Genomic DNA, 72,089 nt, shown 5'->3' with positions numbered 1-72,089 from the left:
CAGTAACTAGCATTACTTTCCCAAATGTAATTCATTTGGAATGATATAATCAACAAAGATAGTCATGAGCGCCTACTCTGTGCAAAGTATTTTCACAGACAGTCTTGCAAATAGAAAACTTATTAAACACAGTCTTGAATTTCCTCCATAGTATGTTTCTTGTATAAAAATATCTCTATTATACATGTCAAATCTGGGACTTGATAAGGCTATGTGCAAGTGTATGTCTGTATATTTGCATATGTAGAAAAACATTTGAGTTTGTGTATGTAGATAATACATACACAATTATATACACACAATAACTATAATATATAGCATTACACATTTACATATCCAGACATTTACATGCTTACATATGAGTGAGCCCTACTGTACTCTATATAGAAAATTAATCAGAAACATGTATGCAGAGTGGGTGATATTTATGTGATATGAATGTCAAATATACACATCAGTATGCATTAATGCACATGTCCAGATGCATGTGTATATTCAGAGATGTGTAAATATGCATGTGCATATATACATATGTGCAAATATACATATACAAGGGCTTCCCAGGTGGCTCAATGGTAAAAGAATCCGCCTGCCAATGCAGGAGACATAAGAGACATGGGTTCAATTGCTGGTTTGGCATCATCCCCTGGGGGAGGGCATGACAAATGACTCCAGTGTTCTTGCCTGGGAAATCCCATGGACAGAGGAACCTGGCAGGCTGCAGTCCATAGCATCGCAAAGAGTTGGACTGAGCGGCTAAATACACACACACACACACACACACAAAGCAGAGAGACAAATGCACAATTTAAATATACACTTACATGTTCAATACATAAAATATGTACATGCATACATTTATGCTACACTGAGACAATAATATGTGTGCATAAATCTACATACAAATTGACATGAAATATTTGAAAATTCAGTATTTGTTCATTTGGTTGTCTTCCTTATATCCTTAACACCCTTCACTCCGCCCAACTTCATCAGCAAACCCTGCAAGATGAGGAGGCTATTTATTAAAATTCCTGCACACACCCTCATTCTTCAAACCGCAGGCCCTGTTTGGGTGCTGGCTTTGTTCCAGAGCGGAAGGCCAATAACCAAGTGCTCAGATAGTCCCAAGAACTGGGACAAACAGGATAAAGTCTGGGCTGGAAAGAATTCTAGAAACAGCTCATAAAAATGTCCCACTGAGCTCTGGCAGAGCTTGTGCACTTGGAGCTCACACGGCCTGAGACTCTGTTTCTTCAAATGAAGTATCTCCATTCAGCCTGCAGGGCTTTTCAGCCAACCCAACATGTGTGACTTTAAAAAAAAAAGGCACCTCTGACCCATGGCATGAAGGAAAAGTTAAGGAAAATTTGAATTGCAAACATGGCATGAGGAGTTATGAAATTAAAAACTATTTCTTTATCGAAGTCATTTCCTCCAAGGATAAATAACATTCAAAGCACATGGATGATTTATGTATGAATCTATTTACTTGACAAATCCTGTCCACCTGCTGTGACTGTACTAGACACTGCAAGTAGAGAGATGAAAGCCATTTCCAAGCAACTCACGGTGTCTGTGCTAACTTGAGTGCCATACGCAGGAAGGGGGCCCCTTGAGAGGTGGAGGATGAGTAGGAGTGAGCCAAGAAAGAAAACAGGAAGGACACCTCAGACCTATGGAACAGCATGCACGGAAACGCAGAGACCAGAAGAGTCAGGCAATACTGTGGGAAGACAAATCCCTCAGGACAGAAGGAAGGAAGTTGGAGAGGAGCGTGGACTTGTTAGGAGATGGGGTCAGAAAGACGACAGGGCAAGATGGGGAGCATCCCAGAAGACCAAACAGAGGACGTTGCATGGATCTGAAACTCCACTAGATGCCATTGCAATGCTTCTGTGATCTTCTAGGCCTCAGTCTATAATCCTAAGACATAGTGACCATTAAAAAAGTCTGCACTCAGTTTGACAATCTCTAGGTCCATCCATGTTGATGCAAATGACATTTTTTCATTCTTTCTTATAACTTGAGTAATATTCTCTTGTAAATATGTACCACATCTTTTTTATCTATTCCTCTGTTGATGGACATTTTAGGTTGCTTCCATGTCCTGGATATTGTGAGTTGTGCTGCAAGGGGTGCATGCATCTTTCCAATTATGATTTTTCTCCATATAAATGCCCAGAAGAGGGATTGCGGGATCATTTTGTATCTCTATTTTTAGCTTTTTAAGGAACCTCCACACTGTTCTCGATAGGGTTGTACCAACTTACATTCCCACCAACAGTGTAGGAGGGTTCCCTTTCCTCCACACCCTTTCCAGCATTTATTGTAGATTTGCTTTATGATGGTCGCCCTGCCTGGTGTGAAGTGATGCCTTATATCATACGATATCGCCTATATGAGGAATCTAAAAAAAGGGGGAGTACAAAGGAACTTTTACAACAAGAATCAAGTTGCAGATGTAGAAAACAAACTTATGGCTTCCATGGGGAGGGATAATTTATGAAACTGCAATCGACATATACACAATACTATATATAGGTAGCTAATAAGGGCCTCCTATATAGTGCAGGGAACTCTACTCAATACTCTGTAATGGCCTATATGGGAAAAGAGTCTAAAAAGGAGGAGATGTATATATACATGCTGCTGCTGCTGCTGCTGCGTCCCTTCAGTCGTGTCTGACTCTGCGCGACCCCATAGACAGCAGCCCACCAGGCTCCGCCGTCCCTGGGATTTTCCAGGCAAGAACACTGGAGTGGGTTGCCATTTCCTTCTCCAATGCATGAAAGTGAAAAGTGAAAGTGAAGTCGCTCAGTCATGTCTGAACTCGTAGCGACCCCATGGACTGCAGCGCACCAGGCTCCTCCATTCATGGGATTTTCCAGACCAGAGTACTGGAGTGGGGTGCCATTGCCTTCTCCCATATATATACATACATACATATATTTATATATATATATATCTGATTCACTTTTCTGTACACCTTACACAACTCTGTCAGTCAACTACACTCCAAAAACTTTCTTCAAAAAGTGCACACATGATTATCTTCCACTCCTATTAGAGTAGGAGCAGATTAGATGCAAATGTTACTACGTGTCTTTCAACTGACATGTATGTCTCACTTAAACCAAGGCAAAGACAGTATTAGAGCTCCAGTTTATTTACTAAAAATATAAGATATGTACACAAATCCCTCAAATTCTACATGAGTGGCATGCAAGTGTAGTGATATGATTGCATCTGTTGGTAAAATGATTGCATGAAAGGCCCAAAGAAAGGTCTCTTGATATTCAAACAATACATTCCTGAGTATGATTGTAGAGCTCCTCCTGTTTACAGAGAGAATCTATTTTTCTATGCCTGAATATTCTACCAAACAGATTCAATATTCAATATAAATACCAACATAATAATCTACTTTGTGTAGGCCAATAGGATGAGGTAGGTATGTCTATAGGGCAATGGAGTACCCAGGCCAATAGGCTCAGATTCCTGGATGACCCCTGCCACACCCTGAAAACAAGCCCAGGCTGCCTCCTTGAAAGCTCACAGGCCACACGGTAATGGGGGTGGTCTTCCCAGTTTCGACCATCCAAAATAGTCCTGCCCCTGCCAACCCAGTCGCTGACTGATGACCCGAAAATGAACTCAGCCCCAACCAACAGAGCCTGGTCCAAATCAGTAGAACCTCCCAGCTTGCCCATTGACTAGAAAGCAAAAATGAATAGTGCTGGGTATTTGTCACTGAGGTTTTGTGGCTGATTATCATGCATTGCCTTTGAGGCACTAGAAAATGAATGTGGCTTGGGAGCCCAAAAACCTGATCTAAGGCCTGGTACCTCCACTTGTGAGATATATGTTCTTGTAAAAAAAAAAAGCATTGCATCTGTCTAAGCCCCCATGGTACTCTCTGTAAAATGGGAAGAACTACACCCAAGAGCAGAATTGTGTGATGATCTGAGCAACGTGTAAAGCACTGATATTTAATAAGCACTTAATACCTGGAACTTTGATTAGTATCCCCCTATTTCCACAACAGTCTTCATCCAATGATTCTGACAGCACAGACTTTTAAAAAGCACATTCTCTGTTGAGGCTGGCAAACCAGCATGATGAGGTGAAAGCGGTTCGGGGGCTCTGAGCACCTCTTCTTTAAGGCCAACTTGTGAAACCACCAGCTAATTTAAAACAGGCTCCGGCGGACAACAGACATCCCCACAACCATAGTGACCCGGGGGCTGGGAGCGCACGGCTCCCTCTACTTAGTGAGATCCTGCCACCCTGGGCCAGGCCTGCCCAGAGCTCAGAGCTCTCCCAGAGCTCAGCAATGGTGGATAACTGGGGAGGCCCACTCAGACCACCCAGGAGCCTTAGCTGATGCACTTGGCTGCCTAATTACAACATGCACTGATGAGAAGGCGATGTTCCCGCAGCCCGAGCTTGCCGCTGCCCTGACTCTTGCTCTCAGGGTCACTCCATGGGGGAGGCAACGCCTTTGATCTACAAAGCCCATGTCCACTTTGATCCTGGCCACCTTCGGGGTCAATCTGTCAGCAGCTGGCCCTTCCCACCATGTCCGTCACCTGTGCCCTGAGACAGGCATTTAATATTTCCAGATGGAGAGAGACTGAAAGAGATGCTGGAAGCTTCTGTGGTGAAGCCAAGAATGCAATTTGAAAGAGACTCAAGATGCACTCCACACTCCATCTTTTTCTTTGGATTCCTCTCAGCCATAGGAAAGGAAGGGAGCAAAGCCTTTCATGTCCTATCAGTCACTGGGCATTGTTACCCCATTATCACAATCAACCTAGAGTCCAAACTGAACCCCAACAGTTGCTATCTAAGAAACTGTGGGGAAGTCCCTACACTTTGCAGACCCCAGTTTTCCCATCTAAGGAATAACAATGATTTATTTAATAATAATATATGTAACATGCCTGGCATTGAAATACTCCAAAACATCATTCACATGTGTATGCTTGCCTACTCAGTTGTGTCCGACTCTTTGTGATCCCATAGACTGCAGTCCACCAGGCTCCTCTGTCCATGGAATTCTCCAGGCAAGAATACTAGAGTGGGTTGCCATTTCCTTCTCCAGAAGATCTTCAAGACCCAGGGATCGAAACCAGGTCACCTGCATTTGCAGGCACCTGCATCTGAGCCACTAGGGAATTTTTCAGACCCTAGTTTTCCCATCTGAAGAATAACAACAATTTCTTAATAATAATATATGTAAAATGCCTGGCATTTAAATACTATGAAACATCATTCTCATACTAACTGCATGATCGAGATATTCACCTGCCATCTTAGAGGGGAAGAGACAGACACTCAAAGAGCCAAGGTGAGTAGGGGGTAGACATGAGATCAGAGCCCAATTCTTCCAGGTTCCAAATACCCTATTGCCATCCTGTTACACTGCCTACTGTGACTAAAACACACTTATCTACACTTACGGGATTCCCAGGTGGTGCTAGTGGTAAAGAACCCCCCTGCCAACACAGGAGACATAAGAGATGGGGATTCGACCCCTGAGGGCATGGCAACCCACTCCAGTATTCTTGCCTGGAGAATCCTCACGGACAGAGGAGCCTGGTGGGCTACAGTCCATTGGGTTGCAAAGAGTCAGACACGACTGAAATGACTTAGCACACACACATGCATCCACACTTAAAAAGTTCATTCATAAGCTCTTCTATATGAGTTAATTTTCCAAATCATTCGTTTACTTATTTTTTAGTTTTTTAAAATGTAGCTTTTCCATTTTAGATGGAAATATTTCTAAAATGATTGATAGACTATTATTCCTTCCTGAGAACAATTACTGAGTACATGTTTAAACTTTTTGTGATGATACAGTGTCATTATTATAACAACCTATCAGACTATTATGACTATCACTTAGAAAGCTCTATTATAAAATGGCTCCGACCGCCCACTCTCTCCCCATTCACCCATCAGGCTCCCAGTTCTCGCCACTGTTTACCTCTTGCAGCCTTCCCCTGCTTCTGTCTGCTTTATCGATGATTCTCAGCATCAGTGAGACAGTAATTATCTGGGAAGCTTGCTAGCCACGCAGATATCAGGACCCCACCTGAGAGATGCTGTAGGTCTGGGGTGAGGCTTAGAACCTCCCAATTTTAATAGGCTCCCCAAGGATATGCTGATGCAGGTGGTCTGAGAATCACACTGAAAATATATTGGGCTGAGGGCTGAAAACCAAGTTACTCAATCATTAATCTATTTAGCACATGTTTCCCAGACGAGGCATGAGTTTTGAGACATGGAGGTGAGACACACTGACCTCTCTATCCTGGAGGGTTTACAGTCTAGTGAGCTGACAATCCTCACGAGCAATCAACAAGGCTGGGTTACGAGACTTAAGAAGTTTGCAAATGAAAGGGCTCTTAACCCATCAAGGGTGGCTTTGCTATGGCACAAACCACACAGTCACATTTGAAAAAGTGGGTTCCTGTTCCTGAAGCCGGAAGGTGACTCTAGGTAGAGGGAACAGAACTTGCAAAGCCAAAAGAACAAAGGGAGCCCGAAAACCGGAAGGATGTGCAAGTGACAGGATGCTGAGGTCCTGTGAGATGAGACCAGGCTGGAACTGAATGAGTACTAGTCCTACCAGTGTGGGCTCTGAGAGGAAGGTGGGGGTGTATCCTGAAGGTGACCAGGAGCAAGGGAAAGGCTTTCCTCAATATTATGGCACCATTAAATCTCAGTTTTAGAAAAACCAAGTGTATCCAGCTCCTTCATCTGGCTCTGTGCCCCTGAGATCTGAGTCCCTTACTAGCTCAGAACCTCTTACTTAGAGCATTTTTGACCCAAAGATGATCAGGCTTCCCAGGTGATGCTAGAGATAAAGAACCCACCTGCCAATGCAGGGGATGCCAGAGACACAGTTTCGATCCCTGTGTTGGTAAGATCCCCTGGAAGAGGAAATGGCAACGCACTCCAGTATTCTTGCCTGGAGAATCCCATGGACAGAGGAGCCTGGCAGGTTACGATTCATGGGGTCACAAAGAGTCAGACACAACTGAAGCGACTTAGCATGCATGCACGAAGTACGGTCAGGCCCCAAAACTTGGGTATCTGGTCATCAATCATAATGATGTCAATGCTCACAATATAGAGGCCTTTTCTATAGCGATTTTCCAGTCATCATCTTAAACATGTGCTAGTGTGTGTGTACAAGTGCATGTGTGTGTGTACATGAGTGTGTGTGTGTATAAATAAACTAGGTGTGCCCCCAAAGTCCTGCCTGTGCTCTCATTTTCCCCAGAAAATGTAGGACCTGGATCCACCTTAGTCCTTGGAATGTCTTCCCAAGACCCAGCGACCATCATCACGTGCTGTCAAGGTCACCATGACCCACACTTCCATTTGGGTAAAATGACCCACAGAACACTTCCCAGAAGAGTCCGGCACCAAACGCCAACAAGCAGCAGACAGGGTCCCGTGACCAGCACTCACCCAGCCACCCGATGGAAGCTGCTCAGCCACGGCTTCAGTCACCCCATGACCTTTCAGCGTGTTTGCTTCCAGGCCGGGGGCCCCCCAAAGTCAAGCAGCTCCCAGTGTCCCCACTGCTGCTTTCTTCTCCCCCTCCCCACCCCCCCGAGCCTGAGTTCCCTGATGCTAAGTCCGAGCCTTCCTGGAAAACTGAGAAAGCTTCCCAGGCTGGACCCTCACAGCCTGCGTGCCTCTACATCTGTCAGTCATCAGCCAATTTCCCTTCCGACAACTTGCTCCCCCTCCTTCTCTTCCTGCAGCCATGAAGCTGAGTGTCCTGCATTACTGATCATCGTTATTTATTGGGGCAACGTCTATGATGCAAGAACAAAGGTCCTTGGGGTGTTTCTCAGTTCCTCACAAACACAGTACTACAGACACCGGATGAGTGGGTTTTTTTCTCTACAGCAAGCACTCCTCTGAAAGGGGCTCCTACAGTCAGCTCAACTCTGACTCTAGTGGGAGCTAGTGTGGATGCCAGAGGGGACGGGGTCAGGCCCACAAGACTACCTCCCACTTCAGACACCATCCCCAAGTAATAGGTCCTCAGGTTGCTCCCAAGTTCCTCTGATGTGGCTACAAATTGGAGGTTCTTATTCCCACCTCCTTAGATTTGATCCTTCGTTAGAACAGCTCACAAGACTCAGGGGAAAATTGACTTACATTTGCTAGTTTATTATGTAATAAAGGAACAATAAAGAATCAAGATGAACAGCTAGGTAAAGAGGTCTGAAAGAATTCTGAGCACAGGGGCATCTGTTCTCACAGATCTGGGATCCATCACCCTCCCAGCTTGTGGGTATAGTCACCAACATGCACACGTTGAAAACTCCAAACTCCACACCATGGATTTTGTAAAAGCTTCATCACCAAGGTATGATCCATTATTCACTCCAATTCCAGCCCTTCACCTGGGTTCGATCCCTTGGTTGGGAAGGTCCCCTGGAGAAGGGAATGGCTACCCACTCCCAGACCAGAATTCTGGTCTGGAGAATTCCATGGACTGCATAGTCCTTGGGGTCGCAAAGAGTCAGACATAACTGAGCGACTTTAACCTCACTCCCCTCTCCAGAAAATGGGGAGTGAGGTTAAAACTTCCAAGCTTCCAAGCATGGCTGTGTCCTCCTAGCGATCAGCCCCAGGAGCCCACCTCTTGAGAGGGAAAAACATTCCTACTAACCCAGGAAAGCCCAGAGCACTTGGGAGCTCTGGGTTAGACTCTCCTCTCACTCAGGAAATCACATAGGTTTTAGGAGCTCTGTGTCAGGAACTGCGGCCAAGACTAAAATGTAAGAACAAAAGACTCTTCTAGTACCCTTATTTATAAGGGTTTTAGAAGCTGTGTCAGAAATGGGGGGAGGGGGGCAGAGAACAATGTAAATATTTCTTATTACTTCCCTATGCTGAGGTCATTTGACAACATCATTTCATTTAAATCTCAAGGCAGTCTGCAAGAAAGCATTATTATCCTCATTTTACAGAAGTTAAAACTGACGCAGAATGATTCAATTATTTGCTCATAATCACTCGGGAAGCCTGGAGTATAGCTGGGATTCAAATGCAAGGTTGAAAGCTGGCCCCCGCTGTAGCTCTGGCCTTCCACTCAGCCTTTTTGCCAAAAGAATATCTGTACTTTGCTTTCTGTGCCCTGAGTACTGATGTCAAAGTTTTCAATATTTGGACTCATCTCTCTACATGTTATTCTATCCCCAGGCTAACAGTGACCACCCCAGTGCTTCCCAGGGATCTGTAGACACTTCAACAAATACACACATTTCTGAACCCAGAGACTTGTGAACCCCTTTCAATCCTGCGCTTACCATAGACATCACTTGTGTAATGGCAAAGACGAAAACATACCAACAATGGAAAGGATGTAGAAATGTCAAGTTCAGTTTTTGAAGTTGAAATGTTTATTAATACCATTCGGGAACTGGCTGTTAAATATGACCACGGAGGAAGGAAAAATCCCTCTTGTCTTCCGCCCTTCAAAGTCCCTCTGTGTCACAGCTGTGAAGTTTCAAGGAGGCGAGCGGGGGCGGGAGCGCCGCGCAGAAGACATTTCAAAGATGGGATCCGGCGCGGGAATGAGGCAGTGTGGTCCCAGCGGGTGATGCGCCGTCTTGCTTCCTAATTGAATCCTCCTGTTTGTCATGTTCCGCCTCCCAGCGTTGCTTTTGGACCCTCCACCAGCACCTCAAGAATGCAAAAAAAAAAAAAAGAATATCTATAGCCCTTGATAAGATACATATTGAGGGATCTTCTTCCAGTGTTAAAGACACTCACATTTTATAATGAAGGACCCTCTAGAAACAGATTTTTAAATGCGCAGGAGCAGGTTCAGAAAGGGTGGAGCAGAGGAGTTGCCCCTGGGGGTGACTTTAAGCTCCTCATCTATCTTTTCTCTGGTTGTAAAACACTTCACTATTCCAGGATGCTTCATGGCACCTTTCACAGTATCTGAATAAACCATAACTTACTAGAATGTCAGTTGGGTTTACTTATGCTCCTTTTTAAAAATTATAATTAGGAAACAAACAAGAGGTTTTCATTCACCAGCACACAGCCACGTGCTCAGTCATGTTCAACTCATTGTGACTTTATGGACTGTAGCTCGCCAGGCTCCTCTGTCCATGGGATTCTCCAGGCAAGAATACTGGAGTGGGTTGCCATTTCCTTCTCCAGGGATCTTCCTGACCCAGGGATCGAACCCACGTATCCTGCAGCTCCTGCATTGCAGGCAGTTGCTTTACCATCTGAGCCACCAGGGAAGCCATCATTCACCAACACTGAAGGGCAAATTTATTTAATCAATGTGCTTCCATCTCACACATGGCTCTGAGCAGTCAGTTGAAGCCATAGAGTTTAATGAAGAAGGGATTTGAGGAGGGAGGAAGGAAGGGAAGAGGAAAAGGCACCAAGCTCAGAAAGAGAAGGAAGATTCCTGAGATGGACACTGAGCAATCTCAGAAGGTAGACGTCTCTCTGTGTCAGAGGTAATACCCTCTTGTGTAGGAAGAGTGAGATGAGAGTCCAGGAGGGGAGTCGTGGATGCAATCCATTCTCCAGACTTTTCTAAGCGGGTGGCTTTGAACACATGAAAGAATGGGCAGTATGGCCTAAAGGACTCAAACCAGCGTAGACATGGAATTCAAAACACAGAGGTATAAACAGTCCTTCTTTCAAATACAAGCTCTGAGCTCTTGGTTTGGGGACCAAGAAGGCTAAATGTGAATACTTGCTAGGCTTTATAGTCGAAATGTGATATCCAGCAAAAACTAAAAACTGTGTGCCTCAGTGATTTCATCTGTAACATGGGAATAATATGATCCGCTTTGTAGGATTAGGTGATGATTCTAAGGTTGTGCTGTAAGCCGGTGGCAGAGGTGGAATTAGAAGAGTGATCTCATCATCCCTAGTCTGTTGTATATCCTCTGTGTGTATGTGTATGTGTGTCTACATCTGTGTGTGCAGTTGTGTGATGTCACCTTCAGACAACTCTCCTGTGTGAAATGACAGCTTCACACAACAGGACGACGTGATGCTACATTCCCTGAATCTCCATTCCTGCCTGTGTACCTAAAGCACGACAAGTGAACTTGCTTAGTACAAAACACTCTTTTCTAATTCTTGAGACTATGGCCAGATGGTATGAACAGCTGAACCTCCTTAGAAAAATTGTTAAGAAAAGGCAGAGAAATAGAAGAATACAAAAATAAGTGTCTAACTTTCAGGAGAGGAAACAAAAATTGTGCAAAAGAGAATAAAAACTACACACTAAAAAAAACAAATTGTTGGAGTTCAACTTCATGGGGACAAGTATTCAGGACAGGCTGTATGCTTGAGGTACCAGAATGAGTGATACGCAAAACTGCAAAAATGCACAGAAATCTGGCACTATGGCTAATACCCAACACAGAGACACGGTCAACCTCTTCACAGGTGAGTGGACATGACGGGGATTCCTTGGTTCCTGATTATCACTGTTTCTCCTGAGTATATTTGCCACAACAAATCTTGTTTTCTTTTTCAAAATCAATTTTTCTAGCAATGCCTATGCTTTGGTGTCCCTAATATACGGGAAATATTGAATATGAAGAAAAAAGTGAAATCAGATTAAAGGGTGTAAGAGTCAACACTTGCCCAGCACCTGCCAGATGCCAAGCAGCATGCCAGGGGGCAACCAGAACATCTCAAACCCTCTAATTCTCACAAGTTCTACAGCATCACCTGCATTGTTCAGGTGGGAAGACTGAGGCTCTGAAAGGTTAAGTTGGTTGCTCAAGATGAAGGGATGAAATAGAATTTATATCCTCCAGGGATGTATGATGCCAAAGCTCAGTATTCATTTATTTAAAAAGATGATTTAGTCATTTTCACAAAATTGATAAAGATGATTCTGAAGGAACCTTGCTAGGGGCTCTGCTATCTTTCTTCTCGAAATTATCTCAACCTCACCATTTCCTTATTTTGCTAGTCTCTCTGAGCTCCTGACAGCGGTGGGAAGTCTGCCTGGAGGGCTCTGTTCCAGCATCCTCCTCCCACGTTACCTCCACGCTCAAGTGCACAGACGAGCCTCGGGCAGTACAAGAGGTCAGCAATCCATCAGCCAACCCGTGTGTTCCAACAGCCCGTTTCTCCAGGTACAGCACTGGCACGGGCACAAGTGCTAATTACTCCACCTCCAGCATCCTTCAGAAACAGCAGGGACTGGGCTGAAAACCAGCCAGGGCAGCCTGATCAGCTCCACAGCTACAGAAGTTCCTGCTCAGAGGAAGTCGTGGGGGGCACGGTGCCGGGGGTGTGTGTGTGTGGGGTGAGCGGATGCCTGTGCGTGGGGAGGCGGCAGGACTCCAGCCTGGAAATGCATCTGTCTGCAAGAAGCTCGTCCGTCTCTCTGGTCTCCTTTCCTCTCTCTTCTTTCTTCTTTTTTTTTCTGTTCATTTTCTCTTCTCCCTTTCTCTTCTTTGCATCTTTCATTTACAGCTTCCTTATATCCTTCTCTATAAGTTCTCTTTCTCCCTACTTCCTTCCTTCCTTCTTTTCTTCTACCATTTTGTTTGCCTTCTTGCCTTCCGATGCCCCACAACTAGAATATTCTGCACAATATGTTATATAGTTATACAAAAATAAATAAAATAAAACCTAATCATATATATATATATATATATATATATATATATATATATGATATCCTGAAGATCTTGGTTTCCTAGAAGCTGTGTCCTACTCTCTCTTCTGATTCTGGAAAAGATTGAGGTCTTTCAATCTCAGAGTTAGGAGAAATCTCAGAGAACATCTAGTTCAGTACCCAGTGGATGCAGGAGTCACGTGGGTGACACCCTCAACAGGTGTTCTCCAAATAGTTGTCGGACCTTCTCTCCGGTGGAGGAGAGTGGAGAAGATGAAGGGCCCGGGCAACTCAGCACAGCACCCATGTCGTCCTGGAAAAGTGGAGACTCAACTGAAATCAGTGAGCTCTAAGGGAAGCCTTTGTTGAAAATGACTTGAATCCTCAGGGAAACTGAGATGTGAACATCACTGTGGCCAAGAGGGATGTGCATATTGAGTGATGCCGGTTTTCTGTAGGTTGTCGTGATACTTGAGCAAGATATTCCTGTGGAAGAGTCCCTGAGGAGGCCTTTGCACAGCCCTCATCTTCTAGAAAAACAGAACAATAAACATATGCATCAGTTAGTCCAGAACTAGGACTCGAACCCAAATCTTTTGATGATAATTGCTATCGTAGCCCATTGCACTCAGCTCTCTCTCTCTCTCTCTCTCTCTCCAAAAAGCAAGCCAGTCTTGCTGGGAAATTTGGGTGCAGATCAACCACAAGGATACATCTCGGCAATTCTCCTCCTCTGCTACTTTATACATCCTGTCTCCTCCTCCATCCCCACCTCATCTCTCCCTGACCTCCATCACCTACTTAGTCCCCACGCTTATCCTAGCTAACGACTCAGAAATACCAGTGACATATGGTGACCTTCCTGGTCTTGTGGCCAGATCCTTGTCCTGGAGAAGAAGAAAGAATGCAATGCTAGAACAAAAAGACAAGAGGCATTCCCTGTCAGCACCAGCATGGAATTCCAGAACAAACACTAGCACCAGGACTCCAGCTGCCTTTCTGGGAAGTGATGAGACCTAGGATGCTATTCTTGGTAACTTACAGTGATCATAGGAGGCAGCATCGGTCTATAAAGACTCTACGTCCCCAGATGGATAGGCCTGGATGCAAGTTAGAGATCCTTCACCCTTACCCTTCTCCAAATGGAGAACTAAAGCCCAGAGAGGGAAAAAACTTGCCAAAAGTCACACATCATTTACCGATAAATCTGAACTAAAATTAAAACCCACGTCTCATTCTTGACTCAGAGCACCCACCATTGTGTGAGACACAGAAGAGTACTCAGTAAATGCTGGTTTTCTTTCATCATTTCCCCCCTTTTCCATCCCTTGTTCCTTCATTTCCTTCCTTCTCATCAGATTAAAATAATTTATAAGCACTTAGTGCTTATTTTCCTGGGATTTTTTCCAAATTTGGTTAGATTTATAGATCTATAATTTTCTGTTTTCATTTATGCCTATAAATGCACTCAAAGGGGTTCTGGAATCCTTTCTTTGTCCCTCTTTTCCTCCCTCCCCAGACAGGGTGGGGAAGAACCTAAACAAACGACTTCCTAGAGTTTCTTCAAACCCTGGTGAGTTCGCCAGGGCTCCCTGCAAGCTGGAAGGAGCACGGTGGAGGCAGGCGCCCTCCTGGTCCTGCTGCAACTCCCATGCTGCTGGCATCGCCTGGATGTGGTCCTGGGAAAGCACAGGAAAGCAGATAAGAGCCGGGGAAGTTGGAGGTGGCAGGAAGAGCTGTCCCCCATCCTCATGGCTCAGTCGAGCTTCCTGAATATGAAATGTGCAATTGGATTTGCCAAAGACAAAAAAGTAACATTTGTTACAAAATCCAGTGCCTTGAAGCTGTATGAAACCCCAGTGCTGGAGCAGAGAGGAATCGTCTTCTCCTCTCCCTCCAGAGATGACTTTCAGGGGCTCTTTTCCTCCGGGGACTTGAGGAGGGGAGGAGAAAGGAGATGTCTAATGGCAGGTGCAGGGTGAGAAACACGGAACCTTGAGGTCTGAGATCCTCGAGTCCCATTCAATTCTGTCACCCTCCAGCTGAATGACTCTAGTCTAGGCAGTCAACTGGCTTTAGTGCCCCAGGTCCACTACTCACAACTAAGTGACCTTAGGCAAGCTATTTAGCTCGGCAAATCTCCTCACATGTGTAATGAGTATGATGACACCTACTTGGCAGAATTGTGATCAAGATTAGAAATGATTAGCACGGAGTCATTGTAGAGATCTTGATTATTATTCTGATCACTATCAAGGAGAAAGGGGGGCCCACTTCAAATATTCCTCCACTGAAGTGGGATTCCTCTGTGTCAAACACTCTTACAGGCAACTCAGCAATGGCAGAGCGAGCCCTTAGCTTCAGCCTCAGAACTTACTGGATCTGAGTTGTGTGTCTGGAAGGAAGCACCCAGAATGCTCACCAGATGGGTGTTGTATAAATAGCATCTTTGCCATGCTGTTGTTACTGCCCAAATTCCCTTACCAAGAACTAGGTTGTGTCTGCATGTCTGTGCCCAAGCCTCTCTTCCCCTGACTGGCGAGGCCCCTGATTGCCATTGGACAGGTCCCCATCTGTAGGTCCAGGGACCCTGTGAGCAGTGGGTAGATTCTTGGCACCTGCCCCCTCTACCATCTATTCAATCAAAAGAGAGCAGCACCAAGGATCTGGCAACAACCGGAGCCCCTTCCAAGCCTCCAGGCGCGGCTCCATCTGGCGGGCGTCTTCTGTCTGGGATGCGACCACCCACGCCATCTCTTCCCATCCAACAGTCGGGCTCTGGGTGACTCAGCTTCTGCTTCACTTCTGCGGGATCCACTCTGCTCTTAGGGCTGGATGGCCTGTCTGATGAGTGAGCAGGAAGTGTGGGCTGGGTAGCACCTCCGTCTGAGGCTCCAGGAGAGCCTACTCACATCCGAGATGTCAGGGAAAATTCTTTCCTATCATTATTTTTAGCCTTATTAGCTCTGCGTTATCTTGGAGAGGCAAAGCACAGAGAAACACAGAAAGAGGGAGTGAGCTTGGCTCCTGACTCTCATTTTGTCGCTCAGGAACTGTGTGACCTGGATTCACTTTTATCTTTCAAGGACTCGGTTTCCCCATCGGTACAACAAAATATACATCCTTCTCAGTTTATGATGGTGTTCCATCCTGTCCTGAGAAGTGTATCATAAGTTGCAAAGATTATAAGTAAAATGAAAAGAAAATATTATAAATGCATTTCCTCTACCTGACCTAGCAAATATCATAGCTAAACTATGATGTTTAAACACTATGATGTGTTTAACACATCATAGCCTGAAAGTGTTAGTCGCTCAGACATATCTGATTCCTTGCGACCCCATGGACTTTAGCCACCAGGCTCCTCTGTCCATGGAATTATCTAGGCAAGAATACTGCAATGGATTGCCATTCTCATCTCCAGGGGATCTTCCCAACCCAGGGATCAAACCTCGGTCTCCTGCATTGCAGGTGGATTCTTAACCGCCTGAGCCACCAGAGAAGCCTAGCCTGCCTGATATGTGGTTGCACACTTTCATTTGCCAACAGTTGGGCCAACTCACCTAACACAAACCTATTTTATAATGAAGTGTTTGAATAGCTCCTGTACCTGATGACTACTGCACTAAAAGTGAAAAACAGAATGATTCTCTGGGTCCAGATGGTTGGAAGCGGCCACCAGTTGGGGTGGGCTGACCTCAAAGCCCAGGCTCATGACTGTGTGGTGACTGGGAACCAACATTCACTGCCACTGCCAACATTACGAGACCGTGTCATCCAACATATTGCTAGCCCAAGAAAGATCAAAATTCAAAGTACAGTTTCTACTGAATGTATCACTTTTGCACCAGGTAAAATTGAAAATTACTAAGTTGAACCATCATCAGTCAGGGACTTTCTCTGCAATACTGTCAGCCCATTTCAACGTGGAAGGCTCAAAAGAGGTGATGGTGGTGGTGGTGGTGGTTTAGCCACTAAGTCGTATCCGACTCTTGTAACACCATGGACTGTAGCCTGCCAGGCTCCTCTGTCCATGGGAATCCTTGGAGTGGGTTGCCATTTCCTTCTCCAAAAGAGGTGATAACAGAGGTGAAAGAGCATTGTCAACTATAAACCAATGTTTAATTATCATAAACTTACTAACCCCCTAGTGAAAAGATACTTTTTTTATCCTACAGCTGTTCCTTTTAGATATCACCTGCTTATGAACTGGAGGTAGGGACTAGGACAAGGGCTTGGGAAGTTGGGAGACAAGAGAGGGTTGATTCATCTCAAAGTAAATAGGGGTCTCATTCAAAATGTTGGTTGTTGTTCATTCACTCTGTCGTGTCTGACTCTCTGCAACCCCAGGGACTGTAGTACACCAGGCTTCCCTGTCCTTCACCATCTACTGGAGTTTGCTTAAACTCATGTCCACTGAGTCAGTGATGCCATCCAATCAACTTCGAAATGTTTGGAGTTTGCTAAACTAAATCCCTGCTTTCCCATCTTTTTTGTTTCCTACTCTTGCACCATTTTTCTTTGAGGAGACTCTAAGAGTGGATCCTTTGCCAGACACAAATTCCAGAGATACAACGAGGTGAAATCACCAGAGAGCCAAGAAAGTATAAGAGGAGACAGAACCAAAAAAGAACTTGGAGATAATATAATCTTTATTCTACAGATGGGAAAACTGATACTCAGGAAGCTAGGATACCCTGCCTCAGGTCAAAAATCAATAAGTGGAAACTTCCTTGGCAGTCCAGCAGTTAAGACTCTGCACTTGCAATGCAGAGGGTGTGGGTTCAATCCCTAGTCAAGGAACTAGGGTCTCGCATGCCTGCAGAGTGGACCCCACAATTTTTTTTAAATGTATAAAATTTAGTAAATAGTGTAGCCTGGGTTCAACTCAATTGTGTATGGCTCCAAAGATCATTCTGTTTTCATTATACCATTCTGAGCAACTTTGGCAGCACTGGAGGGGGTATGATGCCATGAAAAAATATTTTTTTTCTTATATGAAGATTCTTGGAGTAAGGAATCTAATTCACCATGATTTACCACCTCCCTAGTCTAAGCTTTTATTTTCTGACATTAAGACTCTATTACTGAGATGGCTTTCCTGATGTTAATCCCCCCTCTTTCCTATTTAAATGTTCTTGCAACTCTATCAGCATCTGGGCTTCCCAGGTGGCTCAGTGGTACAGATTCTGCCTGCAAGGCAGGAGATGCAAGTTCAGTCCCTGAGTGGGGAAGATCCCCTGGAGAAGGAAATGGCTGCCCACTCCATTATTCTTGCCCAGGAAATCCAGTGGATACAAGAGCCTGGCGGACTACCATCCATGGGGTTGCAAAAGAGTCTAACACGACTTAGCTACTAAACAAGAACAACAACTCCATCAGGTCAGTATCTCCAGGGCACAGGGCAAATTCTTAAGCCCCTTGTAGAATCTATCACTTTCATTTCATTCTATCTAACGTCCCCCTGCTTTGTCCAAAGTTCACCCAAGCAAACTTGATCTCTGTTCTTATTCGCTGAGATGCCAGTAGCGATGGGGGCAGGGAGTAAAAAGGACACAGCCTTTGGAGTCACAAGATCCGGACTCAGCTCCCAACTCTGCCATGAATAGTCTGTGAACTTGAGCACGGTCATAGAGGTCTTTGAGCCTCTGTTTCTTTGTGTCTAAAATGAGAACGCTGACATTGACCCTACAAGCTTGATGGAAGCTTAAGTGATGTGATTTATTACTGAGAGCCTAGGGAAGTGAAATGCATTTGATTGTTATCAGCATAGAGGGCAATCTGCAAATAGGCTTCTGACGCAGAATTAGATTCTTTGTTATATTGATACCCCCAGCTTTATTGAGACATAATTGACATGTAACACTGTATGAGTTTAAAGTGTCCAACAAAATGATTTTGATATGTGTATGTATTGCAAATAAAGAAATTTAGTTAACATCCACTGCTCACATAGTTATCATTTATGTGTGTGTGGTGAAAAATGTTACATTTTACTCTTTTTGAAACTTTGATGTATGCATTACAGTATTGCTAACTATAGTCTTCATGCTGTAGCTTAGATCCTTGCAAATCTCCAGTTTCGAGTGCTTTTCCTTTAAAGAAAGAATCATGTCAAATGACTTCAATTCTGTAGCCTTCAAATCATCTTTGTGGAAATGATCATCTTTCAGGCAGATGCTTGTTGTCCCTTAAACTCTGAAAGTGTAAATCAATTCAGTCTCGGACCTGTCTGCTTGCAATCAAACCATCACTTTTCTCCTTCTCCTCCTTTTTCCTGTACAATGTGTTTCTCTTTTCTAATGAAGTTTCCCTCCTGATATTAGCTGTTCGGAGCCCAAGAATACAACACTTGGAATGAGATTCTGTGAATCCATGCTGGGAAATGTGGGCCCCGTGTCAAGAATGAGTGCCTCCAGCTCAGTCTAGACTATAGAGCGAGGCTCCAAGGGGAAGCGGTGGTAGAGATGCTGCCTGACTCATTAAGCTCTTGGGCCGGGACCCAGGCTTGGAGCAGGCAGCCTGCATGTTGTCGGCAGTGATCTCCAGCTGGCGGGACCCTGAGCCGGATGACTTGACCGAGGCCGGCTTCTGTCTCTTGTTTCTTTGAATTTTTTATTTGTGTGGCATCGTAGGGAGCCCTGTTTTTCTCAGCGTGGCTCCCCTGGAAGACTTAGACAAAAGAGGGGAAGCCCTATTCTTGCCAGATTCTTCATCTCACCTGCCTAGTCTTTAAGTTCTGAGCACACACCTCCATCTCCCTGCTAGAAGTGTGGTATCTGCTAGAGTTCACTGAACTCATCCTGGCTTCCTTGTGTGTCTTGGGGAGAAAGTCTGTGCAATTTCTTTTTGACATGAGGGTAGTAGAAGGTCAGGAAGACAGTTCTAATTACCACGTCTGCCACCTTAGGCTAAAGACCAGACTTCCCCGAGGAAATACATAATAATGTTGCATTTAATTGAATCCAAGATGCCATTATGTAAGCCCTTCTAAGAAAGAAAGAAAAAAAATGCTGCCAATTAGACTGACTCGCTGTTGACAATGAAATACATCCTGGATTCAGAGATGTTAAAGTGGTGGGGTGGGGAGGGGGTCGGGGAGTGGGGTGTCCTAGAACAAACAAAATGTAGCACCTATCCCGAAAGAGTTTCTGCAAAGATTAATTAAGGTCATGCAACTGAAAGTGTTTTGGAAACTGTTAAGTGCCATAGATATGCTATTCAACCCAGAGGTCAGTCCACTGGCTCAAACTCCAGTGATACCATGTCCTGGCTGTTTAACAAGGACAACTTCTCTTACCCTGGTGGGTCTCAGTTTTCTTCTCTGTAGAATGGACACAGTGATTCTGATTCTGCTTCTCTTGCAAAGGTAACATCCTAAGTATATACAGGGCATGTTTATACTCAATTTTTTTATTTATCTGAAATTCAGATGTAACTGGGTATCATATATTTTTATTTGCTAAATCTGGTGACCCTAAGGAAGACAATAGGGACCAACAGATGTCAGATGGAGGGCATTCTGAGTCAGAGGAGTAAGACCTGGGAATTTTCAGAAGGTCACATTACAGGTGAATAGATGGTGATCTGAAAATAGAGATTCTCTCAAGTTTCCCGTGGGGGTGGCGGGTGGATCTGAGAGGTAATATATGCGTGATGGGTGAGGGGCTTCTGGAAGACAGCAGAGACAAATAGATACTGAAGGCTGAAAGCTGGGGTGGCAAGAACATACAGACGGTGCTCAGATGGTGTCTTATGAAAAGCCAAGAGCAAGTCACCAAATACATGTCTTTCTTAAAAAAAAAAGCAAAGAAGTGAAGATGACTAAGTGAGTAATAGCCGCAGGAAGAGAACCCAAGTTGCACTGAGTTAAGAACATGTTCCAATGTTTTTCAATAAATGGAGGAAAAGCTGCAAATTATTCATTTGTTATTTTTGTAAGATTTTCAAATCTGTGATTTTTTTTTTCCTGTTTTGTCTCCAGTTTTTGTATCCACAAAAATATTTCTCCTCCTTCGTAAGTAACTTATTTTTGCAAATGCAGTCTCGAACCACACCAAAATTGCAAATGTAAAGCTTGTTTCTCTCCTCTCAGGTCCCCGCTGGATAGAATCCCAGGTCAGCTCTGGGCTTAATACTACTCCCTTGTTCCAAGGAGAAGGCAGCACTTGTGTGCTGTTTGGTTTTTTGGACTTTAGAAGCTGCTAAATTTGGGTCTTTGATATTTGACCGTGTTTCTGAGCTATTGAAATAGACTTGGGTTGTCATCAGTAAGAACTGAATGGCATTCATGTTTTCTCAGAACACTCAGACTGGTGAATGAGGTAGACGGGTTATGGTTCCTGGTTTACCAGTGGGGAGACTGAGTCCCAGGCCTGTGACGCAGCAGCCCACACCCTTGCCCTGGGTGGATGAGAGCTGAATGCAGGCGCTGGTCCCCTCCTTCCCCACCAGCTGTCTTGTCACTTTAGTTAAAAACCATATGGGCCTCCATTGCCTCATTGAGGAAACACGATGAATATATACTTTATGCAAGATTATTCATGAGGATCCTATGAAATAATATGTATGAAAGGTTATTGTAAACTGCAAAACGGTATATAAGTATTAGCAGTTCTTACATATTTAGCTTATTGGCAGAACCAGAAGAATTTCAGTCATCTTAGGTGGAATCTTCATTCCTGTTTTCTAATGTACCCTCATTTAGGGAAGAACCAATTTTCCAATGTTAAGTCTCACTCTCACGATAGAAATCTCCAGCCTTTTCTCCAGGGGCAGGAAAAGCCAACCTTGACTTTGGGATGTCCTCTTACAAGGTGGGGTCAGGGAAACAAGTCTCTGGTCACTGACAGAAGCTGGTGTATGTCATACAGGGAAGCAACGAGAAAAAAGAGCTTCAGGAAAACTTAGGATCTTTCATGGCTTTCTGTGTATTGTGGAGGAGGATTGTTCATAAAAAGAAAACTGCTAAGAGCAAGAAATTATTCAGAATCTTTCTCAGCAAAGTGTAAGTTTTGCTCAGAAAAGCAAGGGTGTTCTGGCAATATGAGAGTTTACTGCCAATTAATAGGACCAATTTCCAAAAGCTACAGGTGGAAAACAATATTGTCACTTAATTTCAAACAGGCATAGTTTTCTAGAATCTGTATTTTTAAAAATATGATCTAGATAAGGACATTTAGAGCCAGAAGAAATCTAGGTATTCACATAAACCCATTCTTGTACTTTGCAGATTTTTAAAATGAAACCTAAGAAGGGATTTTGATGGGGCCATGGAGCAAATACAGACAGAGCCAGAAACAGAACTTAGATTGCCTGCCTTTCAGGATCATTAATTTTCAGGTGTACCAAACTCTTTTTATCTTTTTGTGGAATTTGCATGCAATCTCCTACCTGGAAAATAGACTGCTTATTTGCATCACTTGTTCATATGACAATAATGTAGTAACAATGCACCCAGCATCACCACTGCTGACATCAAAATTTCCATAACTGATTTCTTTCTCAATGAAACTGACCTCATTTACATTGGCTCTTATGGTTCCCATCTTCTTACTGAGATCAGAAGGAAATAGTCCCCTCTGAAGAGAAGATGATTTCAGCTGGTCCTTTCTATAGCTGAGAAGCATCATTTTGTCTTGAGCATGTCCTTCTTTCTCAGCCCTCTCTAGCTTTCTTAGCAGCATGATGCCATCATTTGAATGACATCTTCAAAAGATGCCGACTGCTTGTGTTTTCCACAAAAGGCTTAAAAAAGAACCATCAGGACTGTAGAGATTTGGTAGGAGGATTATTTGCTAGCTCGAAAAACAATTTTTTTAATTGTTTAAACTACACGAATGCCTTACAGACAAAAGTGTCTATAACAAACTAAACTCAGATTTCAGTAATAGAAGAAAGTTTGTTACCCCTTGACAACTAGATTCTCATATTAGACAATGAGACTCATGCTCCCATTCTTCCTTTTTTTTTTTTCCTTTGCCTAGAACTCTAGAAAATTAAAGCTAACATTTTATTCTTAATTGTGGATGTCTTCTTCCAGCTAAGGCATCCAGAAATAGTGTTACAATCAGCCCCCTTTTGCCTTTTATCTTGAGTTCAGGGTTTGAGTTTCATCTTTCTTATATATACTTTGAGTTGCCTAGAATCATCGTTTTGCAATTAGTCAATATTAAAAAGAAAATATAATTAATAGGAGAAAGTGATAGGTCAACAAAGAATTGATCTGGATCAACTTACAGAGAAAGGAAGGCTATAATAGCCTCCGCTACCTTTGCCTTGGTCTCTTCACCTGCACGTTCTCCTTCTTTCTCTCTGTGAACTATTCCGCTATTCTCTTTGATGCTGGTGGAACTGTCAGTCATAGTTCCAACCCTCTCCTCAGGGTCAGCACCTGAGTATCCATGAACAATCAAGAGTACCCTTATGCCCCGGCTCCACTGATTTATTGAACCTAGACAGATCCAAACGTATGCTTCCCAGGGATGGCTTTGTGGATGGATAGAGAGGACATGTTTCCTCCCTATAGAGCAAGAGTTTCCAAAGGCCATATTATCTGCTATTTATGGAGGTAGCTTATGACTAATGAAGCCAAACAGAGGGACTTCCCTAGTGGTCCAGTGGTTAAGACTTTGCCTTTCAAGGAAGAGGGAGTGGGTTCAATGACTGGTCAGGGAGCTAAGATCTCACATGCCTTGAGGTCAGAAAAACAGAACAAAAACAGCAGAAGCAATAGCAAATTCAACCAAGAGTTTAAGAAAAACTTTTTAAAAGGCCAAGCAGAGATAAGCTGTGTGGAAAGATAAGGAAAGAGAGGAAGAGAGAGCAAACTCTGATGTTCTTACTCAAGTTCTTGGATCTGAACTGATCTGAAGCCAGAGAAGGGCTCGCCCTGCCAATATTTGAGTTACCCGACCAGCTGAACCTCAAACTTGATGTCCAAAGAGTTCCAATACATTCTATTGCTTCTGTTCTTGAGATAATTTCAGTTGAGCTTTTGCACTTAGACCTGAAGATTTTTGAATAAGAGAAGGAGGCAGCATGAATCAGCTTAGTGGAAGAATCAAAAGAATCCTGTCTTCAAGTGAAATCTTACCAGACGCCCCAATGCAGAAAGAGAGGACGTGGCTTGTAGAGACATCTCTGTAGCTGATGAGGGGATGGGGAAGAGAAGAGATGTGACTTTAGCAGGAACCTCCATGCAGCCTCAAGGAAACCTTGAGCCATCTCTGTGACATCTGAACACACCAAGTAACCAATTGTAAAACTATCTGTGTAGCTTAGACCCCAGAGCTCACAAGATTGTAAACTCAGAGACCACAGGGATGGTATTTGTCTTATTCTCCTCCATATGTCAGTGTCTAATACAGTGACTGGAGAATCAGTACACAAATATTTTCTTTGTAGAATATATTTTTTTATGTGGAATGAATGATGTAGTTATTTTCTATTTGTGTCTCCTAAACTAACTGCTATAATCCTCTTCTGTACAAATTTCTTCTAGAGCTTCTGAGAGGTTCAATTGGAACACAATATGCAGAGTATCTAACAAGATTCCTTCTTCCACTGATTCCCTCCAAAACTCTCTGAACGTCTGTTGCATTTAGTAGAAGACACACCAGACTTGGAATCAGGAGCCCTGTATTTTAGGTCTATTAGGTACGGTTGTATGCAAGCCCCTCTCCTCTTGGAGCCTTCGGTCAAATGAGGGGCTGAGTTAGCTGAGCCCTCAGCTCCCTTTCAAGTCTCCCATTCCACAGCCGAGTGTGGAGCAGGATATTGATGACTCACTTAGCTGGATAAACAAGCTCTCGCAATGTGCAGTCTGCTAAAGTAATGAGCAATGTGCGGAACTCTTTCTAAACCGAAAAAAATTTTCACACCAGACAGAGTCCAAAACCTCTGAGGGTTAAATGAGGGGAACTATAATATTAAGCAGATGAATCCTCTAAAATAAGATTGCAACACCTCCTGGCGCTCGCATCCGTGTTTCCATAGGGTCTCTCCTGAGTGATTTAGCTGCGGCGCCTGGGGACACCTGAGGTCACCTCCAGCCTGGCCCCGCCCCATTCTGCCCAGCACACCCTTTGCACTGAGCCGCAGAAAGGAGCACGCAGACTCCCTTCCAAGGCCTCCCAGGGAGTCCATGGGTGGACTCATTCACTGCCAGGTGGTCATCACACTTCCTTTCTCTCTCCTCTAAGCAAATGTTGATCCCCGAGGTTCCCAGTGTTCACAGGAAGAGAATTAAGATAGGGAGACCCAAACTGGCCATCTGATGATAAGAAGAAGCCACACCGCATCTTTTGCATGTACTACCCCTGTGGCGATCACCGTAGAGGTATGAAGTAGATAATATCAGCCTCCAGTTACAGATGAAGAAACTGAAATGCAGAGTAAGTTAACTCACCTGCTATCATTGCTTCAAAGGGGTGAAACCAGATTCGAGTGTAGAGCTTTTTACTACACTTTGTGTTTTCAACTCCTATTATGTCTATAGGCACGTGAAATTGTTTTCCTTTAGTAAATGTGAGCAGGTAAGCTTTTTGAAAACCAAGATGAAACTGTTTTCTCCAACTGGTATAGTACTGAGTGTGGAAAACTGTGAGTCTTGGTGAAAGCAGGTTATTCATGGGGTGAGACCTGGGAGCCAGAAGGAAAAAGGGCCCCAGTGCATGAAGTTCTGTTTCACTCTCTGAGCAGATGGTCTGAGACGGGACCTGCTGTAGACACTCCTGAGCTGATTCCACCCAATCAGGGCTGTCCTTCTGGGTTCTTCTGCAACAGGAACCTTGCAAACCTAGAGGTGGAGGCCCAGCTCTCTGCAAATCCAATAGCGAGAGTCATTCATAACCCCATCTGGCAGAAGTTTTAATCCTAGGAAATCAATCAAAGCTCACATCTAAAGGCTTCTTTTTTTTTTTTTTCTTGGTGAGGCTTCTTAGACGGCCTCAGCCCCGTGGAAATCCCTTCATTGTAAGTTATGCCACCTTGTCGGTGCCCAGTACACGCTCCATGGAACTTTTAGAGGCTTGAGATGGAACTGGGCAAAAATCTGTATCTATGTCTGTGACAAAATTGATCTGAAAAAGTATTGCTTACATCACTGTATGCTCTTTATAACATGTGAGGGAAAAAATTATCTTCAGAGCTTGATAGCAGGAAAAGTGTGCTTTTGCTGATTAATGAATAGGCTTCCCAGGTTGGCACTAGTGATAAAGAACCTGCCTGCCGATGCAAGAGAGGTGAGAGATGCAGGTTCAGTCCCTGGGTTGGGAAGATCCCCTGGGGAAGGAAATGGCAACCCATTCCAGTATTCTTGTCTGGAGAATTCCATGGACAGAGGAGCCTGGTGGATTATGATCCACGGGGTCACAAAGAGTTGGATACAACTGAGCTACTGAGCACACACACATGAATGCATATTATTTACCCAGACATGGTGCATTTTATAATCAATTGTGTTTAATTTTGGACAGTAGCAGTCAGAAATATACCACAGGATATTTCTACATGTGTAGATATAATTGTTGGTGTTGTTTAGTTGCTAAGTCATGTCTGACTCTTTTGCCATTCCATGGACTGTAGCCTGCCAGGCTCCTCTGTCCCTGGGATTTTCCAGGCAAGAATACTTTAGTGAGTTGTCATTTCCTCCTCCACGGGATCTTCCTGACCCAGGGATCGAACCTGAGTCTCCTGCACTGGCAGGCGGGTTCTTTACCACGGAGCTACCAGGGAAGTCAGTATACATGGTATACATGCATGTATATGGGGACTCCTAGGTGGCTGAGCAATAAAGAACATGCCTACCAATGCAGGAGGCATTGGTTCGACCACTGGACCAGGAAGATCCCTTGGAGAGGGAAATGACAACCCACTCTAGGATTCTTGCCTGGGAGGTCTCATGGACAGAGGAGCCTGATGGGCTACAGTGCATGGGGTCGCAGAGAGTAGGCCACGACAGAGCAAGCATGCACAGCAGCAGAGTAGTGGCAGATGTGTGGTGTATACTGATGGGCCTTCTGGAGACTCTGCCTAAGAACTCTCATCTACCTTTTCTGCCTCACATATTCTCCCTCATTCTACAGGACTCTGATGGGCCATATTCTTCCCAGTGAGTCCTTCTTCACCTCCCCTGAGGCTGGATTAGCTGGCCTTATAACTCCTCAGTTTACCTCCATCCCAACAGCGCTCACTGGGCATTGCAAGGCCCAGTCTTATCAGCTTCCCGGTCATGCGTTGAGTTCCTTATGGGAGAGAATAATCTGTCCTTCAAGTCTGTGTTTCCTGGACAAAGCAGAATGCAGACAAAGTTATCAGGAATATTTGCTGATTTAACACCTGACTGAATAAACACACAAAGGAAGGAAGGGAGAGAGAAAGGAAAAGAGAGAAATGGGAAAAGTGAAGATAAAAGGACAGATTAAATTCATGTTTGATCCTAAAGATGATCATCTTAGATTTTTACTTAGGAAAGTTAAAGTTATTCACTTGTTACTCCTTTATCCTTTTGTTCTTTGGTTTCTACCCTTAAAGCTGTATATAATTATTTCCTCAAAGAAGAAGTAGAGTAGCATAAGTAAATTTATAAATATAATAAGCATATAAATATAAATTTGCAAGTATAAGATCTTTGTGGAATGACTGAGCTGTAATAATACCGATACAACGGACAACTTTGCAAACCCTGGGACTTTCCACAGCACTGGACTCACATAGATGTGAGTTGCTGGCCCATCTGTGTGGTGGGAGGCAAGTGGGCCACAAGGAAACTGAGTCAATAACCTTCTTAGAGCTGAACCGATTAAACTCTTTCTTACATGAAAGATGTAACTTCCAGGCTCTTCTTCCTGAGAAAGGCATTTGTAAGCCAGTGGGAATGCTGATGCCTTTAAGAGGTCCCATATTAATATGTAATAAGCTTCCCAGGTGGATCAGTGGTAAAGAATCTATCTGCCAATGCAGGAGACATGGGAAGCTCGGATTCGATTCTTGGGTCAGCAAGACCCTCTGGAGGAGGAAATGGCGATCCACTCCAGTATTCTTGCCTGAGAAATCCCACGGACAGAGGGGCCTGGCGGGTGACGGTCCCCGGGGTCACACAGTGGGACACAACTGAGTGACTGAACACCAGCCCAACATGTAATAAAGCAGGTGGTGGTGGTTTAGACACTAAGCCGTGTCCGACTCATGCGACCCCAGGAACTATACCCTGCCAAGCTCCTCTGTCCATGGGATTCTTCAGGCAAGAATACTGGAGTGGGTTGCCCTTCCCTTCTCCATTCACTGGTGTAAAGAGTTTAAATATTCAGTCAGATCAGGGATGTAGGACTTTGCCTTCTAGCCCAGCAGCCAGCTGGATTCAGTATATTACAAAGCCTCCCATGTAATAAAGAAAATGGTAATTTTTAGAAAGGATGCTTTCTTGAGCTCACTGGTTATTTCTTGCTGTCCTCTTCCCTTATTATCCTCCCCTCCTGGGCATAATCATCTCGCCTGTGAGATTCACATTAGACTCCTGTACTCTGAACCTGAGACACGTCTCTCTGGTTTGGCCCCGAGAGCATCTCTGACCTGTCTTCTTTCATTCAACACACATGTGGTGACTACTGACTGTTCTTGGACCCAGGTGGGCCACTGGGAATAAAGACACACATTAGAAGGAATCCTGCCCTCCCAGAGACCATAGTCCAGAGTGGCGCAGGGCCTCTGGGCAGGGTGGGCGCTCAAGCACTGCTCTCTGAAAGAGGTGACCCCAGGGCTGTGTCTTTGAAGGATGATGTCGTGAGAACAGCTAGAATATCTCAGTCCTTCCTTGACCTTCAGTGTCCTTCCTCCCCCATACAAATGGGGAACCAAACTGGATGATTCTTAAGTTTCTTTGCCCACCAAGCAGCAATATGTAAAGATAGAACCTGTACAGTGGGAGGCATATAAAAGAAATGTATTCGTGTTAATAATTTATAAGGAACTTTTATTTTAAGTATGCCTTTAAAGGTATTACGTTTTCAGAGCCAAGAGGCTTCCCAGTTCTCTGATCATTCCTCACTAAGAAGAAATAAATTCTGACTTCCAAGTGAAGTGCACATCCTCCCTGGAACATTCCGCCCAGAGTATGGAGAAACAGAGGACTAGATCCTTAGGCCAGCTTCTCCTCCTCTGGGAAGGAGGCAGCAATCTATGGGGCCAGACAGGCTCTGAAGCTCTGGACTCCCTTCCACCCTGGCTGTGGAGGCAGAGGCTTGGGGCTCTAGAGGAGTCTGGAAAGGCGGACTGGGAGGACTTCTGGGGTTGGGGGACCTGAAAGACGAACCTGAGGAGGAGCACCCCCACCACCTCAGGAGCACTGTTGATACTTATCTTTTGTCCCCAGCACTCCTGTTCCCAGGATGCCCTGGGAAGCTGAAATGGGGGATGAGGTCAGTTCTGGGACGCTGATGAGCATCCTTACTTAGGAAGGACAGTGGGATGGCACTGTAATTCAGAGGGACAATGGAAAGTTGAGGGCAGTTAACAAACAATTTAAAACTGAGTGTGAAGACCAGAGGGCCTCTTTGGTAGCTTACAAAGAAGGTCCTGTTTTCAGTGGGAAAACAGGAAAGGCTCAAAACTCAGGATGTAATACTTAGTGTAGAGCTTTAGACAATTGAATATACCGCCAAGACAGCTCTGTTAAACCAAAGTCAAGGTCTTGGTTGGGAAAACCTGGATCCCCTTATACACCTTGGTGAATCCCCCCAAAGATTTTGGCTCCCCAGAAATCTGATGCCTCAGAGTCTGAAAGCACTCACTCCTATGAAGAGCTAATACCGCTCCTGTGTGGGAAGACACTGCAAGACAACAGAGTCCACTTTCGGATCCCAAGTCAATAATTTGAGTTAAGTATTTGCATGACCCGTAACTCATATAAGTATATACTACAACGATTTCCTAAACATTTCAAAGATCTTTGATCACATGATAAAATTAACACAGAAATCCAGCAACCCAAAGTGCCGGCTCCATATAGCACCTGACAAGAAAGAAATGGACCTACATTCCAAAACAGATCCAATAATCAGCCAGAAAGTCTTGGTGGGAATAGGTATTTGCAGTCCTGAATTTTAAAGATTCTTGATCAGGGGATTAGAACACAAAATTTCATAAGGAAGACCTTATTGACTTGGGGACACTCTCCTTGGTTAAAGGGTTTACTATCTGTTGTGGGCAGAATAGTGGCCCCACCCCCAAGATGTCCAAGTCCTAATCCTTAGAATTCGGTGAACTTGTCAGTTCACGAGGCAAAAGGGAATTAAGGTTGCAGATGGAATTAGAATTGCTAATCAGCTGACCTTGAAATATGGTGATTATCCTGGATTATCCAAGTGGGTTCAGTGTAATTATGGAGGTCCTTAAAAGTAGAAGTTGCAGGAGGCAGAAAAAGGTCAGAGAAAGAGATGCGATGATGGGGGCAGAGAGACTTTGTGCTCCTGGGGGAGGGGAGCTACCAGCTGAGGCTCTAAAAGCTGGAAAAGGCAATGAAGTGGATTCTCCCAAAGCCTCCAGAAAAGAAAGGAGCACTCCATCACTTTGGTTTTAACCTAGTGAGGCCTGTGTTTGACAGCTAACCCACAGAACTATGAGATAGATGATACATTTGTATTGTTTTAAACCCCTAAGCTTATGATAATTTCTTACAGCAGATGGAGAACTCTGACACCACTACAAGAAGGATCCTGGGGATGATATCCATATGCCTTTAGGAGATTTCCCAGAAAACTGGAGAAAGCAACGGCCAACACTGAGCCAGACTAAATGCCTGAATTAGTGAGGAAACAGCAGAGAAAGGGATTAAAATCACAGGGAAGACAACATGCTGGAACAGATGTGTTATGTGAGGCCAGGAGACCCACCCGAGGATTATGTTTCGTGGTGGCTTAAAGGTCACCAAGGCCATCAGGAATGTACTGGGGAGAGACAGCACTAAGAAGTTCAGTGCTGGCTCTTGGCAGAGGCCACAGCTAAGAAAGAGGGGTTGCTATGGAGACGGCTTGCAGGTAGCAATGGGATGATGAGGCCCTGAGGCAGTAAAGGTAAAGTGTTAACCAAATTGCCAAAATCAAAAGGCCAGAATTACCATGGAGTCCTCAGTGCATTAGGAAGGAAGTTAAGAATGATCAGGAGACTAACCGCAATAAAATGACTAAAATAAAGTGTCATATGCTTTATCCAGTTTCAGATAAGGTAAGGAAACTGGAAGGAAGTTTTCAGACTCAGGGTTTTTGGCAATTAAGGGAGCTGATTTCTCAGGAGAAAAGACCCTGCGGCAGCAAAACAAGTGTATATTATAGAGGCAAACTTCATTTTTTTGTGCTTTGTGTTATTATGCTTCACAAATATTGCATCTTTTTTATCAACTGAAGCTTTGCAGTGGCCCTGAGCCAAGCGAGTCTGTCAGAGCACTTGCCCCCTTCCTGTCTCTGTGTCTCATTTTGGTAATTCTCACAATATTTCAAACTTTTAAAAATTATTGTTCTATTTCTTGTTGGACTTCCCTGGTGGCTCAGACACTAAAGAATTTTCCTACAATGCAGGAAACCTGGGTTCGATCCCTGAGTTGGGAGGATCCCCTGGAGGAGGACATGGCAACCCACTCCAGTATTCTTGCCTGGAGAATCTCATAGACAGAGGAGCCTGGCGGGCTATAGTCCATGGGGTCGCAAAGAGTCAGACATGACTGAACAACTAAGCACAGCACATATTTGTTGCAGTGATCTGAGATCAGTGATTTTTGATGTTGCTACTACAGCTTGCTGAAGGCTCAGATGATACTTAGCATAGTTTAGCAATAAAGTCTTTTTAAATTAAGGTACCATATATATTTTTTGACATAACACTGTTGCATACTTAATAGACTGCAGTAGAGTGTAAATATACTTCCCTGGTGGCTCAGACGGTAAAGAACCCACCTGCCAATGCAGGAGATCTGGGTTTGATCCCTGGGTTGGGAATGACACCCTACTCCAATACTCTTGTCTAGAGAATCCCATGCAGAGAGGAGCCTGGCGGGCTACAGCCCATGAGGTCGCAAAGAGTGGGACATGATACTCTTCATAGCAAATAGTGTAAACATAACTGTTACATGCCCTGGAAAACCAAAAAATGTGAGTGACTCAGTTTATTGTGACATTTACTTAATTGTGGTGGTCTGGAACAGAACACACACTATCTCCAAGAAATGTCTATAATGATTCCCCAGGACTTTCCTAAAGGGGCCTGCGGTCACTTACTTGGGTGGCTGTTGCTGAGGAAACAGGAATTTCTGGCCATTTCGAAGATCTTTGAAAACAAGGTAGGATTGATACTGAGACCCAGAAATCCAGAAGATTATGATGGCTCCACATCAGACCGGAGACGTGGGGGTCACATAATGAATGGAGTCCTTGCCCACTTCATGTTGGGTCCACGGGGTCTGCAGGCATACCTGGCCGTCATATCCCCATCCCCCAAAGGTATAACTGAGTTTGACATACCAAGCACATATAATAACTCCCACACTGGGTCTTGACGTATGAGATAAGAACCAGCAGGGAGGAAGCAAAGGGGTCTTCTGAAACTGGTTTCCCACATATCCCACTCCTGTCTGGAGAATAAAATAACAAACAGCGTCACAATCCTCCAGCAGAGGGGGTAATTTGTGCCACCGAACAGAGTCTGATGGTCCCACTCATATTTCTATTTAGTATGGCAGTCTGCTTCCTACAGAACCAGAGGGACCTTGGGGAATGCCTGCAGACCACCACCGCTGCTGCTGCTGCTGCTAAGCGCTTCAGTCGTTTCCGACTCTATGTGACCCCATAGACGACAGCCCAACAGGCTCCCCCGTCCCTGGGATTCTCCAAGCAAGAACACTGGAGTGGGTTGCCATTTCCTTCTCCAATGCATGAAAGTGAAAAGTGAAAGTGAAGTCACTCAGTCATATCTGACTCTTAGCGATCCCATGGACTACAGCCTACCAGGCTCCTCTGTTCATGGGATTTTCCAGGCAAGAGTACTGGAGTGGGGTGCCATTGCCTTCTCCACAGACCACCACAAGCTCAACCAATCATGAGCCTCAATCAAAGATGCTTTACCGGTTGTCACATCTCTGCAAGAGCAGATTCAAATGGCCTTGGATACATACTACATGGCCATTGATTTGATAAATGCGATCTTTTTTATCCAAATCATGAAAGACAGAAAAAACAGTTGGCCCTGAGGTGAAATGGACAAGAATACATAATCACAGTTGATCCAGAGTCATATTAAAGCTACTGCCTTCTTTCAGAACATAGTCTGAGGAGAGCAGGGCCATCTGGACCTCCCACAGGGCATCTTGTTCATCCATTACCTAGATAACTTTATGATAAGGAAGGATGAGCAAGGGTTGGCTAGCCTTATTAAGGTGCTTGTAATTTTAAAGAGTGGGACATAAACCTTATGAAGATTCAGGGCCCTGTCATGTCACCAAAGCTTTCAAAGATCCAATGGTTAGGAACGTCATCTTCAAAGAAAAATTACCAATGGGTCCATCATTCATCCTGTACTTAGGAGAAGAAAGCATAATGTCTTCTAGGTCTCCATGTAGAGGTAAGGTGTTGACCACTCATCATGGGATGAATTAAGAAGAGCTCTGATGATGTCTTGGAGGATCTTGCAGGCATGGTCTGGGCTAAGGGTGTATGAAATTAAGGCCTTAAGAATATAATCAAGGAGTCTCAGCCTGATGGTTCAGCCTCCTTTCTTCTTTCTCCCTCAATCTCTACCTGCTTCTCGGCTTCACCTGAGGTCTCAGAACACAGGTTCCTGGATCAAGAGCTATGAGAGGGCCTCAGAGGAGTCACCTCTTTGATAGAGCAGCTGTGCCTTGGGTGGGGAACCCCAGGGGCCATCCTTCACTGCTGCTGACTCACCTTGTTGAATCCTATTTGCCTTCACCCTGAAAGCCACCTTAGAATGTTAATTTTAGTACCTACAAGATGTAGCATTGTTCAGGCCACCTGTCCTTAGAAAAGCACGTGTAGACTACTTTACAGCTTACACAGCGTGGAAACTAATGAGAGATTAGTTATCTTCACAATAATCGTTTGTTCCTACTTCACATATGAAAAGACTGAGATTCAACAAGTGACTTGTCATAGATCACGCAGGAGACAAGGGACAGATTTTGTGAACCAAAACCTTCTAATTCCAAACTCTGTCGTTTTTTCATTACATCTGTGCATGCTAAGTCATTTCAGTTGTGTCTGACTCTGTGTGATCCTATAGACTGTAGTACTCACCATGCTTCTCTGTCCATGGGATTCTCCAGGAAAGAATACTGGAGTGTGTTGCCATTTCCTCCTCCAAGAGATCTTCTCAACCCAGGTATCGAACCAACTTCTTTTTACATCTGTGGTTTGTTGTTCAGTTGCTCAGTCATGTCTGATTCTTTGGGATTACATGGACCGCAGTATGCCAGGCCTCCATGTCCTTCACCAACTCCCAGAGCTTGCTCAAACTCGTGTCGATGGAGTTGATTATGCCATCCAACCATCTCGCCCTCTGTCATACCCTTCTCCTCCTGCCTTCAATCTTTCCAAGCATCAGGGTCTTTTCCAATAAGTCAGCTCTTCACATCAGATGACCAAAGTATTGGAGCTTCAGCTTTAGCCTCAGTTCTTCCATTTCACCTAGATGTCCATAACTCAAAAACTTTCAGTCTTGGTGAGTTGAAGTTTCTTTCCCTTTCTTTAACTGAAGTATAGTTGATTTACAATGTTGTGCTGGTTTCAAGTGTACAACAAAGCCATTCGATTACACACACACACACACACACACACACACACACACACATATTCTTTTTCAGATTCCTTTCTATCAGAGGTTGCACGCCTGCATGCTAAGTCACTTCAGTCCTGTCTGACTCTATGCAATCCTATGGCCTGTAGCAATCCAGGGTCTTCTGTCCATGAGATTCTCCAGGCAAGAATACTGGAGTGGGTTGTCATTATCTCCTCCAGGGGGTCTTTCCAACCCAGGAATTGAACCTGTGTCTCTTATGTCTCCTGCTTTGGCAGGAGGGTTCTTTACCACTAGTGCCACGTGGCAAGCCCCTCATTATAGGTTATGACAAAGTAATTAATAAATAGTTCCCTGTGCTATAGCTCCTTGTTGTTCCATGTTCCTATCTATTTTACCCATAGTACTATACATAGTAGTGTGTTTCTGTTAACCCCAAACTCCTAATTTATCCCTCCTCCCTCCCCCTAGAAGTTTCTCTTTTAGAAATGAAAGATATTCCCTCGTAAGTTTTCTGTCCACATCTGGTTGAATTGTGATTAAGTTCAGGAAAGGTGAAAACTTCATTTAGCCTCAGTGATACTCTCAACCCTTCTCTAGTCCCTTACCTCTGAGAGCTGCCAGAAAACATTCTCCAGTGGGTGGGAGAGGAGAGGGGGGCTCTGGTCACAACTCCCAGCCTTTAATATTCAGGTCTCTGAACTTAAAGGCATCAAGGTTTCCTCTGACAGCATGGAGTGGCTTTGGAGACAGTGAAACCAGGTTCAAACAGAAGATTTGACATTAACTGGATGGCATCATTCAATTAATCTCTTAGAGGCTCACTTTACTCATTTGTAAAACCTGCTGCCTATCTTGAAAGGCTTATCAATAGATTGAATAGGTGGTGTGGGTTCCTATTTCCTCCTTCCTTTTGTCTCTAACTTGTTTCAAAGTTTGGTTTCTGGTAGTGATAGTATAGGTATGGATTAACAGATATAGACATACACACCCAAGGACTCAAGGTCACAGAAACAACAGATCCAACAGGGATCATCCACAGGCTTAGCAAGGGACTCCATCCTGTGTGTGTGCTCAGTCGCTTCAGTTTTGCCAGACTCTTTGCGACCCAATAGACTGTAGCCCACCAGGCTCCTCCATTCATGGAATTCTCCAGGCAAGAATACTGGAGTGGGTAGCCATTCCCTTCTCCAGAGGATCTTCCTGACCCAGGGATTAAACCTGGGTCTCCTGCATTGCAGGCAGATTCTTTACTGTCTGAGAATCATTTACCTGGGAGTTACCTGGCCTTTATCTGTTGTTACAACACTGGAGAATTACCTGACTTGTAAACATGGAAGTATCTAACGGCAGAGATGATGAGTAACAAAACTTTGGCTTAGACATTTGCTATCTCGATATACATATAATTCACAATTATTTCAGAGGATCTTCTGAAACTCGTTAAATAATGGTCACTAGGTTAGTCACAGAGGAGAATGGACTGAGTTAGGGGAAAGGCCACTGCGAAGGACCTAAGATCAAAGTGAGATGAGCTGGGTGAATAATAAACCCCCTGAAGTTTATCAGGGATGACCCACAGACCCAGCTCATTCATACCTTGGTCCTCCAGTTGAGTCCATTACCCACTCTCAGTGTGGTCTCTGGGAATGCCTTTGACTTCTTGGTTGTTTTATCAAAGCTGTGATGGCCATTCTTCATCAAGAGCTAGACTTGACAGTAATTCTTAAGTGCATCTAGCAATCGAAACTTCATCCTCCCCCCTCTACATCTATGTGAGAACTAGACATGTGTAAGACTGTGAAAGCTGAAGCTGCCTCGGTTGTGGCAGGGGAGGGGTCCCAGGGGGTCCCTGTCTCCTCTTTTTGATGGCACTTGGTAAACTCTTGACTCCAGGGCCATCCTGGGTTGTAAGAACTCCACACCATCCCCGGTTGTAAGAACTCCACCTCATTACGCCCTTGGCTGCTATTACCACAGTCTCCAGGTCAGCCTGGCTCAGGACTAAGCCTCCGACCTGCCTCACCTCATCAGTTAATCCTCACAATACCCTTGGTCCTTATAAAAGCGGAGTGATTTGCCCGGTCACGGAGCCAGGTTCACTACCTCCCCAGCCCCCACCTTCACTCCCAGTGGCCTGGGCCCTGGCCCTGCCCCAGGACTGGGTTAAGTAGCAAAGGCATCAAGCATCTATCCCCAAAGGCAAGCTCGAATAAGGATTTCTGAGGGCTAAGACTTGCAAATGTTAAGAAAAAGGAAGCTTGCTGATTCTGGGTCCCTACCACGGTGGACGCTTTCATCTAGAGGCTGGAAGTGTGTGTGTGCCAACAACTCTCCCCCCAGCAACCACGCATGGGAAGGTTTGACAGAATGCAATTCAAACAGGCACTCATTAGGCAGCAGGCCCACTGCTGCTTAATCACAGGCAGTGAAAGAGCAAAGAATTTGGATCAGCCTTTCTGGGTCCTAGCAAAAGCCACTCCTGGTGGGTTCCAGTCCTTACAAAGGTTGTTTCTAATGATGTGCCCCTTAGAAGGGCTGGAAGGAAATGTAGCAGCATTTAGAGCCCCTCAGCATGGGTTTCCCAGGTGGCGCTAATGGTAAAGAATCCATCTGCCAATGCATGAGACCCAAGAGATGCCAGTTCGATTCCTGGCTCAAGAAGATCAAATTAAACATCAATGAACTGTTATTTACTGAACACTCACCATGTGCCAGGCACAGGGCCAGGTGCTGTTGGGGATATGGAGACCTCACTGGATGATAAGCACTTTGTGAATTTAGAAGATGGGTCCAGCCAACTAGAAAGCCTCTTCGGCCATATGCCCTTCCAAATGCCACAAAACCACACCTTTGCAAGGACTTTGATGAACTCCATCCACAGCTTGGCACTGAGGACTAGATTCTTCTCTTGCACAGTTCCCTCTGCTTAGAGTAGTGCTGTTTCTCTTCCTTCAATACCCAAAGCCATGTCCTTCTGGACTGATTCAGCAGCCACCCCTTCTAGGACACAGACAGCCTTAGGTGGGGGCTCCCAACCTGTGGGCTGCCATGAACCTGTTCACCCACCACTCAATGCTGCCTACAGTCTTTGTCTGTTTCCATGTCTGTTTCCCCAGCCTGCACTGAAATGACAGAGGTGGCACCTACTAAACGCTTCAGGATTGAATTGACCCTCTCTTGGCTGGGGGTACATCTCCTAAATCAGGTCTACAGTGCATAGTATTGCTGAGAGGGCCCACCTAGCTCTGATAACCCTAACACACGGAGGATCTTTGACCTAGAGAAAGGCTGCTGGCAGGACATTCACTTCTGGGAGCCTGGTGGTCTCCTTGATGATTTCCAATCAGGTTTGTAGGGGAAGCTGTTTTTCTTGGGGAATCATGTGGAATCCTGCATTATTTGAGACCGAGGTAAGCCTTACTCCTCCAGTTACTTTTACAGTTGCCCTGAGAACCTCTGGGCTTTAAAATCTTAGAAAGCATAGCCAGCTCGGGGTTCACTGGACTTGGGGTTCACTCCTCAGCCCCCTAAAGGTGATTTCACATCGGGTTATAAACTGGGCTGATTTCCTCACCTCTAATAGGAACATAATTCACACCTCCAAAGTGTGAATTCAGTGAGATATTCCATCTAAATTAGCCAGCACATGCCCACACCATGTATATTGCTTTGTATACATAGTGACTGTGATTCACTCACGAAGGAGTGTTGACCTAAGAGAATGGGTGAGTTCCTGGCTGGTGGGAGGTTTGAGTTTGAGGCTGGTGGGCCTCAAGCCCTGGATGGCAGGAAAAATCATCATTTGCCAGACCCCACGAGTTTAGTTAAATACGCACAATTTTATTGATTGAAGAGATTAGGACAAAAACATTAACCGAATACAGGACAAAGCACCAGAGGCCATAGATTCCCACCATGCATGTCACCAATCTTTCCTCCAACAAGGTACTTAAAAAATAAGGGAGAGGGAAGAAAAACAGGTCCTTCTTAACTCAGCCCCATCTTCAGAATGTAAAAAACCCTCTCTCCTTTTTTATCTCCTGTTATCAAAATAGAATCCAGAGCAAATCCATGGCCTCCTTGTCTCCTGACGATGAATGGTTAAGCCGCCCTCCTGGGAACGTGAGGCCGGGCTCCTGCTAAGTAGAAATAGAGCATCCAAGGTCTGCACATACATGCCACATACTATAATGAAGCACAGATTCAAGTAACATTTACATACTAGAGTCCACGTGTCACCTACCCAAAAACATGACCATTTCACAAAACATATACAGGCAGTAAAATCCGAACAACTGAGGTACTGGAAACACAAGTATTGATGCCAAAAGAGTTCTGTATCATACACCAATATAGAAAAGCCATAACAGATAAAAAAAAAAAGAGAGAAAAACATTTGCCACTCGAAATCAAATAAAGCTATCTAGAAAAGCCAAATAAAAGGTTATTTCAGGGACAGAAATACTCAAACAAAGAAAAAAATATATATATAAATGTTAACTACAGCATGTAACATGTTACCCAAGTTAACCCGTAATTGAAGTACTGGCTTAATACATCACAATGTGACATTTTCCTTAATAAATAGAAGAGTTCTTGAAAAATACAAAGGTGCGTATGGGGCTAGAGAGCTGTTTTTTTTTTTGTTTTTTTTTTGTTTGTTTTTTTAATATCATCCTAGCTTTCAGCTTATTTTCCTTCCTGTTTGTCTCAACTGAGGGTTTTTGTCCAAACCAGAGGGCCTCCCAAGCTACAATGATCATATTCCATAAAGAAAATGCAATAGCTGCCCTGTATTTCATACATGTGGGACAACCTGCTTCATTTCATGAGTTGCCAATAAAGCAAAGACAAAATGTTTAGTTGAGATCAGAGTGTTACAAGAGCTTCAGACTCCAACAGCATCTGGAATCTCACTCCATCACTAACATCTCAGCAAAAAGGCATGCCTGTGATGCAGCCCTCGTCATTCACCAAAAAAAAAAAAATAATAATAATAATAATAAAAATAAAATTAAAGAGCTGAATTTCTCTTTTCCTTTCATTTTTCTTTCTTTAAGCTATGATAGCAATGATGCATCTGGAAGTTTGACTTCTAAGAGCTTCCTGCCACAAACCAATTGACACAGAACAGAATACTGGGTTACAGGACAGGTCTGTTTTTTTCCCACTTCAGGGAGCAAAGCACTGAATGTGTCATTTCCTGACCAGAATATTCAATAGTTTAGTTAGAAGAAATGAGTTGAAGAGCGCAATTAGGAGACACAAACTGGACTTTTATTTTCTTTTAGTTTTAGCACCCAGGTTTCACATCAGTCTGTGTGCACCGAATTTTTTTTTTTTTAATGAACCCCGTGAATTATCAGATAGGTGGCTGGCTTGTTTAAAAAGAAAATAAAAAACAAAAAACCCTTGGCCAATGGTACCTTCCCTGAATCATGACAAGAAGTTAAACGCTAACAGTGCGATGCCAAGATGTGTGTTTGAGGCAGAGTTTTGATTCTATCAAGATTTGCAACTATTTGGAACAAAATGGAAAGGGGGATAGGCGGAAGCAGCCCAGCTGATAGGGGTGGTCTCCCGGGGGGCTCCATCAGGCGAGAGAAGCTCCAGGGGGCTCCTGCCCACCCGACAGGACCCTGGAGCCCGCCTCCATCCCACGTCTCTGGCCCCCATGCTACATGTTCAGTCAGCTCCTTGACAGTTTTCCTTCTTTGAACCAAGAAGCCTGTGAGTGTCCGCGTCCCTCTTGCTACTAAGCCAGGTGATGCGTGTTCCCTGGAAGAACTCCTCTCCGCTGCCCTCTCTCTCGCTTCTGGTACCTGCTAAGTCCCCGTGGGGTGTGAGCTCAGTTAAAGAAAGGGTCCAAGCTCTCCTCCATGTTGACATCTGGCACCAGCTGATCAGACACTTCCTTAGCACCATATCCTGAATTCGAGACGCTAAAATCTGTAGAAAACCAAGGATGGTCCAGAATCTCCTGGGAGGTCAGCCGCTCCGAGGGCTCCCGCCGCAGGATGCTCCGGATGAGGCACTTGGCCTTGGGCGACAGAGTCTCTGGAATGTTGAACTGGCCACGCCGGATCTTGCTGAAGAGGGAACTGGGCTCAATGTCATGGAAAGGGTACCGCCCGACCAGCATGGTGTAGAGCATCACTCCCAGGCTCCACACGTCAGCTGCTTTGCCCGAGTAGCTGCCATTGGTGTTCAAGATCTCCGGGCTGACGTAGGCTGGACAGCCGTGCTTGTCGGAGAGCGAGTCGTCATCTCCCCGCAGAATATAGGCATCTTCCAGGCTTTCCAGCTTGACCCGAGTCCTGCAAGAAAAGGAGCAAAACATGAGCTTGTAAGGATGCTCTGAGCCCCAGGAATCCCACCATTATGTCGCAGCTTCCATTTGAACCTTTCCAAAGATCCTTCTTCATTTATTGGATCAGTCAAACACTGTTTACTGGGCACCTTCTAGGTGGTGAGACCCTGTTCCAGGGCTGGGGAGCCAGGAGGCAAAGAATTTGCCTGAAACTTTCGATCCACTGGCAGACTGAAACCGTCAGCAGGTAGATGAATCACAAATAGATTATTACCTCCTCAACTTAGTCAGGAAGGACCAAGAGATTAAAAGTCACACGGGGTGATGATGGGGAGTCACAAGATTTGAACTCAGATCCACCCAGCTGGGAAACTCACACAATCTCTGTCCATAGCTTCTGGCAAACTTGTGACCAACATGATACAACACGGGAGCCAGGTTCTTTCATTCAACAGTTTTGCTTCATTTCAACACTCCTCTACTTAGATGTAGAGGGTGTTCCTAACCCATTTTACAGAGAAGAACATGGATGCTCAGAGAATTTAAGTAACTTACCCAAAGCCATCTGGTAGGGAAACAAGAGAAAACTTGATCTCACATCTTCCTAAGTCAACCTGGTGCTCTCTCCACACCAAAATGCCTCTCTTAGGACACAGGCAGAGCCAGGAAATGTTCGGTAGAAATGCATTCCATCACTGTGGCCTTCCAAAGCCAACATTCTCATCTCCTTTCCAAGCCCACTCTCTTCCCAAGATTTCCTGTTGAAGCTCTGTCCTGTCCCACCCATCACACTCCTAGGGTCTGGTCCTGGATCTGGTACGCACGCGACTTGGGTTACCTGGATTCTCCACTTGGGTCACACATATGTGATTCTGCCTCACATGGGTACATGAGTGAGTGTGTGTGTGTGAATCTCCTCCCCATCGGTTAAGGACCACTGACCTCATTGATGATATGCAGGACCCTCCTGGGTACGATGAGGAAGAACAGAGGTGGAGAAATCCCACATTAAACTCTGAGTCTCCGGAGCCTAGCACTCAGGGCTACACAGGAGGGCTTGATATCACCATTAAGTACCAAATAAATATATGCTTAGTACCCCCAAGCTCCTAGCTTTGCATTTCTTTCTTAGCCCAGCGACCTCTGAAGAATCCCTGTGACCCTGCCTGTTGCCCTCTGAGTGCAAAGTTAGGTGTTATTACCTTTCAGTGCCTAAAACCAACACCCTCCTCCATTCTCCTGGCCAGAATGCCACCACTGCAAAGTTCCTGCAGTTCTCAGGCCCCATCAACTCAGTTAATCCCATTCCATCACACAGATGATGCCATGAATGGAACTTGAGGCAGGGAGGAGGGGCTGGAGTTAGGGGCTGGGACCACACGGACGGTGCTGATGAGCACCTAGGAGGTCAGTGGCATTCCCATCAGCTGCTTCTTTCATCTCTAAAGTGCCCACCAAAGCATCGTCCCTGTTGCCCTGAGGTGTCATGAGGCACAAATGAGGAGAGAACAGGAGAATTGGAGAAGCCACAATAAGGCTTCAGTCCTAAATCAGAGTTTATGACCAGTCCATCCACTACTGTTTCTCTTTTTTTCTCCAACTGTAGGTCTTAGCCTTGCAGGACCATCACTGCAGCTCCTCAGAGAGCCACGGAAGGGAGGTGAGGCTCAAATTAATCCAAGAAGAACTGCTGGGAGCTGCGTAGAGCAAAAGGTCAGCTAAAACCCTGCACGGATCCTCAGACGCCATATTTGAAGTCCAGGAGTTTCCAGGACCAAAGGGTGACTGACTTCTCTGTTCTCATTTCCACCAACAAGGAAAACATTGTTGCAGTCACTGGAAAAGGTACTAGACTAGGAGCTAGGGGAGCAGAGTCCAGGCCAGACTACATCTCTTATCTGCTGTGTGTCTGTGAGTCACTAAACTTCTCTGTTCTCACCTTAAAGCAGAGTGTTGAACAGGGCAGTCTTTTTTAAATTATTTTAATTTTTTAAATTGTGGTATAATGTATGTAATAAAGAAAACTGAGTGCCAGTGAATTGATGCTTTTGAACTGTGGTGTTGGAGAAGACTCTTGAGAGTCCCTTGGACAGCAAGCAGACCCAACCAGTCCATCCTGGAGGAAATGAGTCCTGAATATTCACTGGGAGGACTGATGCTGAAGCTGAAACTCCAATACTTTGGCTACCTGATTGGAAGAACTGACTCACTAGAAAAGACCCTGATGCTGGGAAAGAGTGAAGGCAGGAGAAGGGGATGGCAGAGGATGAAATGGTTGGATGGCATCACTGACTCAACGGACATAAGTTTGAGCAAGCTCTGGGAGTTGGTGATGGACAGGGAGGCCTGGTGTGCTGCAGTCCATGGGGTTGCAAAGAGCCAGACTCGACGGAGTGACTGAACTGAACTGACTGAATATAATATGTAAGATACAATTTACTATTTTAACCATTTTAAGTTTACAGTTCAGTAGCATTAAGTATCGATATATGCACACAGTTGTGTATCCATCTGGACAAGACAGTCTTAAAGTCTCTGCCAGTTTTAACATTCTGGGCTTCTGTGTAGTACATTGCAACACATCTTCTTTATCTGCTTGCCCATATTCTATTTATAACCTGTAATGTATGTGCCCCACTCTTCCCCCTTTAGTCGATCTGTAAAAATAGGAAGGGTCTGGATGTGTTGATCTGGAATTAAGTGGATTAAAAGCAAATCTCTTCTTCCTTTTGCTTCCTCTAATCTAAGGTGGCAGGTGGCGCCGACTCACACCAGCCTCACTAGATGGTTGGAGACTGGAGGTGAGCTGGTAAAACCCATGGGACGGAGAGGACGGGGCCCAAACCACAGGCCCAGGTGGGTTCTCACCACAGGTTCCCCTGCCCCACCCTCACCAGCAGCTGCTCCTGCCGAGCTTTGGGACCCACCAGGCTCTCCACCTCCAAGTTCCCAGTGGAGATAATAATAATAATCCTCACATCTGTATGACAAGCAGTGATGGTCTAGTGGAATGAGACTTGGAATCAGATTTGGGTTTGGAGCTGGGTTTCTCTGCCAAAACCCACCAATGCCATCTCAGCTCATTCAACTGGGTGACCATCTTTGCCAAGGCTTCAGCCGAGTGGCCCCTCTCCCTTCCAGCCCCTGCCCTGTTCTTCACATATACCGACCAACCACAGTCCTTCCTGGGGCCTCTGCACACACACCTCCAGCCCCCTGCCCAGAATGGTCTTCTTCTGCAAAACTCAGTTTTTGCAGGTCTTTGCTCAAATGCACTGTATTAAAGAGAGCTTGCCTGACCCTCCTGTTCCAATGGAGCACCCCCACACCACAATGCCACATCCCCTTCATTACCGCCTGTAACTGTAGGTATTTACAGGTATTTACATGTCTATAGTTTTGCGTGTATACTCTATGTGTTATGATGTCACTGGTCATTTCAGGGTCATTACCTCATCCCCCACCTCCAGGGGCCCTTGGGCAAGTGGCTGAGGTCACTTTGAGTATAAAAAAAACACCACCTGTGCTTCATGAGGTACCTCCAGCCCCTAGACTTTTTTTGGGGGAGCACCCAACAGACACTCCGTCCCTCAATCCAAGAATTAAAGGGACCGTCAAGCTGCAGACCCCAGGAGTATTTGTGGGCTACCTTTAAAGGAACAATGGCCCCTGCTCTGGGTAAAGGAGGAAAACTTTCCTAGGAGTAAGTGGAGGAAAAGTGAAGACTATATGGAGGGTCGGCTTTATAAATTATTGGTACAATATCTCAGGTGCCTTTCCAGTAAGGCTGGGAGTTGTGGCTTCTTTCTGAAGACAAACTTAACTACCTCAAGCAGTTCATGCTAAGCCAAGCCTAAAGCCCTTTTCATTCTCATTCCTTCCCGGGTCACAACCCTAGATTCTGACTTTCTCCTTCACCACACCATCCCCCCACCCCCTCCCACGGGCAGCAGTGACCCCACTTTCATCCTCATCCCTCTTCTAGAACCTTCCTCCACATCAGAGATAAGAGCCACGCCTAAGGTTTCCATCTTGTCAATTAACCCCTTTCCCGGAGTTCACGTCTCTCCTCCCCCGGTTCAAAAAGAGGGCTTGGAAGACATGCAAACACCTCATGAATTTGAGTGCTATTAATATAGAAATAAAAAGGCACCCACGTACTGCTGATTTCCGCTGCCCCTAAGCTGATCCACGGGTCACTTCATCTCCCTGCCTTCAGCGGCTGAGCCTCTGGCCGGGAGGGTCTGGAGCTGTGGTCACATCCGGTTCAGTGTGGCCTGTGGTGACGCAGCTACAAAGAAGCCAGACCAGTTCAGGGTCTTAAAGCCAGAGGCCGGGGTTCGAATTCTGGCTTAGGCAAAAATACTAAGTACCAAATACCAAACACCGTCTATGCATTGAAGCCTGCGTGGGTATCTACGTATATTTTCTCTTCAAAATGTATAAAGTCAATTTCCAAGGCAAGAATTATTCTTCTTTTGCATGGACACTGAACCTAATGCTCAGAGAGGGTAGGTCAGCTCCTCCGGCGGGAAGGCTAGCTAAAACCGAGGGCTCGCCTCTCGCGGGGCTGGGAGCTCGGGTCAGCCGCCCTCACCTGAGCACCGGGCGGAGGAAGCCACCCCAGGTTGCATGCAGCACGCATGCGCCCCAGGGTCAGGCAGCCTGCTGCTTCTGCGCACGCGTGCAGGAATCCCCCAGGGGTAGGAAGGAGCCTAGGGAAGGATGGGGAGGAAATGCAGCAGTCCAGGCATTCTTCTGACCTTGCCTGCCTCTGGGAACATCCTGAACTTGTTTACATCACTCCCAGGCAAGGGTCGAGGCAAGAAGTCTGGATTACATCTATAAACAAGGACTTTCCGGGGTGCCCCCAGGTCGCGGGCCGAGCTGGGCTAGAATTCCAACTCGGGTCCCTACCGATGCACGAGGCAACTACAGGGCCCTTCGGAAGGTCTCTGGGGCTCGGCTTCCCCACCCCGGGCATGGGGGCAGGGGGGGCTCACCCTCTCCTCTCAGGAATGTTGCCGGAAGGCCTGGCCGAGCGCCGGCACCTGTCAGAGTGGGAGGAGGTGAATGAAAACAGTCATTCAGCTTCGGAGGTCCCTTAATCAATCTGGGCTTTAGGAATCTCCAGGCAGAGAAATCGATTTTCATGAAACTCAACAGGAACATCGGGGGCGGTCCGGGTTATTCAAATGAAACTACACACTGGAGATTCAGACAAGTCACACCCATAGTCTCAGTTTTTGTGGGGATTGTAAATGAAACAATGCAAGTACAGTATTTATCAAAGAGCCTAGCACAGTAAATCTACCAAAAAAATGGTGGAAACTCTAACTGACCTTCTTATAAGCCCTCCCCTGCCCCCTTCAGCCCCAAAGCCTAGAGGGAAGATAGATGAATAAGCCATAGGCAGAATGAAATGGATGTGAATTCTGTGCCCCATTCCTTCCTGGGCCCTTTGCACTCCCCCCCGCCCTTGCCTAGAATGTTCTTCCCACAAGTATGTGCCCAGCTCACTCCTGCTCACATTATTCAGTACGAAGGTGATCAGGATGGGCTTCGTGGAGGTGGTTAAGACTAGAGGCGGCACACGGAGAATACAGACTGCTGAAAGCAACAAGGGAGAACGATAGAGATCTGTGTGACCAAAGAGCTGCAAATGACAGTGGTTATCTCCTGCAGCTTCTTGGAGGAGAGAGCCCTGAGTCATGGGCCCCAGGGGGGGTTGATCTGGCCGACAAGCTGCCATCTCTGTGTGCATTCGTCAACCTGTCCCTGGCATAGGCAGGAAAAGCCTGCTTTGACTGCAACCTCTGAATGAACAAGGCTTACAGGGAGGCAGCCTGTGTTGGAGGAGCAGGCCCAGCCCAGCGCCAGGGCTCCAGTCCTCAGATGCTGAGCCAGGTGAGGAAGCCAGAAGCAGCAGGGTGCACGAGGTTCCGGCCCCCTTGAAAGCTCTGACCCGATGTCCTACCCACACTCCCCGGAGGCTTGAGTGGCTCTCTTTGGGTCACTAAATCGACCTCAGCTTCAGTTTCTCTTCTATAAAGTGAGAACCAGTCGTGTATGTGTGTGTGTGTGTCTGTGTGCGCTCAGTGGTGTCTCGCTGTCTTGTGACCCCATGGACTGCAGCCCGCCAGGCTCCTCCATTGATGGGAGTGGGTTGCCACTTCCTCCTCCAGGGGATCTTCCCAACCCAGGGATCAAACCTGTGTCTCCTGAAGTGGCAGGTGAGTTCCTTATCACTGAGAAGCCCGAGAACCAATCGTACATGGCCTGCAAAGGGCTCTTCTGGCTTCAAATTTCCGGTTTTTATACCTTTCCTTTAACTCTTAAGCTATAGGGACTGCAACCCTTCCTATCTAACATCCTGACATTAATATAATATTTATATACTAGTAACAATAATAGCAACCATGAATTAAACAGCTACAGAACACTGGGATTATTTTTGGTCTACCAGTCTATTTTTCATAACAAAACTAAAAAGCAAATATTATGATATGTGCCAATTTCCTAAAGAGTAAGGAAACCGAGGCACAGAGAATGAAATGTTTTAGATCCAACCAGTCAATCCTAAAGGAAATCAATCCTGAATATTCACTGGAAGGACTGATGCTGAAGCTGAAGCTCCAATACTTTGGTGACCTGATGGGAAGAGCTGACTTACTGGAAAAAACTCTGATGCTGGGAAAGACTGAAGACAGGAGGAGGAGGGGACGACACAGGACGACATGGCTGGACGGCATCACCGACTCAATGGACATGAGTTTGAGTAAGCTCCAGGAGATGGTAAAGGACAGGAAAACTGCATGCTGCAGTCCATGGGGTCACAAAGAGTCAGACTGAACAACAAAAGACAAAGCAATTTTTAAAGGGAGACCCTGGGTTTATGGAGACAGCTATGGCCCCAGGTTTATTTAGCACTGGATCATGTATAAAACCATTACAATACGTGATGTAAGTGCTATAGCTCATGAAGTGGATGGTGGTGGTGGGACCTGCCCATTTACTAGATGGAAAACTGAGGTACAGAAGGCAGATGTGACTTGTCCAAGACCACCTGCCTAGTTGAGTGGCTGAGCAGGAGATTTAAACCCAGGTTTTCAACCTCCATGTTCGGTGCTTCATCAAAAATATGAAAAAAAAAGGCGTACATAAGCCAATCAGGCTTTGCTTTTAAACCCTGAACCCCACCCTGGGCTCCCAACAGGAAGAGATCAGGACAGGGTGGGCCAGGGTGGGGTCAGGCTGGGAGTTCAGCCAGACCAAGTGGGCTTGGCCCGGACGGGAAGTCCGGGGGCCTGAAGTCAGTGGAATCCAGAAGTCACCAAAGGCCATTCTGTGGGGTGGGTCCAAACAGGAGAAGGATCAAGGGCGAAAGGTTAGCTGCAGCCAGGTCTGACCTTGCTCTGGTCGCTACTGCAAAGCTACCTTAGGCTGCCAGTCCAGGTGTCAGGCCAGGGTCCCAGCTGGAATTACTGCTGGGAGGCTGGAGGAATGCCCCACCCACCCACCCACCCACCCCAGCAGCATGGGCTGCATTGTGCTAGCCTGGCAGGCACCACGGGGGCTCCACAGGCCACTAAACTGCCCAATAAATCATCACTGCTCAGAGCCTCTGCCTCCTGTGTGTATGGATCTTTCCAGCAGTCACCTCTGAGCGCCACTGATGCCCCAGATCCCATTGACTCAGAGAACAGACCCAGAACTTTAGGTTAAGCTGCTCACAAATTAGCCAGAGAACAGCAGGCAAACAGTAAGGGAGCCGCTCAGGGTGGAGTAAGAGAAGTCGAAGGGGAAGGGGACCCAGGGGAGGTCTGGTAAGTTCCAGAAGGCAGTATATCCTCCAATTGCCTTACACCATCCCACACTCTGCACTGGTTATACAGAGAAATGTGCAGTTGGAATGATAAAGCCACCTGCTGAGAAACAGCACAGTTGGGAGGAGAAACCCAAGCCAACTCCAGCAGGCAGGTGTTTCCACGGCACCGGTTGCCCAGCCAGGATGCAAAAGCCCTTGAAACCTACGTGCAAGTGCACGTCTGTGCCCAACTCATCAGGGCCATGGTGGAAACGGGGAAGCCATTCCATCTCCAAGACCTTCCCGCAACCCCAGCCCCGCCCTGCAGGAGGACCCCACACCCAGGCAGCCTGCCTGCTATTGCCATAAGAACAGCCAGGAACTCCAAGGGAGGTGGTGCAGCTGGGACTCCTCATCAAAACTCCATCCACCTCTCACTGCTCTGCGCCGAGACCTGGATCCCCGAGGTTCCCTCGACCCCAAATCAATCAACTGAGCTTCTCAGGAAAGCTTCCCAGGAGGTCATCTCACTCCATGCTGGACTGCACTACCCTGTTTGCTCACCCAGCCCAGATCCTTCCAGGGAGAGCCAGACACCCCTAGGTGCTGCTCCTGCCTTTTTTGCCCAGGATGATTCAGGGCCCAGAACATTCCTCTCCATGCCTCATTGGTGGGGCGGGGGCAAGGCTCAGGCCAGCCTCCAACCCCTCCACACCCACCCCCAGCAGCGCTGTGAACCTGTCCCAGCTGGTTCACACACTGGGCCACCTGAGTCGGGGCTTTCACTTGTGGCTTCCCCACATGGTCTAGGCAGAGACTGAACAAATTCGGGGAGTCGGAAGTCTGAGTTCTGCTCTTGGTCGTGTCACTTACACCTTAGAGAACTTTGGGCCTTTCCTTCCTGATTTCTTTATCTGTAAAGGTTAAGAGGGCTGGATTTAAATCCCCTTAGCCCTCCCTCTCAATCCCACAGCCTGGGTCGTGATTCAGCTTCAGCATCCTGAAGTCCATGTCCGTCCCTAGTCTGTCCTTCACATTCACGTCTTGAATCACAACCTGACCTGTCCCTGCCCTGTCTAGAGAAAACCTTAAATGGCTCCTGCTGAGTTTCAGATCAAGTTCAAGGTCCCAGCCTGTCTGTGTGAGCTCATATCCACCTCTTTGCAAACCCATGAACTGTAGCCCACCAGGCTCCTCCGTCCATGGAATTCCCCAGCAAGAATACTAGAGTGGGTTGCTATTTCCTTCTCCAGGGGATCTTCCTGACCCAGCAATCGAACCCAAGTCTCCTGCATTGGCAGGCGGATTCTCCACCACTGTGCCACCTGGAAAGCCCTCAAGGTCCCAGAGATGAGGCCAAGACCCTAGACCTCTCTTCACCTTCCTCTCCAGTCCCACCTCACAATACCCTCCCAGAGCAGTCCCTCCTTACCCACTGTTGGCACTTTCAGGACCCTTCCCCTTCCCGCCTGCATCTCTAAGAACTACCCTGTGAGGAGCCCAGCTCCTCTCTGACATAGTCCTTCTCTTTACAGCCCACTCCATTGTTGGAATATCCTCTTCCTGCTCCCAGATAGCTCTCTAGCACACCCTTCCTCTCTGATTTGGTGTTAAAAATAACCACTGTACTGTGTCTTCCATTAGGTGAGGACTCTCTGATATTGAGTCTTACATCCCCAATACAGAGCACTGCAAGTAGCGCCACGACAGGTGCTTAATAAACGTTGGCAAGATAGTGTGATCCCCATGTGTCCAATGGCCCCAGCTCCAACATGTTATCTAGAGAGCGGGGCATCTAGGCATGACTCTGCTTAACAACTGCAATGTCTAGAATCCAGAGAAATTTCAGAGAGATTGAATTCTGTTCATGGTTTAGAGAAATTCCCAAGAGGACTGGCTAAGGGATGTTTGAAATGTGTTTCCATCCACTGTCTTCTACCATCAGTATATTTTTTTAGGGGGGTTTTCTTACAATATTTATGACTCCAGGATATATGGGGCTAGTCATATCCCCACGGAGTCAACTGTCACACATTCACTAAGTATGTATAATGCTAAGTCCTGGGCTAGGTATGAGGGACGAAAAGATAAATGGACCCCAGCTTTGAATCCTGCAGAGGAACCTAAACCCACTCCATAAGGTGGAAGAGCAGGATATACAAGGACTGCCTGTGAGGTTTGCTTAATTGATGGCCGATTCTACTGCTGCCAGGACCGCTCCGAGAAAACCGAGGACTGAGCTTCACTTAGGCTCCAGTCAGCCAAGTCTTCGTGGGTTCACTTGTTGTCTAATTGCATAAGAAAATTCCTTCTGTGGGTCCAGTACAAGGGTGGCACTTTACCTGGCATTCAGTTTCTGTAGCTAACGTGGCATTTGAGAACTTAAGCTTGGGAGCCAGGTCTCCTGGGTACCACCTCCAGATTTGCACTCATTGGCTGTACAACCCCAGGCCTCAATTTCCTCATCTGTACAATGGGGATAAACATAGCAGGACTTCAAATCAAACAGCTTGACTTAAATCAAATAACTTGATTTAAATACAGTAATTCTATCCCTCTAGGTCATCACAGGGGACCAGAATGGGCTTCCTGTGATATACAGCAACTTCCTGTTAGTTATCTATTTTATCAGGATAGTGCCTATATGTCAATGCTACTACCTTAATTTGTTCTACCCTCTCCTTTCCCCAGAGGGAGGGAGGCCCTGCAAGGAGATATATATACATATATATATGTATATATATATATATATATATATATATATATATATATAAATTATGACTCATTTGAGTTGATGTATGGCAGACATCACCACGGCATTGTAAAGCAGTTATCTTCCAATAAAAAAAGTAAATAAATAATTATAGTAGTCAATTCGGATAAAATTCATTCATTTAAGTGTTTTGGTTAGAACAGGGCCTGGGACATGGTGGATCCTAGATATTACTTCACTAAAATGTAAGTCCCGTGAGAGCAGGGCTTCTGTTTCATCCAGTATTTCAGTATCTCCAGCACCTAGACTACTGCCAGGCACATAAACTACTCTGCACGCCATAAATATTTGTTGAACAAATAAACAAATCTCCAGGTTGTTGGAATGAGGCTCAAAGCTATAGAGGATTATGGAGAGCAGTAATGACAGGTATCTTAAGTTCCTGAAGTATATCTGTGCTGGATACTCTAAGTTCATTATCCCCAACCCATGTCAGAGAAGGCAGGCCAAGGGCAAAAGGCCAAAAGGAGGAATCAAAAAATCTCACCACTGTGCTCTCCGCTTCACTAGCCTGTGGTTCCCAGTCTAGCCCATCAACTAATTTATTAAGCCCCAGTAGTAAATACCCCAGGCAGAAACCCTGCTGAAGAATACCTACTGTTTAGTCTATCTCTAAGCACAGAACCTTGACAAAGCCTTCCCCTCTAAATCGTGACCTGAAGCCCTTCATAAATAAAAAGACACCCACCACAGACATAAATAATGGTGTCTTAAGTAAATGTCACTTTTGCATAAATCATTAAATCAAAATAGGAATGATGGGTTTATCTGTTACTTGACATGGACCCTTGGAAACAGTTCTTTTTAAAAGGTGTCTACGATGATGAAAGAAAAACTGTTAATCACTCAGTCGTGTCCAACACTTTGTGACCACGGTCCAGTCCATGGTAGCCCGCCAGGCTCCTCCGTCCATGGGATTCTGCAGGCAAGAATACTGGGGTGAATAGCCATTCCCTTCTCCAGGGGATCTTCCTGACCCAGGGATGGAACCGGGTCTCCTACAATGCAGGCATATTCTTTACCATCTGAGCTACCAGGGAAGCCCGTCTACAATGATACAACATTATAATTCAACTGTGCTTCAGTAAAAATAAAGTTTTTAAAAAAGGTATCTACAAGGGAGATTCATGAGTCTCAGTCTTTCTGGGCTCCCATCTGGGCAATGACTGACATGATCATTCAATGAATACATTCCCTGCCTCTCTCGCTCTGACGTGAGAATCCAATCTGAGCTGCTCCCGGTCCATAAAAGCAATTCTCATTCACTCAATGCCCACCAGGCTCTGGGAACAGTGCACAAGAGACAGCCTCCGACCTCAATAAGCTCCCAGGCCAGGAGGAGATGAGGACAGTCTGGAGATGCTCACAGATAGTAAGAGGAGAGCAGGAAACACGTTGTAACAGATCCAAGCGTGAGCGCTCCTGACACGTCCTGAGAAGAGTGGAGGGGGAGGAGCTTTCCCGAAGGATGGACAGTGCCTGATTACATCCAAGGGGTCAATATGAACACAAGAACTCCAGGAGCTCCGTCACCTTCAAAGCAGAAAGGCAATTTTCCTAAAATTCAACAAACCTACAACTCAATGGATGCGTGGGAGTGCAAGCTCAGTCGTGTCCAACTCTTTTGCAACCCCATGGACTGTATCCCTCCAGGCTCCTCTATCCGTGGAATTCTCCAGGCAAGAATACTGGAGTGGGCTGCCATTTCCTCCTCTAGGGGATCTTCCTGACCCAGGGATCAAACCTGAGTCTCCTGCATTGCATGCGGATTCTTTACCACATGAGTCATCAGGGAAGCCCACAACTTAATAAACATTGCTATTAATGAAAGAAAGCAGAGTCTGGTCTCCAGGACTCCAATGCCTTGCCCTCTGTACTTTATTAGATATGGGAGCATCTCTGGAGGCAAGAAAAACCTTAAAAATCTAAACGGAGAACTAATACACACACTAACATCTGCCTGGGGAGGGGAGCACTGACCTCGTCTGGTGTGGCAGGGAAGAGGAGGCCTTCCCCCTGCAGGGAGATGCAAGTTCCCCTGTGCCCCTGAAGAGGGTTTTTGTTCCAGGGAAACACCGCCACGCGCCGTCACCCCCCTCTCCCCAACCCCAGGCCCCCGGGTTCTTAAACAGGGTCCCAGTTCCCCTCCGGCAGAAGCAGGCACTGATCGGCTTCCGCAAAGCAGAGGAAATGAGACCTGTGACGTCAAGAGATAAAGATCTTCGAACCAAAGAAGAAACATGTTCAGAAGCCGTCTTCTCGTTCACATGGGGGTATTTCTGGGCAAAGAAACGACAACACCGAATTGTGGTTGGGGGCAGGGAGCTGGGGTTGGGAGGCAAGGAGCCCTGTCCCAAGGGACAGGCAAGATTCAGCTGGCAAATGGGGACTGTTGTAGGCACCGTTTCCCCACCTCCCTACGTGCTTCAGGGGGCCCCCCTGCAGCCACAGCTTGCAGCAGCTTAAAGTGCTCTTCAAGTTCTAGGTCAGCAGACTGGCCCGCTGTCACCCAGAGGCCCAGACATGAATCAAGTCCAGGAGAGGTTAAGAACAGCTGATGGCCGACTGTGCGCCAAGCAACAGGTTCACTTTCGTTAATTCATTTAATTTCGTGAGCAAAGCCTTCCCGTTATGATGAACCAATGGGGCAGAAGAGGTTAGGTAACTTGTCAACCTTAAGCTGATGAAGAAGTGCAAGAAAAACAGACTGGAATCCAGAGAGGGATGGACTCCAGGGGAGCAACCAGCCTTGTCCCTTAGAGGCTGGGATTGAAATCTGGGGCCTCAAGGAGCAGACCTGACCAGGAGACCTGTTTAATCCCAGAGCAGGGCAAGAGGGGCTGGAGAACATGGGCGCAGCCTCTGGGGATTCAGACACTGCCCTTTCTCAGATTAGACGCCTCAATCCTACTCAGATTTTACTGCATCACATTTACTACATTTTACTACACACAGACCATCTCAGATTTTACTACAGGAACTGGGGATGCAAAGGGTGTGTCCAGAGAGAGTTCAGTTAGGGTAGGGCTTTAACTTCCTCAAAACACAAACAGTGTGGCTGAGGCTCTGCCCTAAAGAAACATCCCAGCCCAGAGGAGAGGCAGCAACACAGGGGTGGGAGCACCGTGGCCGGTCCAGGCGTGGAGGGGTGGAATCTGCCCTTCTCTCCCACCCCGCCAGTGCTCTTGTCCACCTTCCCTCTCCTACTGCTTGTGAACCGCCTAGCCCTTCTGCGCAGCAGGTTCCACATCATGTGGACTTGACCTGTCAGTTGCCCTCCTAATATGCATCCAGTGATTACAATTAAACAAAGGAGAGGGGAGGATGTGGCTTAAATCTAACCTTTCTACCCCAAGGGCTCAACCTTCAAGGACAAGGTTCCTACATTCTCCATTCTCTGAGAACTGCTCTCCCATCAAGTGAGTGAAAGTCGCTCAGTCGTGTCCAACTGTTTGCGACCCTCTGGACAATACAGTCCATGTAATTCTCCAGGCCAGAATACTGGTGTGGGTAGCCATTCTCTTCTCCGGGGGAATCTTCCCAACCCAGGGGATCGAACTCAGGTCTCCTGCATTGCAGGCAGATTCTTTACCAGCTGAGTCACCAAGGAAACCCAAGAACACTGGAGTGGGTAGCCTATCCCTTCTCTATCGGATCTTCCCAAGCCAAGAATTGAACTGGGGTCTCCTGTATTGCAGGCGGATTCTTTACCAACTGAGCTACCAGAGAAGCTCTCCCATAAGGGTATCGCTTTATCAATGACTCTAAGTAGTTGGTGTGCTCAATCATGTCTGACTCTTTGTGACCCCATGGACTGTAGCCCTCTAGGCTCCTCTGTCCATGGACTCTTCCAGGCAAGAATACTGGAGCAGGCTGCCATTTCCTTCTCCAGGGGATATTCCCAGCCCAGGGATTGAACCGACATCTCTTACATCTCCTGCATTGGTAGGCAGGTTCTTTACTACTAGCGCCACCTGGGAAGCCCCATGGATGACTCTAGGACCAGCTACTCGCTGTGGGCGCCTGCCCTGCCTGTGAGTGCCTGCTCTGCCTGTGAGTCACAACATCATCTAACTTTCAAAACCACCCTCTAGGGATGCAACTATTATTTCTGCTTTGAGGAAAATGCAGCACAGAAGTATGAAATGACTTAAGTAGTTAACAAGTGGTAGAGCCAGAATTTGAATCTAGTTCAAATAAACAGAATAAATCTTCCCTGGTGGTACAGTGTATAAAAACCTGCCTGCCAACACCGAGGACATGGGTTTGATCCCTGGTTTGGGAATATCCCACATGCCGAGGAGCAACCAAGTTCAGCACCACAAGTACCGAACCTGCATGCTCGAGTTACTGTAGCCGTGAGCCTAGAGGCCATGCTCTGCAACAAGAGAAGCCACTGCAGTGAGAAGCCTGTGCACTGCAAAAAAAAACAGACAAAAGAGCAGCCCAGCAGCAACAAAGACCCAGCGCAGCCAATAAGTAAATAAAGCAACAGTAAACAAACAAAACAGGAGCAGAAGAATCTGAGGTGCTGTAGATTCAACACAGAGGCAGAAGCCACCTAGCATTAAGTCTTCATAGAACACCGGGTGTCATCCGAGTATAATATGCCAAGCCACTTGTAGGAAGCTGGACTTATGGGTGATGACAGTTCTGTTAAGCATGTTTCCATGGATGGCCACAGGCTTGAGCGTTACAGGTGGTCTAGAATGGAAAATCTGTGCATAAGAAGTCAACCCAGAGTCAGGTCTCTCTCTGAACCACCTGTTGTTCGGTCACTAAGTCGTTTCCGATTCTTTGCAACCCCATGGACTGCAGCACTTGGCGGCAGCGCTTCCCTGTCCTTCACTCTCTCCCGGAGCTTGCTCAAACTCGTGTTCATTGAGTCAGTGATGCCATTCAACCTCTCATCCTCTGTCATCCCCCTCTCCTCCTTCCCTCAATCTTTCCCAGCATCAGGGTCTTTTCCAATGAGTCGGCTCTTTGCATCAGCCAATTTTACTCTGTAATGCTTTCCCCTTTGATCACTTTCAAGATCATCAAAGAACAAGAAGCACATCCTTGAGAGAGAGAGAGAGTCTGATGCAGACGAGAGCAAAGGAGATGCCTGGTGCCTTGAAGCTTAATAAAGCAGTGCTTCCCAAAGTCTCTTCCATGCAACCCCCAGCCCGGGCCTCATAGAACCAATGCCTTAATAATCAGAAAACAGACCCAGATTTCACTGTTTCAACCTTTCAAAAGTCTTCCAAATCCAACTCATCGTTTCTCATGCTTCCACGTTGTTATGAGAGGAGGAAGTTTTCGTCCTATTGAAATACCTATTCATTAGGTCCTATTGACTGAGACCAAAAGTGAAGGCTGCAAGCAGCAAGGCCCAGAAGAGATCCCAGAGCCCCTGGGTCCTGTCCCTCTCGGAAATACAGGAGTGGTCGCCATACAGCCACCGTGCAGGCCAACAAAGAGACTCTACCATGAAACTCGTGGCCCCTGGGAACTAGAATATCCTGAGTGACAAAACCAGCCTTACAGTCTAAAATGGAGAGGATAAAGCCCAAACAAGATGAAAGAAGGCTGCTAAGCATTGTTCATCTTTTACCAAAAGTTGATGGTCGGGTGATAATGAGAAAGGTCCTATTGCCTACTGATGAAAACGTATATTATGTCCTTGAAAAGGAAAGCAACCTTCTCAGAGCAAATCCACTGGGGCCTCCCCGGGGTTCGGGGCAGAGAAAGAGCTCTGGAAGGAAATGATAGGATTTCTAGGCTGCCTCCATCATCACACTGACTGTGTGACCTTGAGCAAGGTCACCTATTGCTGCGTGGCCCATTGCCTTGCCTATGGCCTGAGACAAGGGGTTCCCCTTCCCCTATAGCCCCTTGGGGGCCAGGGCTGCTCTGACTCAGGTTCTCAGATATGGTGGCAACAGACGATGGCCAGCTTCCTACCTGCCACTTACTGTCTTTTTCAGAAGGAAAATGCTCTTCAAAGTTAAAAAAGGATTGAGCTTTTCTTAAAATTAATTTTTGTTGGAGTAGATTTGCTTTACAATGTTGTGTTCATTTCTGTGATACAGTAAAGTGAATCAGCTATACACATACCCATATCCCCTTTGGATTTCCTTTCCATTCAGAGTTCCATGTGCTATACAATGGTTCACATCAGTTATCTGTTTTATACATAGTACCAACAGTGCATATACATATCAATCCCAATGGCTCAATTCACACCCCCGACCCCACCTCAGGACTGAACGTTGACACCACCTTTGAGCGTGACACCACCTGCTTCTGTGGTGTCCTAGCTTCACATTCACACCAGATACTTCTCTCTAGTTCTTTCTAGAAAGGGTCACGCTCTTCTGCATAAGCCAAACGTAACTCCAGACCAAGCATCCGAGCCCTGCAGGGCTCATGTTACAAGTTTCTTATGTGTGACCATTTCTTCCTCGGCCCCTGTGACATAAAGGACTCTGGCTTTGCCGTCACACATGAATTATCTTACACATTTCCCCATAAAGGACAAGCAGTCCTGGGGGAGAAGTTCGCAACATCAAACGTGAGGTCAGTGAAAGTGAAAGTCGCTGAGTCGTGTCCAACTCTTTGCAACCCCATGGACTATACAGTCCATGGAATTCTCCAGGCCGGAAGACTGAAGTGGGTCCTTTCCCTTCTCCAGGGGATCTTCCCAAGAGACTCAGCCCATATTTGCTTCCAGAATAGCTGTGGGCTCTTGGACAAGCACCCTCACCTCTGGGGCTCTGCTCGCTGATGGCAAAATGAACAGGTTGAAGCACAGAATCTCTAACGCTGACTTCTGCTCCTAAAACCTGTGACCCAGGAACATCCGTCTACTCGGACCCATTTGACGCATCTATATCTACCACGGCTGTGCTAGGACCTGACGGGCTACCACCCCACATCCTTGCCAATATGCTGCAATTCCTCTCTAAAGAGACACAATCAAAGATGATGCTTAAAAATGCGGATTCCCATGAGAGAGGGCATTGATTGTCCTGACTCCCTGTGGTGGCCAAATGAATTTCTTGAGAGTTGACTTAACAGAGAATGGGTCTTCTGCTCTTTTGTGTCTGTAACTTGAGACTTCTCCAGCTACACTTCCGAGCCCTCATCCACCCAATGACACGCTAATACTCACCTCTCCAACTTGAAGAGAGAATTAAGTGTTGAAAGATAACTTTATAGTAGGCTCTACCATGTGTATGTGTTCAGTCGCTCAGTGGTATCCAACTCTTTGTGACCTAATGGATGTAGCCTGCCAGGTTCCTTTGTCCATGGGATTTCCCAGGCATGAATACTGGAGTGGGTTGCTATTTCCTCCTCCAGGGGATCTTCTTGACCCACGGATCAAACCTGTGTCTCCCGTGTCTCCTGCATTGCAGGTGGATTCTTTACCACTGAGCCACCACGGAAGGTTCTTAAATAGGTCACTAAATAATACCTCTTCTTTTTTTAGTTAGTTATTAGATCTTCAAGGAAGATAGAACACTGGAGGGCAAAAAGGACATCTCTGTCAGTATCTTGTTGGAGTCAGGTGAATATCTTTCAGTCAGGTGTATATGAGAATATTCAAAGTGGCACATACTTGAGTGTCTGAGCTCAAGAAGACCTTAAAGCCCGTGCATCAGAGTCAGGACAAGAAAAGGATGAGGAACTTGAGGCCAAGGGGAAGGGACCAATCTAAGGTCACAGAGAGGAGTAAGGGCAAAAACAGGATGGGGACCTGGGTCTCCAGGATCCAAGGACAGATGGAGGTAAGCAGAAAGAGAAAGATAACCATCACTTCCACACTCTAGATCTTCAAATAGTGCCCCCACCTTCTTTAGCTTGTTAATGAAGGTAAAAGCCATCCACTGTCAGAGACCAGGATATTAACCACCACAGAGGCCCATGGTCATCCTTTATGGGTAAAAATATGGAACAATAACCAACTTCCAGGGGTCTGGGAGATCCAGTGGCCCTCTGCACTTTGTCTACTCTGCTGGATTATAAATGCTCATGAAATTATTCCATTTGGACTAAGTAACCACAGGCCCTTTGACCTGTGCCAATCCCCAAATGCTTCCCAGACGTTTACTGCAGGTCAGCTCAGACCACAAAGATGGAAAAACCAGTGCACACATCACTAGATCTCTCTCATTTGGATGCCGTCAGGCTTCCATAGGCAATCACCTAAAACCATCACAGGCCACTGGAACAGATCGGCTAACTAACTGGAAGATGGAAAGGTTTGACAGCAAATCTGTACCAGACGCATAAAAGGTACTCACAGAATGTTTGCTGAGCGAGTGAATGAATGATGCACACTAGCCTTGTATTCAGATGATCCTGAATAGGACTGTGACAATGGAACCTTCACTTCACTAAACACTTTGCTAATAGGAGACAGGAAAGCCCAAGGCAGTCACAAGAATTCCATGACATCACATATGTAGAGCCTCTGCAGTAATTCTTGGAATAGTCAGCAATGAATATACATCAGTTGCTTCCACTCCTCCAAAAAAGCACATTATTAAAAAGGAAAAAAAAGGAACTTGAAAGAGTTTTTACAATCAAAGTCAGCTGGAGCAGAAAGCAGGGCCCCAGTAGGGGTCTGCTAAATATGATGTAATGAGTTAATGGAAGGACCATGAATGAAGCCCATATGCCCAGCCTCCTGTCCAGCTGTCTCTTAAAACAACCAAGAGTTTCACATAGCCAGGCACGTGCCCAGGCAGGCTCCTCACCTGGAATGCCGGTCCTTCCTACATCGCCAACAACACATTCACCTTGGCTCCAAATTCACCTCTCCTATAAAAACTTTCCTGACTCTTCAAGTCCTCGTTGGAACTGACACCCCAGCTCCCAGTTCCCATCTGACCCAGCACATACCTGTGTGTGGGCTAGACTAGCTAATGCATCTTGATATTCACAGTCCTGAGACTTGTAATTCAAACTTAGGAACAGACTTAGGGAGTATCTCTTGAATGAATGAATGATAAACGACTGATGCCAGGCATGGAGACTACCGAAGGCAGAATTTTCAAAAGTTTCCCTTATTCACGCTGAAAATGCCACAGAGGCTGGCAGCCACCATCAGAGTTCATGACGCCAAAACAAAATTAATTACGGGATCACAGAATATCCTGGCACTTGTGAGCCTCTGATAACCATCTCTTAGAGGAGTAGCAAACCACTTCTCAGGGGCACTTAAAACACTGCAATATTTCTCCCTTTGTCCTTCCACAGTCCCTCCTCCTCACCTGGACAACAGGCAGCCCAACAATGCCCATTCCAAACTCTCCGGCAAGCTGCTCTGAGCCTGAACAGGAAGGAGACTCACCTTTCTTCGTCCTTAAAGATGAATTTCCGCAGCTTGAGGTCCCGGAGCACCAGCCCCCCGTCGTGGCAGTGGGCCACGGCTGAGGCGATCTGGTAGAAGAGCCTGGCCGCCTCCTCCTCCCTCAGCTTCTTGCAGGTGCGGACGAAGGAATGCATGTCCCCATAGCTCCGCTCAAAGAACACATAGGCTTTGGTCTCCCCCAAGATAATTTCGGTGATTTGGTTGATGTTGCTGTGGGCAGACAGGCAAAAACAGGGGGCCAGGGACTCCTGGTAGCAGCTGATATCAAACACCTAGGGCAGGATGAACAATAACAAGAGTCAGAGGTGCCTCCTCTACAGCCAGATCACAGAATGCGGATGCCTCCCATAGACACGGGTTGAGCTTGGACCCCCGCTCACACTGGCCCTGCCTCCCAGCTGCGCAGCACTGAATAAGTCGCTTGACCTCTCTGAGCCTCCAAATCCTCATGTGCAAAAGGGCAAGTGATTGACTCACAGTGTTGGGAGGATTATATGAAAAAATGAAGTTCAGAATGCTTAGCAAGATGTAACACAACACACAAATGGCAAGTTTAATTATGTTTTTCTCTCTATCCTAATCGCCTCTGTTTATAGAAAAATTAAGGCAAAATTTGAGACATCCCAAGCTGCACAGATAACACCTTATTTACCTTCAAAGAAAAAAAAAGCACCCATACACCAACACTACACAGCTCTAACAACCATATACAACATAGTTTTTGCTACATAATTGGATTGTATAGCAGTATACAACATAATAGCAATTATTAGATTAAATGTGTAGACTGAAGGTTACGTAATTCAGTACCTTCATCTCACAGATGTGGAAATCGAGGCTCGGATAACAAGTCAAATCAAGCCCCCAGCGGCAGAGCTAAGAAAGGACACAGTCCTGATTAAGAAAGCAGCCACGCTCCTTTCTCTCTTCCCTCCACACACATCTAGCTCAATGAATCAGTTATGCAATGATTTTCTATGAATCAAAATGAGCCTGTGAAATGCCACCTCATTGTGGGGTTATTTCGAAAGCAAATCCACCCTCAATACCTTTTGGGAACAAATCTAATAGGAATTAATACTACAGAGATTTTCTCAGGTTAAAAAAAAAACAAAAAACGGTTTCATTCATTTCAAGACCTCCACTAAATCAGGGATACAAATCTCTGGGTTTGGAATGTGGCTTTCCTATCTGCCCCGGGAATGTGGCTATGATGAGTCTATTCCGTGTCTGCAAGAGTGAGGGGCGGGCATGGGTGTTTCTTGCTGGGGAGCATGGAGAGCCAACATTGCTCCAACAATACGCTGAATGTTAACAGTTCACCACCATTTAGCTTCTTCAGTCTCTTTTGCATTAGTTAGAACACACTCTCCTTGATCATCATTTTGCGGTGTGTGTGGGGGAATGAAAAACGCTGGCCTAGAAACCATCTAATTTGAGAATCTAATCCTGGCTTGGCCACCGATAATCTGGAGGAGGTGGATAAAGCATTCAGGATCACTCAGCTGCCCTCCTTTTCATAAACTGAAGACGCTGATTGGAAACACTGTTGACCTTTATGGGTCCAGACCCTACCTGAGAATCTGATGAAAGCTCTGGCCCCTCTTAGCTGACAATGCCCATTCTCAAAAGCACATACAATAATAACAGATTTGTCTTAAGGGGACTTACAGGCTTTCCATAACCCAGCCAGGGACATAGGCTGCTATTTAAGAATCCCTGAGTGAAGCCTCTCTTCATTTCAAAAACAAAACCCCCAAATCTGTGAGTCAAACGGCCCTGTAAAAACCTCAGGAGTGCTGGTGCGAACGCGGGTGAGGAAGCAAAGTAACGTTGTGAATGAACCATAATGAGGCATCTCAGGAAAGCGGCACAGCTGCTGCCACTATAACCTAGAATTTAAGAATGAATACTTCCGTGTCCCCAGAGACCACAAATCACACCCTGATACTGTCAAATGATGACCTGCCAGCAATGACCTCAGAGGTCCATTCAATTAGGCATCTGAAATGCTTGAGTCAACTTTAACACCCAGGCTGCAGAAACCCAGGAAAGCCTCAGAAATTTCCCAGAGTAATAAAGGCTTTGCAATGACTAATGTAAACACTGTGTTATAGAAGGAGGACGCTGGCATCTAAGGCACCAGGCTGCAGGCTCTGTGGCCATCATGGGGTCATGATTATTTATAACATATTTCCTGCTTTGAGTTGCATTTTAAAAAAATAAAAGGTGATTTTTTTTTTTTTGCTCAGTACCCTTCGTCGATTATCCTGTCCTACTGTAAAACCAAATCAACATTAAAAGTCAAACATTCATGGCACCTTCAAAATGTAGCCATACCCTTTGTAGGAGAGACCAAATTCCAAGATGGTGGACACAGTATGCAAAATAAAGCAAGTACTTATGTTTTCCCAAATGGGTAGGAACCGAACTTTTATTACTAGCTGTAACAGGCATTTATGAGCTTGGATTGGTATTTAAACCATCACCTTCAAGTGCAAAATCAAGCCATAAGCCTCAATGCCAGCCTCTTTTAAATGTTTAATTTAGATCCTTAGTTATATAATGTGACAGATCAGATAAGGCAGTGAGATTAGGCCATCATTCATAGTATTTGCAAAAAAAAAAAAGTGCCCATTTTGCCAAGATAGCAATTATGTCAATCTACACAGTGACTACAAGCATTTCCATGAAAACGGTAAGCTAAGGACACCCTAAAGTCCCCTTCCTTCATGGGCCTAGCTTAACACAGACACAGGAAGACAATAAACAGGCATGATTATTTTGGCTAAATGATGCTCCAGTCTCTCTCTCTCTCCCAAAATAATGTCCTGTAGAATTCTATAGAGTTCCTGTGAGTGGCATCTTTGCACCGGATCTATTGTTACAAAGACTTTTCTTGGGTCAACACAGAGCTAGGAGACAGGAACTCTACATTCTAAGAAGTCAAAAGGAACTGGATTCAATGTGTAGATTTCACTGAGCCTGCAGTAAGCCAAGAGTCCACAGTATATCTATGAGGGTAGTTCATACAAGCAGCCTTATAAAAAGCACTTGGAGCTTTCAAGGATATACACAACTATACAACTACGCTTGCATAAGAAGTCACCCACATCACCTCTGGTGAAAAGGCAGGCAAACAGCTGCTGTGTCTTAAAGGGATGACCTCTGTCAAGCAGAACAATGATACTGCACTTAAATCCACTTGCAGCGGCACAGTAATTGGTAAGGGGCCGATTCAATCTTTGCAATAACTAAACAAGCAGATTAAGTACAGTTTCAGGCCAGAGAGCAAGTCTACGAATGACACTGTAAGGTCAGCCTAAAGTGAAATATGTCTTGAAAAAATCTGAAGGGAGAAAGAAACAGCAGGGGCCAGAGTCACCTCAGCCTTTAAACAAAGAAATAACAGGGCAAGATGTTCCTGCAGAATTTGGCGGCAGACTCCTTTTACTTAAAAGCATCTCCAGCCTTTGAAAAATATGAAAATGCTCTACTGAAGTTGAGCAAAAGGAGTGAAAACACACTGCTGGGTGATTGTGCATATTTCATATGAGAGTGGCAGCTCTGTGGAATTCATTCATTTCAGAGGATGACTACCCTATTGTACAACGTTGTAGGTCTTCTGAGAATTCAACCCAGCTCTGAATAGCCTACTGAATTTTGGTTAACTGGGAATAGCTGCTCTGAGTCTCAATAACTTGGAGAAGGTGCAAAATACCAAATGTTCAGTCCAAGCAGAGAGCAGTATTTAAAGAATCTCTGATTTCCCCCTGAGGTCGCAACTAAACAACTGCACAACAGACTGGAGACCCTCCACAAAACCCATTTTTCACAATGAAATACCCCAGTCCCCTGAGAAAGAAAGCAAGTTCACAAAGCAGCCTATGGTTGATGGTAAAAGTGTGATGCATTATTTGTAGCACAGTTATGCAGAGTGCCCATTTCAAAGGGGGGGGGGGTGTCCCCACTTCTAACTATCTCCTTAACCCCTTCCCAAACAAAACCAACACCGAGCTAAGCTAAAATTCAGTGACAATGAATTCTTCATCTATGTTACATTCCTGGGTAGCCTGCTCTACCGTCTTCATTTTTTGTTGTTGTTGTTGCAACTATTCCCCTGCTCATCTCCTTGTCTTGGAGCGCTGTGAACGCGCACAAAGACAGAGACACAAACCAGTTCAGGGTCAAAGACGAAAAGGAAACTGAAGTACCCATCTCTGTATTAGCACTGTGGATCCCCAAAGCTCCAAATGCTGGCCTCTATTCCCTACAGGCGAAGGTGTGTGTTGAGGGGCGGGGGTTGGGGAGTGTTTAGTGGGGGCAAATGGGGGGGGGGGGTGTTCAGGCATGGAAAGCTGGAGATGAGAAGAAGAGAAAAAGACCCAAAGGATTCACAATTTCCAACACCCAGAGGTGCGCTGGTGGCTTTGATTTCCGCCCCCAACCTTCCTTTCAAGGCTCCAGGCAGAAGGAGGCTCTTTGTAAACTCCTTCCCCGCGCTGGGCCCCTGGGCTCAGCCAGAGGGGACACCTCTGAGCGTCTCTTTTAAAGGGCACCTACGGAACAAAGGTTCCACACCTGCACGCTGCCGAGAACAATGGCTGCGAAAGGAACCGAGGCATCAGCGCCTAGAAATTAGCGGGGGGATTCCCTCCTCGGGGTTGGAAGGGGAGGGGGCTGGACCCAAGGAGAAATCCCCGGACCGCGGGACTCAGCGTAACGCAGAGGGGCTCCATGAGCCGAAAGGACCACGCGTGGCCGTGGCCCCCGCTCAGTCCCGCCGCCTTCCCCGCGGCGGGCTCTCCCCAGAACGCCCCCGCCGCAGCCCGCCCCATTGTCTGCAACGCTCTAAAAACTTCGCGACTAGTCGAACGGTAACAAATAAATTCAGAACCCCATTTAACGAGCCCACGGATAATTAATCCGGCGAATCGCCCTCACCCGGAATGCAGGGCTCGGCAACCTCCCGCCCCCTCCCAAAGGCATCTTTTCAAAAGACAAAACAGCCAAAAGCAAACCCCGGGCTCTTTACCTTGCACACCAGTTCCTCTCCACTGTGCAGATGCACGGCCCGAAAAACGTGGTCTCCCTCCAGGGGTTCCAACAATAAGTATTTCCCAATGCAAGAAACGCAATGCGACAAGTTCGGAGTCTCAGGCGGGCTCGGGGAGCCGAGGTTCGGGCTGAAACTCTGGCTTGGTTCGGCGGACCTTATAGACGACAACTCCTCGAAATCCTGGGTTTTGTTCCGCGATCTCCCATATCTTGCTATTGTGATGGGGGTAGACCTGTGTATGTTCATGAGTGTGGGGATCGCACTCGACAAACAAAAAAAAAACCGCTGGAGAGATGAGTCGCGGGCGAGTGCGGCTGCAGGCGCCTCGGAGCCACGGATGTTAAAAGCGACCGAGAGGGGAGGGACGGGAAGGGGGCTACGTGGAGAAAGAGTTAGAAGCCCCCCCAAACGGGCGCCGCCGGGCACCTCGTCTGCTCCGAGCCCGACTCCCGGGGGGTCCTCGGTCGGCAGCAACTCGGGTCCTTTTGTTACTCCCAAAGCCGCCAGCGATTTGCAGGATCTTCGCACTTTTAGTTTCTCTCTCGCGCTCGCTCCTTTTCCAACGTGGATATGGACTTGTAACCGGATTGCTAAGGTGGGGAGCTGCAGCCCTGGGGCTCCCGAAGCAGTCCCCACGCAGGCTCCCGAAGCAGACCGGGCGGAGGAGCCTCGCTGTAGTTTGTGCAGTCTTCGGGAAGCGCACACGGCCGCCGCTTGGTCTCGGCGCGTTAGAAACCAAACAAAAAGAAAAAGGAAACAAGCCCGGGTACCGGCTCGCGCCGCACCGCAGACTGAATCCGCGCTGCACCCCCTTTTTTGGTGGAAAGGGTGGGGGGCGTGGAAGGCGCGGGGGGGGGGGGGTTGCCGGAGAGGGTCCGGAGAGGGTAATTACCTACGTTTTAACTGTAGATGGCGTCTAAGGCTTTTCCAAGATCGCTAGAGCTCTCCAAAATTTAAACAAACAGACAAAAAGAAAAAAAAAATAGCAAGGGAGCATTTAACTTAGAGCGGTCAGCGCTGCCAACAAAAGATTGCAAAAGCCGGGCATGGAGTTGCGGGCCGGGCGCAGGTACCGCGACAAAGCCCAGGGCTTGGCCCGCCGGGCGGAGGTCAGCACCGGCTCATGCCGTCGCCGCTCCCTCGCGCTCTGGATCGGCCTCCGGAGAAAGCGAGAAGTGCGCGCAGGGAGGACGAGGGTAGATCAATGGTCTCCGGTGTCCCCGGCACGAGCTTCCGGGGGTCCTCCCGGCGCAGGAAAGGGATGCACCCCCCAGCCCAGTCAACCCACGCCGTCTCCTCTCTCGCTCTTTTCACTGGATCTCGCCTTGGAATAATTTGCCACCGCTCCGTCACCCCCTACTCTCAACCCAAACTGCCTGGCGGGGTTGTTTTGGAGAAAATTGACGCTTCTCTTCTTCTTTGATTTTTGTTCTTCCCCCCACCCGGAGGTAAGAGAAATGTGTATTGGAAATGGAAGGGGACGGCCGACGGTGCCCGAGGCCAATCCCCGAGCTCAGCACGCCCGCATCTCTCGGCGAGGCGGTATTAATAGTTACTTACGTGGCCGGGGATCTCTGCGCGAGCGGGGCTGTATGTGTGCGCGCGCGCGCCTCGCTCGCGCTCGGTCTCCCCATTCAATGTCACCGATACATTTCCACTGAGCCTCCTCCCCCTCCCCCCCACCGCCACCCGGCGGCCCCGGCGACTGGCTGAGCGCAGCGTCGGCCCCGCCCCGCCCCCGCCCGGGGCCCCCCCTTATTGAGCCGGAGGCCCATCAATCAGCCTCGCCGCTGCCAGTCCTCGGGCGGCTCCCCGCGCCCGCAGGCGGCTGCCCCTGCCTTGGCAGCTCCCGGCTCCGGGCGCGGACGGTCGCCTCTCCCCCTGCCCCCCCCAGGATGGCCCAGCCCGGGTGAGGTAAACAAAGTGCTTCATCCAACCGGGGCCCGAGGCCGAGGAGGTAGCGCCACCGACCAGGGAGGGACGGTCCCGGCGCCGCCACCGGCTGATTGCGCGCCCTGCTGCAGGCGGCGGGGCGACTCGTGCCCCGCCGCCAAGTCCCCAAGAAGCTCCCTCAGTGACGCGTGGACTTCCTAACTCGTTCGTATTCCCGGGAGCTCCTCCCCAGCAAGCCGGGCACCCTCTGAGCGTACCGGACACCGCTGCTCACATAGCTCTTCTCGGAAAATGTGCTTGCCATCCGGGGTGCCGCACCGAGTATCAAAAACCAGTTTCATTATCTTTTTCCAACACTCTCCTCCCCATATAAAAAGAAACGGAATGCTTGCTTTTAGTTGGTGTCCCCCTCCACTCCCCACCTCCCATCAAGGCTTTTAGTATTTTTCTGCCTGCCGAATACCAGCTCAAAGACATCTTTTTACTCAGACCGCAGGTAATCACTAATGCTTCCTCTCCCAAGACGTGCCCAGAGGGCTTTGGCCCAGGGAAACAATGCTTGCACACATCTTCTGCGAAGCCTGGGGCCCCTTCAGTCCGAGTCCCTTTCTCTTGTTCTCTTTGTGCTGCCTCCCCCAACACACACGTGGACCACCGAGACACTTGGCACTGGGAATCAGGTGAGGGCTGCGGGTTCAGTCCAGTTATTCCCAATTTCCGCAAGAGGTGCCAGTCCTCTGATTTAGGCTAGAACTTGGACAGTGGAGGCCTGGACTGCCAGGCCTTAACCTAATGTATCCTGGTAAACCAAGCAATCTGATTGAGGGGGGACCAAAAAAAAAAAAAAAAAAAAAAACCCAAGGGGCTGAGAAAGGGGAGTTTAGAATACTCTTAGAGCACTTCTGAACTTTTATATCCATGTATGCATATTTTCAGGCTTCCCAGTGGGCACTAGTGGTAAAGAACCTGCCTCCCATGGCAGGTTAGACTTAAGAGGCTTGGGTTTCATCCCTGAGCTGGGAAGATTCCCTGGAGGAGGACATGGAAACCCACTCCAGTATTCTTGCCTGGAGAATCCCATGGACAGAGAAGTCTGGTGGGCTGCAGTCCATAGGGTTGCACAGAGTTGGACACAACTGAACATGCACATGCATATTTTCTAGTCTGGGAGGAAAAGCAGACTATATCATGTATTGCCCATGGTAGGACACGTTTTAAAAAAATGTCCGGTCTTAGTTGTGGCACCATGTGGGATCTCAGTCCTCCCCACCCACCCAATGAGGGATCAATTCCCCCCACCCATCCCCTGCATTGGAAGGTGGATTCTTAACCACTGGACCACCAAAGTCCTTGGAAGGACACTTTTGAGTCAAAAAAAGAAAGCTCTGTACGATTATGCCCACTGGAGCATATTTGCAATTTATGATTATGCACAAACTCCAGAAATAAGGCATTCCTGGGAGGCTGGCAGAAGAGGATACAGACTGTATGACAGTCCACCACAGGGCCACTGGGTTTGAAAAAAGGGTCAAGAAAGTGCTCCCCTGTCTCCTGACTCCCTCTTGCTGAATGTCTCCTGGCAGACCTTCCTAGCAGTCAGTCGCTAACCCTAGGGCGACTCGTGCGCTCCCCCAGGCCATCACCAAGAGTGGTGAGCAGGATCCATTCATGAATTTCCGCCCATCGAGGCTCCTCTGCTGCTGCTCATCTTGGGAACAGACCTCTGTTCCTCTGCTGAGGGGTCGGAAAGAAAGGCACCAGCCTCCCTAGTCAGTGGCCACCAACAGTGCTTTATAACTAGGAGTTTAGGAGACCCTGTTCCAGCCCTGTCTGGGCCTCTGATTTCCAATGGAAATTGAGTCAAAACATTTTTTTTCCTCCTCCCTGGCTACCCCTTTTTTCAGCTGTAAAATGAGAAACCTAACACCCATCCAGCTCAGCTCACGTGACTGCTTTAGAATTATATTTTTCAATTCCAGGAAATCTATAGTGGTTTACTATAAGCCCGGCCTAGGATGGGTGTTAAGGATCCAAATATGAGTAAGATTTGGTCTCTGCCACCCAGGAGTTTGGAGTCCAGCTTCAGAGAAACACTTGGAAATACATCATTTCATTTATAACAGTGTGGCAATTAGATATCAAGGAATCCACTTTTCCTGTTCTTCAGGGAGTTTTCCAGAAAAAGTGATTTTTTTCACCTTGAATTTATCCAAAGCAAATATTTAATTGAAACCTGCTATGTACCAGATACTGAGTTTCGAGATACAATGATTTTAAAGAATTTATTTCCTATCCTCATGGATCTTGAAAAAGTTCTATGAGTCATACAATAAGATAAATAAGAGATTGTCATTGGCATTTCTGGCGGAGAGAAAGAATGTACAGAAGCAAAGGAGTGGGATGTTCTGAAATTTCTAGTAACTCTCCATGGCTCTGGTACTGGCAGTTTAGGAGCAGCAGCCAGGCATGTGGCAGACAAAGTGAACTGGGATTAGAATGAGAAGGGACAGACAGACCAGCCAAAGTAGAAAAGATGTGGAGTGAAAACTGCCATTAAATGGGGAAGTGACTTGGTTGATTGGGGTTCTAGAAAGATCATATTGGAGGTCATATGAAATAAATATCAGTGGGCTTCCAAGGAAAGAGAAAGCCCTGTCACCTGGAGAGACTGAGAAAATGGTGAACATACTGGTACAGAACAGATGCTGTGAGCTTACCGGGTAGCTCAGCTGATAAAGAATTCGCCTGCTATTCAGCAGACCCTTGTTGGATTCCTGGGTCTGGAAGATGAACTAGAGAGCGGAGAAGCCACCCACTCCAGTGTTCTTGCCTGGAGAATCCCATGGACAGAGGAGCCTAGCAAGCTACAGTCCATGGGGTCACAGAGAGTCAGACATGACTGAGTGACTTCAGCACCGCACATCAATGGATACTGCGCGTGATTGATGGTACATTCATGACTTGTGATGAAATTATATGGTGGCCACAGTCCTGCCCATTCTTAAAGGCCAAATTCATGATCTTCGGAAACTACTGTAGTGCAGAATAAATTACATAATTTATACCTAGTGCCTTAAACCTTTTTATCCGAATTCACAGTAATTATTCTTAGATTGAAAAAAAAAAAACCATGTAATAGGAAGATCTTTGTGGGAATCTTCATTCATTCACTTTTTAGCTATACGACCTTAGATGAATTTAAAATACTTTAATTATAAAGTGGGCTTCCCCGGTGGCTCAGTGGTAAAGAATCCACCTGTAGTTCAGGAGATGGAAATTTGATCCCTGGGTGGGGAAGATCTCTTGGAAAAGGGAATGGCAACCCACTCCAGTATTCTAGTCCATGGGAAACCCCAGGGACAGAGAAACCTGGCAGGCTGCGGTCCTTGGGGTTGCAAAGAGTCACATCTTAGCAACTGAACAGCAGCATATAAAGCAGCTAGCATAATGTCTTGCTTATAATATAAATATCACTATTGTCATTATTTGAATATGTCCACAGAAAGCAATTCAACATGCACGGATAATGATAATAATAATAGACAAAATGCCTAAAATATCAATAAAATGTATAGGAGTTATTAAAATAACAGTTGTAGGTATGGTTAAATACAAATTATGTAGCTATGATAAAAGATGATATGGCAATTAAACTAGGGATTATATTATTACAGAGGAATAGTAACCAGTCCCTGGGGTTCCCATGTGGCTCAGTAGTAAAGAATCTGCCTGCCAATGCAGGAGATACAGGCTCAATCCCTGGGTCAGGAAGATCCCCTAGAGGAGTAAATAGCAACCCACTCCAGTATTCTTCTTGCCTGGCAGGCTACAGTCCAAGGGGTTGCACAGAGCTGGACATGACTGAGCATAACACACATTAACCAGTCCTCTCTGTAGAACAGTCAGATCCAGCTACCATAGGTTGCTAATCTGCTGTGCATGTTTTTCAGAATGTCCTCTCTCTTGAAATGGATGTAACTGCTCCTTAATTCACTTCATCTCTCATTAGTTCATTCATCTAGTAAATGTACAGTAGGTACCTGCTAAGTGTAAAACCCTAAGCTAAGTGATGTGTTTGTTGATCAGATAACACTCTTGAGACTACTATGTCATTTGAAGGCTTATGTATACCATGGATAATGATAGTCTTCTTTCTTAACTCTCACATCAAGCCATACTAGGCTTAAAAATCTGTGACAAGCTTCCAGGACAAATTGTAGACATGGCTACCATATGCAGATGTGTACAAATGCAGAGCATTCCATTCCCCTCTGAGGTCTTTGTGAGTGTCACCCTTGGAGTTGTCCAAAACACGATCTTCTTGGCCATACCTGGAAACCTGGGCATAGATACAGGGAGTTGGAATTTAAGAAATTCCCAGCAGCTTCGTCTCCCACTCCTCTCGGTTACGTGCCCACCGGCCACTC

General features: G+C 46.4%; 1 protein-coding gene across 1 annotated transcript; it reads right to left on the bottom strand.

Annotated features, from left to right (window-relative positions):
- Positions 1–38,278: 38,278 nt before the first annotated feature.
- TRIB2 (tribbles pseudokinase 2) lies at positions 38,279–66,608 on the bottom strand. Its single transcript, XM_065928601.1, has 3 exons — positions 65,746–66,608; positions 60,690–60,982; positions 38,279–40,776 (listed from the first exon to the last, which is right to left on the bottom strand). Exons 1-3 carry the CDS (start codon positions 66,013–66,015, stop codon positions 40,308–40,310), a joined length of 1,032 nt encoding a protein of 343 aa, XP_065784673.1. The 5' UTR covers positions 66,016–66,608; the 3' UTR covers positions 38,279–40,307.
- Between the last annotated feature and the right edge of the window lie 5,481 nt (positions 66,609–72,089).

Source organism: Muntiacus reevesi, chromosome 3, assembly GCF_963930625.1.
Source record: "Muntiacus reevesi chromosome 3, mMunRee1.1, whole genome shotgun sequence".
Lineage (NCBI taxonomy): Eukaryota > Metazoa > Chordata > Mammalia > Artiodactyla > Cervidae > Muntiacus > Muntiacus reevesi.
This window is presented reverse-complemented; position numbering and strand designations above follow the sequence as displayed.

Coding starts and splice junctions, on each gene's coding strand:
- TRIB2 (XM_065928601.1), bottom strand. CDS start 66,015: ATGAACATACACAGGTCTACCCCCATCACAATAGCAAGATATGGGAGA. Junction 60,983..65,745: donor GAGAGGAACTGGTGTGCAAG/GTAAAGAGCCCG, acceptor ATCCTGCCCTAG/GTGTTTGATATCAGCTGCTA. Junction 40,777..60,689: donor ATCTTTAAGGACGAAGAAAG/GTGAGTCTCCTT, acceptor CTTTTCTTGCAG/GACTCGGGTCAAGCTGGAAA.